Source organism: Lutra lutra, chromosome 15 (genome assembly GCF_902655055.1).
Source record: "Lutra lutra chromosome 15, mLutLut1.2, whole genome shotgun sequence".
In the NCBI taxonomy this organism is placed as follows: Eukaryota; Metazoa; Chordata; class Mammalia; order Carnivora; family Mustelidae; genus Lutra; species Lutra lutra.
The window spans coordinates 38,929,921-39,002,009 of record NC_062292.1 but is presented as its reverse complement, the minus strand read 5'-3'; positions in this window follow the sequence as shown (position 1 = coordinate 39,002,009).

The following is a 72,089-nucleotide window of genomic DNA, read 5'->3' as shown; positions in this document are numbered from 1 at the left end:
CATGCTGTACTATCTTGCTACATTATCATTCTTATTATTTTTCTCTCTATTCTGTCTTATTTGTGTGAATTGCCAAACTCTAAAGGTCAGTACTGGTGTTCTGATCATCTTTATATCCATACTGTCTAGCCTGGCAATGTTAATTGAGCATGCATGGAAAGAAGGAAGAATGAATGAATGAATGAATGAATGCTTTACTAGTTAGACCTAGAAGAAATTTCCAGAGCCAAATGAAAACAAGCTGCCTCATCAGGGTGCTGTGGGTAAGCATTACATGCTTTTACATGTAATGTACACTTGCACAGGCAGAAGTATGGGGATGAAAACTTTTCTATTTAGGCTTTTTAAACAAAAAGTAAGCCTTATTTAAGTTGTACAAGGAAGTGCTGCTATGGGTATGTGTGTGTGTATGTGTGTTGGGGTGCGAGATGGGAGCATTGCATAGCAAATATGACCTCTGGGGACTTGTTTCAACCTGTTGTCTCCTTAATTCCTTTTCTACAGGCATTTGAGTTGTTTGTTGTTGCTATTGTTGTTAATTGGGATGTGTATATACATGTATATGTGTATATGTATGTATATATATGAATCATTAAATAAGGAGATAGACAGATCTTAGTGTTAATATAATTACCAAATTACCAATGCCTAAAAATTATATTAAAGCCATAGATTGAAGGATTAAAAGTCAATACACTTGTAATTCCTCTAATGGTACTTAAAAGTAATGAATTAGTGTATCTTTTTCCTAGTAACTGAGATTTGAAATGATTTGGCTTGAGGCACGCACTGATAGTTTGTTTTATTCCCTGCAATTTGCCCCATACACTTCCCTGTGAACGTGATTTGTGTAAGTTTGGTTCTAATTAAGGACTGAAAATTGTTGTTCATTTGTACACTAATCTTACATAAGAAATGAGAAAAACTATTTAGCAGATTAGAATTTACTACAGCAAGGCACCAATTGTTGAGTAACCCCAGTGTCTTTCACCTCAACGACCTTGTGTGGAAGGCCATTCCAAACATTTATTACTTGGCAGAATGAAAAAGTACTTCCTTATGTCTATGCTGAATTTGTTTTCCTTTAGCTTTCATTAAATACTCTTTGTGCTAAATAAGCTGAAAGAAAGTAATCTACATCATCTACACTTAGAATTCTGTGCACTTTAATTATGTCCTGTGTGCCATTTCCATAGCAGGAAGGGTCTGTTAACACCAATCCTTGTGAGTCATTTCTTTCTAGCTATTGTCTTATCTAGCTTTCAGCTTTTTCCCTTTCTTTTCTTTTAAATTTAATTTCATTTTGAGAAAAAAATGACTGTTTGGATGTAGATATGCACCCTCAAAATCATTTACTACAGATTTTGTATCATTTAACTAGAATTACACTTGTGGGATGAATACATTTTGACAAAAGAAAACAAAAGCAGCAGCTCTGAGGGTTGATGATAAAAATGTTTCCTCTCTGACCAGCATATGATTAAGCACAATAGCATATAACAGCTTTTAAAGATTTTTGACACTAGGGACCACCTCTTTTATGTGCTCTGAATTGTTACTGGCACCCCACAGGTGTTTAATAAATATTAATACTGCTAAGTTTAATAATAAATGAAAAAGGAAAAACTGATTTCAAGAAAATCCTGTGGTGGATACATGTTGGAAGATATGATTCATTGTTTTCAAAGACAATCTTCTTTTATTTCAGACATAATCTTAAAGATTTAAAATTTTATCTGTTTCATTTCAAAATAATATAAAGATGACTTGTAGCCAACGTCTTCATTTAATGCACAGTAAAATTTCATTTTCAGATCAAACAGAAACAGAGGGACGTAAACCAAAATTGTAGACCAATTCATGATGTACAATTGTATATGCAGAATTAGGGCCAGATGGGGCTATAAAACTGGCCCCTAAATCTGAACATATAATTCCATATGTTTCAGCAGAATACAGTGGAATACCAATCAGGAAATAGGTAGGCATTGAAATTGTTCTTCTGCAGTTTCTCACCACTCTTTGCTCCCCATGCAATCAAACACACATACTTGCCCTGAAATTAACCATCCTAGTCTGAAGTGTGCAAAAGGAAGTGAATACAACTTGATGTACCAGAGGGAGTGGTTTGGGGGTGGAAGTTACGCAAAGGCAGTTTTTACTCACTCAGGTGTTGAATATGGAAATTAGAAGCAGTTCCCCCCAAATAGAGTCCAGTTCCATCTTGTGGAATTTAATGAATCCAAGAAATATGTGTTATATCCTAGAATTACTTATTCATAAAGATGGAAAGGACTTTTGGCCATAAGATTTATCTTCTAGCAGTTGGGGTGAAGTTGGGCTTTAGTCCAATAAATAGTTGAGTCAAGTGGACTTTTTTAATAAAAAGGAGAGTATATAATTCAGTCAAATAACAGGTTCCACTGTTTTTCCTCACACTCTACCCCATCCTCCCAAAACTGTTTCATGGAAAAAGAAGCTTCATTTTCTGGCTATTTTATCAAATCAGTTATTTTATCAAGTTTCTCATCACCTGTTGTAAGAGTACACATGTACTTAGAATTAGTAACTGCTTCGTTGAGAAAATACATATTATCACAGAGACTAATAACCCATACATATTTTTAGATTTTATTTATTTATTTTAGAGAGAGAGCATGAGCAAAGGGGGCGGGCAGACTGAGAGGGAGAAGCAGACTCCCCTCTGAGCAGGGAGCCTGATACAGGAATCAATCCCAGGACTTTGGGATCATGACCTGATCAGAAGGCAGACATTTAAACATAGAGCCACGTAGGCACCCTTAACCCATGTATTTTTAAATAAGAACAGAGCAGAATCTTCACCCTCAGATTTAGATATATACAAAAAGATGGGGTAAAGAATGTAAGGGAAACATATGGAAAATAAATAAAAAAGAGTATGTATTTATTTATATCCATTTTAAACAAGAATGTAGAAAATTTACAAAGCACGATATAATGAAATAACAATCCTAAATCTTTTTTTTTTTTTAATCAGCTCCTCCCCCATAAATTTGGGCTTGAAAATATTTGAGCTGCAGTGTTTTTTTTTTTTTTTTCATAATATTGATTGTAGCATATATAGGGCCGGGTATGGGTTAAGTAGACTCAAGATTATACTTGAACTTTTCAGTTTCTAAGGTGTTCTTGGATGTTTCAATTTTGACTTGAAAGAGGTCAGATTACCTAGTGGAAAATCCCAAATAGTGTCCAAGTGCATTATGGCAACTGATGTTAACATTAAGCAGGCTTGAAAGTTCTTGCCAGAAATGACACTACAGTTCAAGACCACACTGACTGGCTAGAACTAGGCATCACTCTGGAAAGCATTGCTTGTCAAAGATGAAATATTTTGACATGCTTGCATGCCTCAATTGTAACTTCCATGTGGATCACAAATTGGGAGACTAGCCATGGCTACGAAAAAAATGCTCAGCTCACTCCTTTCTCAACTGAATTTGAGACTAAAGTGGCAATTCAGGGTTACATGCTTACATTCCAGCCAAACCAGTGTGATTGGCTCTTAGCAAAAGAGAAAAGTGTGACCTTGGTGCAGGTACCAGGGCCGTGTCTTTAAAGTATAATCTGAAGATCAAGCTTTTTCTTTAATAAGCCCAAATCCTCAAATTTCACCTTTTTAAAGTCAGAACTTTAAGATTTAAATTTTTTTTCCTTTAAGTAAATATACCACTAGGAAACATGATAAATTTTTAGTATTATCAGAATGCAGTCCTTTAGTAAATGCAGGGATAAATACCTTCTGCTTAGCATCAAGGAAAGGGGGTTTAAGAATGAGAAAGAGATAGAAAGAGGGTAAAGTAATTTACCTTGATTTACAGTTTTGCCAAGGGCAAGTCCTGGATGTTAGGAGGCACAGATAGCCTGAGGCATCTAAAACCAAAGAACACAGAAGGAAAAAAATAGGCAGAAAAACTTGAGTGTGAAGTTTAATGTGAGTATTTTCTTCTTCTCTGTCATTATATAATAGCATTATATAAGGATTCTGTAAAGGTATTGAAACAAAATAAAATAACTATAACAATAAAAAGAGGTTTAGGAAACAGAGAATGAGAATCACTTCTATTCTTACAAGTAATTTTCATTTTTTGCATTTTTCTTTATATTTATTTTTGCAAGCATAATTTCAAATTACTTGCTGTATGATCATTACAATTTTTAATAAGTTTTCACTCAAAATGATACTTTATACATGTCTTTACTTCATCATCAGACTAATCGTTGCAAAATATTTTGTCATCATGTTAAATCAGTCATTCATGTATTCAACAATATTTATCTAATACTCTCTACATTCTAGGCCCTGCTCTAAAAACTGGGCATACAGCAGAGAATGTCAGTTCCAAAACTCTGTTCTCTTATGGCTTATATTTTTGTGTCGGACACAGACAATAAATAAATAAGTAATAAGACAATAGGTAGTGATGAGTGTTTTGAAGAGGAAAAAATACGAATCTGAAAAAAGGGAACAGAAAACCATCAAATGGGAGACTGTGTCAGATAAGATGACCAAGAATGTCTCTCAGGTGGACACATTTAGAGAGATGTGGAAGAGGATGAGAATGAATCATGAAAATCTCTTGGGGACAAGCATTAGGCAAACAAAAGAGAAAATGCAAAAGCCTTGAGTTGTAATCCTGTTTAAAGTTTGAAGAAACCTCAGGGAAGCCAGCCCAAGAGGAATGCATTGATCAAATGAAAGAGAGGTGTAAAATGAGGTCAGAGTCAACAAGAGGCCAAACTGTATAGGTCTGGAGCTGAGGACATAGTAAGGGCTTTGTATTTATTAGTGTTGCAGTCTTTGGAAGTTTGAGGGTAGAGTTCACCTGACCTGCATGTAGGTCTGCTTTGCAGAAGGTTGGTCACAGAGACTGAGACAAGAGGGCATGTTGGACAGGCCATTAGACAACTCATGCAAATATCATGAATGAGAAAATCAGCAGCAGGATAAAGCTGGTTTGAAGGAGGATTAAAGGGACAGGAGTTACATAGGAGTGGAGGAAAGATGCCGGAATAGGATCACTAGGTTAGATACCAAACTCATTAATGACCTATAATGCAATCAAATCATAACTATGTGCATCTTGGTAAGACAAAAATCTTCAAGTTACCAAGTGTACTTTAAAGAATGTGAGCCCTTAATAAGCAACATACATGTATCACACAAAGGCATCTTCAACAGTACTCCCAGGTTACATTGAAAGGACAAGGTATTCTTCCTTTGTCTTATTACCAAGTTTCAGGTATTTTATTTTTGTAAAAACTGAGATGGTAAGCTCTAGAAGAGGAACATATCGTAAGTGATAGTCAGTCATCATTTAATTGTTTACTCATCATTAAATAATTGATTTAGGGGCACCTGGGTGGCTCAATGGGTTAAAGCCTCTGCCTTTGGCTCAGGTCATGATCTCAGGGTCCTGGGATCAAGCCCCGCGTTGGGCTCTCTGCTCAGCAGGGAGCCTGCTTCCCCTTCTCTCTCTGACTGCCTCTCTGCCTACTTGTGATCTTTCTCTCTTTGTCAAATAAAGAAAGAAAATCTTTTAAAAATAAATAAATAAATAAATATTTGATTAAAGTATAATATTTTAATAGTATAAATATTAGCATTTTGTTGTCTTTTTTGAAGGAGATATAACCTTAAAATGAATTCCCAAAAAAGGAAGTAGTGGATCCCTATATAATTCTATTATTTTATATCAAGAAGCATTTGGATTTATTGCCAATACATAATTCCAATTAGTTTTTTTTTTTTTAATCTAGCCCAGTGAATTCATGTATTACATGTCTGTGGTATGTTTTTTAGTACCACTATAATTTTCTTACTTTGTTACCTCATTTTCCAGATTTCATCTATCTATAAAAGTTGATCTTGGTTTGTGTGTGTGGTGGGGATGGTGGTGGGATGAGATCAGATCAGCAAAACTACTTCTAATCCAAAGACTTACTTAAAATTTTACATCATTTTATTTAACCCAGAGCTAAAAAGCAGTTTAAAAAATACTATTATTATTAAATTTGTGTCCTATTTTAGTCACTATGAGAATTGAAAGGGATTACAAGATACAGTTACTGCCTTTGAAGAAGGTAAAACTTGCTTTATCATATATAACTTGTGAATGTGATTTGTCATATTAATAGGATTTGACAGAAGCATAGTGTGGGATAGGAATAAGAACATGGATAGTGAAGATAGTTTTAATATGTAGTAGATGTGTATCTCAGTATCTCTGCTTCTTGGTTTTATTACCTCTAATGGGGAGATAATTTTATTGTAAGAACATTGTAAGAGTTACATATACATTCACTACCATATATACCACTCTATCTGTCAACATTTAACTTATCCCACAAAGTTTTATGTGACTGAATAATATTGATAATGTAATTATAACAGAGCCTGACACATAATAAACAAATGGAATCACGACTATTTATAGTTCCTCAAACATATGATGCTGAATCAGATCTCTGAGGGTTTTTTGTGTTTGTGTTTTTTTTTTTTAAGATTTATTTATTTGAGAGAAAGAGAGAGAAAGCAAGAGTGAGCAGTGGGGAAAGGTAGAGGGAGAGAATCTTCAAGCAGACTCCCCACTGAACACTGAGATCATGACCTGAGCTGAAACCAAGAGTCAGACGCTCAACTGACTAAGCCATCCAGATGCCCCTCAGCTCTTTGAGTTTTTACCCTTGTTTCCTGTGACTAGATTTCCCTTCACTCTCCCCACTTCCATTTCCACTGAATCTCCCATTTTTCATGATTTGGCTCAGTTGTCTTCTCTATGAAACCTTCCTGGGTCCACCAGGGCGAGGCTACCTCATTGCAGTCTAGCTCTTCTGCTTCCTCTGCACCTGACACACACTTGGCTTAAAATGAATATCAATCATTGCTTCAATCAAACCCAAGAATCTAAAACTAACAGATTCTACAGTTAGAGGAATACCTATAAATACAAACAAAGAGTTTGGAAACCACATCATACAAGCCAGCATATAGGAAACTAGAGAACAGTGAGCATTAATTGGTGATCTCCTCATTCTCTATACAATAGCACTTGAGCCTTGGATCTGCCATGAAAACACTCACTGCTTCTTCAGTAGTTTCCTGACTATAAACCCAATGTCACGTTCAACAGCCAATGACAAGACAAGACCACCCACAACAAAGCTATGGAATGCAGCCAGTCTACCAACGTTGCTGTAATACTGTCAACAATTCAGTGCTGCTGGAACGCACATGTAAGTATGGCCTAAAAAGCAAACAGGTGTGTCTCAAACTGGGAAAAACAAAGACCAAGTCAAGGCTAAAAAGACACACCAAAGGCCTTTGAGCAGTATTATTTTGAGTAAGTAGGAAGCAGTTAATTACTGTCAAAGCAAAGAAACACCTATTGGTAAACCAGAGATATAAGGGATTTTTTTCAGGGGAGTGGTGGTCACCTGCAAGCAAAAAGACAAAAACACAAGAGCTATAACCCTATCTCCACAAGGAAAAAAAATACCGTCATTTTTATGGAAGAAGGACAACCCTCCATGCTATTAATAACTCTGGGTGACCTATTTATAAAATGTATACCAAGGACTTGTGTATTTCACATGTCCTAATGAGCTTGGATAATTCTAGTGGCAATTGTGTGCCTGCCCTAGGATGTCCAGTAAAAGTGGTTTCTTGGATTTCCTAGACAGGGTGATGTCATGATTAGATGTCTACAAAAAAAATCTGTGTTTACTGAGTTATAGAATCTGGGTAGATAGAGATGCAAAAATGTGACTCTCCAGATGACACTGATAATAGGCATGTGAGCAAACAAAGTATTGTACTGACATTACTGGAAAGATTAATAGTGGAATAATCCATATGGTGGTAAACTTGAAAAATAAGGTTCCAGGAGCACCTGGGGGGCTCAGTCAGTTAAACATCTGACTCTTGATTTCAATTCAGGTCATGATCTCAGGATTTGAGATTGAACCCCAAGTTGGGCTCCACGCTGGGTGTGGAGCCTGCTTAAGATTCTCTCTCTCGGGACACCTGGGTGGCTCAGTTGGTTGGACGACTGCCTTCAGCTCAGGTCATGATCCTGGAGTCCCGGGATCGAGTCCCACATCGGGCTCCCAGCTCCACGGGGAGTCTGCTTCTCTCTCTGACCTTCTCCTCGCTCATGCTCTCTCTCACTGTCTCTCTCTCAAATAAATAAATAAAATCTTTAAAAAAAAAAAAGATTCTCTCTCTCTCTCTCTCTCTCTCTCTCTCTGCCCCTCCCCTAAAAAAAATAAGGTTCCAGGACACAGTTGAGGAAAATTAAGATTACAACATTGAGATATTAAGGTAACAGGGTACTCAGAAATTAAGGAATGGGTAGATGGAATGGGTTTTAGATTTGACCTCAGGAGAAAAACAGAGTAGAAAGAAAGGACAAAAAAAGGTTGTGATAAACAGAAGAAAATGCATTCAGTTTTGTGCAGATGGGAGGATAAAAGGGCAGGTGTGCAATCTAGAGCAAATATGCGGTTTGGGGTTTCTAGTTAGTGACACAGGCCAGTAATATCTCTGATTAGAAAGGATCATAGGATATATCCTTACGATGAATCTAAGTAGAATTGTAAAAATAGTTTCATGATTGGCCTGCTGGCTGTATACAGAAAAGTATATACCATCTATCCAAATCCTAGGAATAGAAACGACCTCACTCGCTGGTTTTTTTTGCTAACTGTTATTCTTTTAAACATAATTGTCTACATCTACGACCCTAGAAATGGCTGCAAGTAGATGATGCCCCTTACCACTGTCCAGGAATTTGGAAAAGTATACAAAGCTGTTTCCCATAGTCTCTAGCCTATCATAGCACTGTTTCACCCTAAGCTTCTTTGGGTCAAGTTAATCAAATAGAAGGAACTAAGATTGAAAAAGGAAAGAAGAAGCTGTAAGACCACCAGTCTTTGAACAGTGGGGAAGGAGTAAGCATACAAGAACAAAATGAAGTCAGCAGAGGGGATATCAGTTGTTATTGGTAGCCTTTTGAATGATGAGGAATTTGGGCTACCTAATGTCCCTGTTAGTGACAGGGAAAGCACAGGAGGTTAATTTCGAAGCTAGTTCTTTTCCACGTAGATGGTGAACATATCCAGCTGATTCCAGACATCCCTGCCTCTGGTTATATCAAGAGTTATGTAAAAGAGGTGCACAAGATGCAGCTTTTAAAAGGGCATCTGTGGAAACAAAGCGCATCCAAAAAGCATTAGAACACAAACAAAAGGTCAGATTAATATATGTACTAAATAATTTATTTGAGGAAAGGAAGAGAAAATTTAATAGGTGAATTAAACTAAGAATATTTAAGCACACAGGCAAAAAAAGTTTATCTTTGTAAAAGGAACACTTTTTTAATGTTAAGGACTTTCTATTTAGATATTATAGGCAAATTGTTTAACTTTAACAGAAATGGAAGGTGCTCTTGAAGGTGTGGAAGGAAGGATGTGGTTCTGATTAATCCACCTGCCATAGGAGCTGCTCTTGACCCTGGCTTGGCTGAGCTCATGATGTTTTTATGACAGACAGAGATTTATTTCTGCTGAAAAAGTTCCAAAGCACTTATGTCTTTCTTATATTTGGGGGAGAAATCTCATGCCTTAGCAGGAAGAGTGCACACTCAGGGTTGGGAGTTGTTTAATGGGAAACACAGAATTTCTTTTAAAAATTGAGGAATAAAAGGCACTTACAGTGGTGCTGCTTTATTTAAAACAAACCAGGAGTTTTGAAAACTGATGAATTAAAGAAAAGGTGTGATACACCAATGCCCTTGAGGTCTTTAGCCCTTTTTTCCCCTGGAGTTCATAATGGATCACAAAGTTGTGGATATGCTTTACTCATATTCTTAATCTCTAACTCACTAAGAACTAATTCTTCATTTTTGTTTTAAGTTGACACATCACTTCACTAAAATGTGTCACATAACTTGAGTCCTTAATACCAATTACTTCCTTAATTTGTGGCAGAAAAACTTTCAAAATATATTTTAAAAAAAGTAATTCATTATCAAATTCAGTCATTCATCTGAAAAAGTGATATTTGAATAATATTAAAAACTGCTCTCAAACACAAGCAAGGATAATGATCATGAGACCTGTGCACAAGTCTACACATGAGGAGGACAAGGTTACTTTTGCATTGGTAGCTGTCCAATCTTTACAGACTTACTGTAGAATTAAAAATCAAGAGAATCTACCATTATAGCCCATCAATGAAACATTTAAATTTCAAATGAAAACTCTGCATCTATGACCTATTATTTTTCCTACAAAGATTTCCAGTTATTCAATTATAAAAGTGGGAGCTTGTCACACGTAAGACCTGTGCACATTTACCAAACTCCTGATGCCTGAAACTGTGGAATTCGGAGAGTCTGGTTTGAAAGACTCCTAATGGCTCACAGCTGAGTTACAGCATTACTTATGGTAGAGCTACATTTCCCATCCCCTAGATAAGTTTAGCTCCCACTCCAATAAGTTCAATATCCAAGAGAAGCACTTCTGAGAGTTCCATTGCCTCGTTTAACTAATTTCCCATGCCATTCCTAGAACCAACACTTGGCGGTGAAGTGCCCTTAGACATTTCAACAATCCCAATGCCAAAGGTTGTTGGACTGGTTCAGAGTTAAAGTCTAAAAGTTTTTTGCATAAACATGAACCTACTGACTTTCCCCTTCCAAGGTAGCTGCAGTACTAACTATAAGTGAAGTGTGTATGTTTCCCTTTTGGACCACTGCTGGACAGATTCCCAAGGCCTCTTTGATAATTACACAAAGCCAACCAGAGGTCTCAGCCAAGAGGGGGTTTGCCTTTTACCTTCCAGGGTCGTAGGTTAAGCCCTAAACCCCTGGAGAATTGCAGGCAATGATCTCATCCAAGTTCCTTGAAATCGTTAGTGATTGGCTGAATTCACAGCTGTGAATTGATGTGGTTAATCAACAAAATGCTTGAGTGCTTATCAAAACCTTATCTAAACCTACATATCTAGAGTTATAAATTTAGTATCCATAGGTCCCTTGCATTCTTTCCTGTGGGATTGGAGACTGACAAAACAGACGTTTATAGCATGTCAGGGCTTTTCATGCTGATGGATATGAGAAAAACCACTGGCAAGTAGAAAAAAAAAGTCAACTATTTTCACACTTAAATAATGTATTTCTTTTTAAGAATTGGTTTAGATATTTGGAGTCCATGATTACTTTTTAGGTCTAATTTGCCCATCTTTAACAGACACTTGCCTGTAAGTACAGTTATTTTTCCTTTTAGTGGTCTTAGATCAAAGATAACCAAATACAGAATTCTGTTTTTATGTCGAAATCTGCTCCTCATTAGGCATTCATGATCCAGTTCTAATCTCATTCTCAGCACCCTTCAGCAAAGAGCCCAAGCAGGGTAAAAATTTCCATTTAGCTTACATATGTACTGCTTAACCACAAAATTTAAAATAAAAGTCCTCTCCTCTTGAAGTATATAAAACAATATCTCACTGGATGAGGAAAAAATGTATGAAAATAGTATGTCCCTCAGAGTTCTATAAAGAAGATTAACTCACATTCTTTTTTGTTTCTGGTTTTGTTTTTAGAATAGTATAATAAAGGGCAACTGGGTGGCTCAGTTGGTTAAGCATCTGCTCAGCTCGGGTCATGATCCCAGGGTTCTGGGATATAGCCCTGTGTCAGGTTTCCTGCTCAGTGGAGAGTCTGCTTCTTCCTCTCACTTTGCCCCTCCACTGCCCCCCACCCCCGTGTTCTTTCTTGCTGTCTCTCAAATAAATAAATAAAATCTATTTTAAAAAAGAATCGTATAATGAATCCAATTTAATTATTACTCAGCATCAATAATTAATTCATGGTTAGTCTTATTTCATGTATTACTACGTCCTACCTCCCACAATTTTTTCTTGTTACCTTTTTATACTGCATCCTTTCTCCCACTCTCTCCCTGACCACCAATCTCTTCTTTGTATCATAACCTTATTTTGTAGTATGTTTTTTTTTTAATTCTACATACAAGAAAGATCATATGGTACTTGTCTTTCTCTGTCTGACTTATTTCACTTAGCATAATTACCCGGAGTTCCATCCATTCATGTTGTTGCCAGTTGTAAGATTTCATTCTTTTTTAATGGCTGAATAATATTCCATTGTACACATATACTGCAATTTCCTTATCCATTCACCCACTGATTGACACATAGATTGTTTCCATGTCTTGATTATTGTAAATAATTCTTCAGTGATCACAGGATTGCAGATATCTGTAAAAGTGTTTTTGTTTTCTTTGGATAAAAACCACAAAAGTGGAATAGCTGGATCATAAGGTAGTTCTATTTTTAATTTTCTGAGGAACCTCCATACTGTTTTCCATAGTGGTGGCACAAATTTATATTCCCACCCACAGTGCACAAGAGTTCCTTTACATCCTCTCCATCACGTGTTATTTCTAGTCTTTTGATAATAGTCATTCTAACAGGTATGAGTATTATCTCCTGATTTGATTTGTATTTCCCCGGTAGTTAATGATAAGCATCTTCTCAGGTACCCATTGGCTGTCAATTGACTTTTTAAAAATAATTTCTTAATAAAAATCAGTGGATGTCATCCCAAAGCTTCCTGCTTAGTTTTTTTTGGTTGTTGTTTGTTTGTTTTAATGGTGGAGAGTTTATGCTAAAGATACGATATTATTTCATAAATATTTGTCTCCTGATAGTATTAATAAACATATGGTATCTTAGTTTGTGCTACTATAACAAAGTACTATCGACTGGATGGCTTATAAGCAATAGAAACTTTATTTCTCACAGTTCTAGAAGTCTGAGATCAGAATGCCAGCATTGGCAGATTCTGGTCAGAGCCCACTTGCCATATTTGTTGTACATTGCCCACCTCTTTTATATTGCCATGATGGAGGGCAGAGATGGGAAACAAATTTTCTTATAATTTATATAAAAAGACATTATTCCCATTCATTAGATCCCCACTCTCATGACTTCATCTAATCTTAATTATTCCCCCGAAGTCCCATTTCCCATTACTATCACCTTGGGTGGGTAGGTTTCAACATGTAAGTTCTGAGGAGCACAAACATTCAGTCTATACCACGGCAAATTGAATTAAACAATAAGATATCTAGAACAGTTCAAATATCAGAAAGTACAAATATTACATTTGGTGTATGAAAGACAATTTTGTTCCTCAACAAAAGTAGATTTAGTAGGAATATATCTCCTGTAATAAAGGCCATCTGTGAAAAACCTACAGCTAATATCATCCTCAATGGGGAAAAACAGGTTTTTGACCGTCAGGAACAAGACAGGGATCCCCACTCTCACCACTTTTATTCAACATAGTACTGGAAGTCTTAACCACAGCAATCAGACAATGAAAACAAATAAGAGCTATCCAGATCAGAAAGGAAGAAGTAGAACTTTTACTATTTGCAGATGACATCATACTCAATATAGAAAACCTGAAAGTGGGGTTCCTGGGTGGCTCAGTGGGTTAAGCCTCTGCCTTCGGCTCAGGTCATGATCTCAGGGTCCTGGGATTGAGCTCCACATTGGGCTCTCTGCTCAGCAGGGAGCCTGCTTCCCTCCCCGCAACCTCCGCCTTCCTCTCTTTCTACTTGTGACCTCTCTTTCTGTCAAATAAATAAAAATTAAAAAAGAAAAAAGAAAACCTGAAAGACTCCATCAAAAAACTGCTAGAAGTGATAAATGAATTCAGTAACGTCACAGGATATAAAATCAACATATGGATATCTATTGCATTTCTACGCACCAATAATGAAGAAGCAGAAAGAGAAATCTCATTTACAATTGTGCCAAAAACAATAAGATACCTAGAAATAAATCTAACCAAGGAAGTGAAAGATTTGTACTCTGGAAACTGTGAGACACTAATGAAAAAAATTGAAGACAACATGAAGAAATGGAAAGACATTCCATGCTCATGGATTGGAAGAACAAATATTGTTTAAATGTCTATACTACCCAAAGCAATCTACACATTAAATGTAACCCCTATCATACCAACCGCATTTTTCACAGAGCTACAAAATCCTAAAATTTGTATGGAATCACAAAAGACCCCGAATAGTCAAAACAACCTTCAAAAGAAAAACAAAGCTGAGGGCATCACAATTCCAGACTTCAAGTTATATTACAAAGCTGTAGTGACCTAAACAGTATAGTACTGGCACAAAAATAGACACATAGATGAATGGAACAGACAAGAAAACCCAGAAATAAACCCACAACTATATGGTTGGTTAATCTTCAACAAAGCAGGAAAGAATATCCAATGGGAAAAAGACAGTCTTTTCAACAAATTGTGTTGGAAAAACTAGACAGCAACATGCAAGAGAATGAAATTAGACCACTTTCTTACACCATACACAAAAATAAATTCAAAATGGGTTAAAGACCTAAATGTGAGACCTGAAATAATCAAAATCCTAGAGGAGAACACAGACAATAACCTTCTATGTAGCCATAGTAACTTCTTCTAGATATGTCTCCTGAGGCAAGAGAAACAAAAGCAGAAATAAACTATTGGTAATTCATCTAAATAAAAAGCTTCTGCACAGCGAAAGAATCAATCAACAAAACTAAAAGGTAACCTGTGGAATGGGAGAAGATATTTGCAAATGGCATATCTAGTAAAGGGTAAATATCTGAAATATATCAAGTACTCCTAAAACTCAACACCCAAAGATAAATGATCCAGTAGATAGAAACGTAGAAACTTCTTACTAGGCTCACTGCTGGAAAAGGGAAACAAAAGCAAAAATGAACCACTGAGACTTTACCAAGATAAAAAACTACACAGCAAAGGAAACAACAAAACTAAAAGGCAGACTATGGAATGGGAGAAGATATTTGCAAATGACATATATGATAAAGGGTTAGTATCCAAAATCTGTAAAGAAGTTATCAATCTCAACACCCAAAAAGCTAATAATCCAGCTAAGAAATGGGCAGAAGACATGAATAGATACTTTTCTGAAGAAGACATCCAGATGGCTAACAGACACATGAAAAGATGCTCAATATCACTTATCATCAGGGAAATACAAATCAAAACCATGATGAGATACCACCTTACACTTATCAGAATGGCTAAAATTAACAACAAGGAAACAACTGGAGCAGCCACTGCGGAAAACAGTATGGAGGTTTCTCAAAACGTTAAAAATAGAACTACCCTATGATCTGGCAATTGCACTAGTAGGTATTTACCCAAAGAATACATAACACGAATTCAAAGGGATACATGCTCCCCAAAATTTATAGCAGTATTATCTACACTAGTCAAATTATGGAAAGCACCCGTGCCTATTGATTGATGAATAGATAAATAAGATGTGGCATACACACACACACACACACACACACACACACACACACACACATACACACACACACACACACAGTGGGTTTATTAGCCATATGAAAAAATGAAATCTTGCAATTTGCAAAATCATGGATGGAGCTGGAGTATTATGCTAAGTGAAATAAATCAGTCAGAAAAAGACAAATGCCCTATGATTTCATTCACATAGAATTTAAGAAACAACAACTAATGAACAAAGGGGAAAAGAGAGAGAGAGAGACAGACAAAGCAAGAAACAAACTCTTAACTATAGATAACAAAACTGATGGTTACCACAGGGGAGGTGGGTGGGGGGATGGGTTAAATAGGTGGTGGGGATGAAGGACTGCTCTTGCGTGATGAGCACCGGTGTTGTTCAGAAGTGTTGAATCACTATATTGCACGTTAACTTTAAATTAATAGTACATGGCATGTCAACTAACTGGAATTTAAATAAAAACTTTAAAAAAAATTTAAAAAGGCAATTTTGTTTTAGTTACAAGAAAATAGGCAAAATTACGGATTTGTCAAAACAAATGTATTTGCACACCTACTCTATCACATGAACATACACACACACACAAAACGTCAGTATCTGTCTTCCAGTTACAAAGGAATTCAAGTTAATTTTATACTTTGTAACATAACAATGATAATAATAACTGATGCGCATGGAGTGCTTGCTGTGTACTGGATGGTGCCTTAAGAATCGTAGGCAAGGGGCGCCTGGGTGGCTCAGTGGGTTAGGCCGCTGCCTTTGGCTCGGGTCATGATCTCGGGGTCCTGGGATCGAGCCCCGCATCGGGCTCTCTGCTCGGCGGGGAGCCTGCTTCCTCCTCTCTCTCTACCTGCTTCTCTGCCTGCTTGTGATCTCTCTCTGTCAAATAAATAAATAAAAATCTTTAAAAAAAAAAAAAGAATCGTAGGCAATGTCATCTCCGTTTTCAGATCAGGAAGCGGATGCACAGAGCTGATAGAGATTGTGGAACGGGGAGAACAACCCAATTATGGCACCAGCTCTTCCCTACTATGCATACTACCTCTGTTCCGTTTCAGGACTGTTTTATAATCGCTGTTCATGAACATGACCAGATGGCACCGTGAAGTCACAAAGTACATCCTGAATCAGAGGATAAGTTATATTTAATATGCTCTCGACATCACAGTTGATGTGTTTTAGGTTTTAAATTGTCTCCCAGTAAACCAGATTATTAGTCACATTTTTTTAGAGTTATAATAGAAAATGTCCACATTCAGCATCTATGCTGATGTTTTACACGTTTATTATCAAGTACGGAAGTAGGTATGCCCTTGGAAATTTAAGATTAGGAGCGGAATTACAAATTTATCTTAGCATTTCTTCACATGGAGAGTAGCATATTTTCCTATTGCTCATCTGTGGCTATAAATTTTACCTGGGGAAAATACGTTTAATCTGACAATTTAGTAGAGATGTTAATGTGACACTAGTTTTATCTTGGCAGGTTCAATTTGGTTGCAATTCAACATATATTGATATCCAGATTCCACTGTGGAGACAGATATGTAGATTTTTCTTAACCAAAAAATAAAGGTGCATGTTGGTTAGGGAGGCAAATAGTTGGTCCTTCCTTTTCCTATGCCTACAGTACCTTTTCCTCAGTCATTCTACATAACCTCAGAATTCTTGTAAATAAAATCTTATAAGCACCTTTTGCCAATAAAGTACATTTGCAGCAAAAAAAAAATGTATTTGCCATCCTTTCTTTGGATCATTTATTTCTGGATAAGTGTTAATCATGAGAATCAATGAACAAAGCAAACAGCGTGGGATTTGGTGCTGGACTGGAGAAGTATGCCAAATAATTAAACATCATCTCCGACAAAAATCTGTAGCAATTTAAACATAGGATCAGGATCAGGCTACTCAGGTTCATGACCAAGTTCTGCCACCTTGGTAAATTGCTCATCTACTCTGAACTTCAGTTTCCATATCCAAAAGGTGATAATAACAATATTATCTATCCTTTAATCAAATACTATTGTAAGAACATTGTAAGAGTTCCATGAAAAATACTTAGTGGAGCGTAAAACACATATGAGCTGTTTTCAGAGTTATATACTATCATTATTGCTGTGATTGCTGTTATTCTTATTAACTTACAATATGACAGTAGTGCACAAGATACTAGATTACCAAGATAAATAAAATAAATCTTCTTCTTCCAAAATCTAGTAAATTTTGAAATATTTTGAGTTCATCTTACGATTTTTGACATTATTGGAAACATTACATAAGAAGTGAGCAAAGAATAAACCTTGTAAGAGCAGTAGAAAATTAATTTCAGGAATTTAGACAATGAGGTCAAGGAGATGGGAGATGAGGACACAAAAGAGTGTCTGTCTGAGCAACAGAATGTAAGAAGGAGGAGGATATGACCCCAGTGTAGGAAAGCAATGCACTATAGAAGAACCTTAGAACTGAGCAGATGTTCTAATATATCATCCAAACAAAACAAAACAAATCAAAAAGAGAGAAAGAGACTAATGGAAAGCCAGGGAAATAACTACTTCAAGGCTGTATATCTAGGAATACCAGAAAGAAAAGAAGGCCCAGAAAAAAAAAATCGAAATGGTATTTTTCACCATGTTGAGGTTGAGTTAAAATGGTCATGCATATCCACCCATCAGTCATCTTAAGTTAAATTTCTAAGTTGTGCTAATCATGAAATAAATTTTTTTATTATGAATAGGAGTAGTAACTGTAGTGGTAACAAAAATACAACAAACATTACTACTACTAAAAATCATGTACCGAAAATTGATAATATGATGTTTTGTAACATGTGCCAAAATCGGTAGACATTTTTGTTAGGAAAAATAAGGTTTTTGAGTGACTGTTGAGCGTAGAAATAGATATTATTCACTAGTGGCCTAGGAAATTAGATTTAAGATGGTCTCTTTACAGTAGAGCATTAAGCATTGCATTTGTTTCATAGCTGCATTATACATAAGTACTGTGTTTCCCTCTCACAGGACTATAGTATTTTCTTGCAGGAAAAATGAACCCCAAAGCAATGTGAATTGTTAAGAAGTAAAATAAGTAAGTAAATACAATCTTAGACAGAGGAATTAGGTAAGAATGATGAAGAAAATTATTTCAATGAACAATTAGCTGCAACAGTTGGAAGATGTTAAAGGTCTAGGAAGGATTGTTTTTTAACATATGGGAGTTATTAATAAATCAGTATCACATTTGACAGCCATTCAAATAGTCCAAGACCAGCTTCAAAGTCAGAGTTTTTAGAAATCTGTATTTATTTTAGTATATCAAAATACAAAGGGGAAATGTGGTATTTTTACATAGAAATATGTACATATATTGATATGAGAGCAATTAGTACCTATGGGATAAAGCTAAACCAATTTTTTTTTTTTTGGTCTAGTGGTTTCCATTTTGTACATTTATAAAGGCAGATGAAAAAAAGCACTCTGTATTACTGGGCAGTGTAAATCCATTAAGTTATCTTTATGAGGTAACCAAGTGTTTAGTTTTCAACTCATATTTTAGCATCGATAGAGACAGCGGTTTGGCTGCATAATATTTCTCCCAGCCAAATTGCATATAGTAGATAAAAATCATCTTCTCAAAGGTATCTTTGAAACTGTCGCTCAACACTCTTACCGTATTTAAACAGGTTATTTTTTATACCTTGTGCTTATAGAAAAGAGGCATAAAAAAGTGGTATGTTTCATTTTAGTCTCTTTACAAGTCAAACTATATTAGATGCACATCTGAGGTAATATGTGAAATCAACATGGCATTACATAATGAAATGCAGTGGAGAGCCTCATCCTGAAGCCTTACTTTAAAGGTAAATTAAATAGAAAAAAATTTAGTAATGCCTATACTGTACAGTTTTACATCATCACTGATTCATGCTCAACTCTGGTTATTATTCTATAATAAATTTGGTTGATTTTTGGACAACCTCATTGGCAACAAGGGTTTTTGTAAAGTTTCCACTTTCTAATATCTTCTTAGAAGTTAAAATTTTCCTCTTCTCTAGTAATTTCCAGTTTTTTCCATTCGGTTGCTATTACCATTTATTTTTCTTATGTTTCAACTGGAGGAGCCGCCAAGCAAAGATGTCTTTTCAGGACATGGAGGTGGAGTGCCAGTGCATGGTGCCAACTTCGCCACTTGGTGGTTCCCTGCCAGTTGTCAAAAAGGGAAGTTCATTCTCTTTTCTTGGCCCTTGCAACCAGTCGTGTGTATGACTCATCTTTTCTAAGACGCTGAGCAGTTTTGTGAAGAGTTTGTTTTAACATATAGATTTTAGAATCAGAGGATGTAACTGAGCAATATGGATTGAAGGAGGCTTTTAGGTGAAATAGTGGCCCTAAGAAACTAAACTTTTCTTCAAAATATAATAAATTTGACATATGGAGTATATCGGTAGCATTGGAAGAATGACTTGGCTATTTGAGACGTATACAAAGATCTTGTTTATTTGTTTTGTTTTGTTTTACTCACCCTCCCTTTTTAAAAGTTTAGAAACAGGGGCACCTGGGTGGCTCAGTGGGTTAAGCCTCTGCCTTCGGCTCAGGTCATGATCTCAGGGTCCTGGGATCGAGTCCCACATCGGGCTCTCTGCTCGGCGGGGAGCCTGCTTCCCCCTCTCTCTCTGCCTGCCTCTCTGCCTACTTGTGATCTCTGTCTGTCAAATAAATAAATAAAATCTTTTAAAAAAATAAAATAAAAGTTTAGAAACAGCACATACTAATGAGTACAAGAGATCTTTAAAGGCAGTTTCTTTCACGAAAAGCATGATATAAGACCGGCACAGTGAAAAAGGTCATAAGGCATTTAAGGAAGCATCAAGGAGGGGGGGTGGTGTAGCCTTCTGTGTATGTGATTTTATGTAACTTTGAATGTGTTCTTAACCCCCCATGCCTCATTTTTTCCCATTCATAAAAATGACAATAATTACACTTGCCACCTGTTTACCTCAAAGGAGAAAGGGAGGGCTAATGAAATATCTGTCAAGGGCTTTGAACTTTCCAGAATAAAGGTTTTATGACTCCATAAAGTACAAAGTAGTATCCTGCACTTGTATTTTTCCTGGCATTTACCTCCATCTCTCAAGTTCTTTGCATGCCGTGGGCTACTGTTGCTTCTAACACTCACTCTTCTGGTCATGGTCAGAGCTAGTCTAGAGAAGCGTTAGGCTGCTTGTATTTTTACCCAAGGCTAGGGTGGTCATGGTATCTGAAACTTCTGTTGCTGTTGCCTGTTTCCCTGTGCATGTTAGATTCTTTTGCAGGCATGGAAGCGTAGGTAAATGACACTAGAACCATTGTGAGGAAGATCAACTCAGACATTCCCAAATGACATATTAATGCTGAGAATATATTGTTACAGAGTCAACTTGGAATACTAAAAAACCTCCTGTTATTGTAAAAGAAAATTTCTGCCAAAATGCAATGTTATAGCTTATAACTGTATTTTAAAATATGTATATTCTAACACCCTCTCTTTCTTGTTAACTTCTTGGTTTTCTTGAAACTGGAGCCAGAGATAATTTTTTGGCTGTTGACATCAAGATCTAGATTTTTAAGGTAGTTAATCCTATTTGTGTTTGATTGAGGGCACTTTAAATGTGCTTGATCCTGTGCGTGGAAAGTTGGCATGCAGGGCTTCTGAGGATCCATTGATGAACCAATGCTGAGGGTCCTGGTCAAATCACAGCAGTGGGTTACTCTGATCTATAGCACTGAAAAATTGAAAAGAAACCTTGAAATTTCATGTGATTCAATCTCTACGTTTTGAGGCATTCCTCAGGAAGAGAAAAAATGGGGCTCATAATTTGGGAAAACAACTTTTGCAACATTAGCATATAACCTCTTTCTTGACCAATGTCATTGCAGTAGACAGGAATAGTTAATAAATTAGCTCATCCAGTTATTTTACTGAATGTTGATGGGCCAAGCAATATTGGAGAATTTGAAGGAATTAGGAGACTTAGTCCAGGCTCTCAGAGAGATTCAACTCTAACTTATTAAAAGAGAATCTTCACATAACCATAATTACCCATAGGCAAAATTTTAAATTTACTTAAATCCTTACAGACTGAGAATGGCATGTGCATGTGCACACACACATACATCCATACGTACACACTTCCTTTTTAATTCTCTGATGCTTAAAATGCTACCTTTGAGTCCTGGATTCCTAATTTTAGCTTCATACTTTGTGCCCTATTAAAATGTGAATTCCTCTAGGAGAAGCACTAACAGTTCTCATTGGCATCATTCATTTACTGGCCCCTGGAGTGAATTTCTGATTTCCAGAAAGAGTCAGCTTCTTGCATGTATGGGCTTTTACAGTTGAAAGAAGTTCCCCCAAAATCCTATCCATGAAAAACAAGATGGCAGCAAGGTTCTTCTTGCCATATAATTTCACTTATGAATAATCATCTGTTTCATCCTATAACTGTTCATCTAATTTGTTTTTTCTCCTTAGCCGCCAAATCATTTTAGTGAATAATAGTAGTGGAAAGAGTATTGGTTGTAATTTAAATATGGTGAAATGTGAACAGTTTGTTGAAATCCCAAGTACTTTTTCCCCACACATACTTGATTAGATCATCAATTAGCTCTAGATTTTATTCTGGAACATAAGACTCCCACACTAATAGAAAACACCTAATATGATATGAGGTGTGTGATATGTAAAGTCAGGCTTCAGGTGCCTTCCATTCTTTCTCAGAATGTACATAATAAAAGGCAAGTTAGGTTTAATTTTCTATATGTAGCATTTAGATGGTGAACTACAAAAAGTTAAAAAAAAAAAAAGGGTAGCTGGCCCAAAGGTAAGGCTGAGAAAATTGGAATAAAATGTTTATTTCATAAGTTGATCCCTTAATTATGTCCTACACTACACACCTTCTAAATCTCTCCTTTTATCTCAAAGGTGGAGTGAAGTAGTAGGAGTCACTGCATTCTTGTGATGTCTCAAGATTATAGTAAATCACTAACAGACATTTACTCATCATCCCAATTCATGGGAAACAATATTTAGGGCCAGAGAAATTGAAGACAGCATTTCTCTCCTTAAGGAGTTTACAGTGTACTGTGATGACAAACAAGTGGCTAGTTATCACCATTCAGACTGATAAGCATAATGGTATTTGTATGCATGGTGTTTTTAGACCACTTTGGAAGGTAGATATGTGTCTCTACTAAGGATAGTGTGTCAAGGAAGATGTCCTCTAGCCAAGATGTCTTGAATCTCTAACAGAAGGAGATATCTGATAGAGAATATTCTAGGAAGAGGGAGTAACTTGTTCCGACATGTATGAGAGAAAAGATGTTTCAAAAAAACTACACAAGGTGTTTATCTTGATTAGATTGTGGGGCATAAAATGTAGGGTGTCAAACACATTTATATTGGAGTGATTGTGTCAGAATCAAGGATGGGTCTAGCATGGAGACAAGACTAGATTCAGATAGTACCATTACATATCAGTAACCCAGATGAAGACAAATGGGTCAGTGGGAGGTGCAACCAAAACTGGGGTCCAGGGGCAACAGCCATTGGCCTGAGTCTCACATTCACAAAGGACTTATATTTTTAGACTTTTGGTGTTATTTTTAAATGAAGTCATACAGAGTCAGTACATTTTTGTAGGTGTGTTAGATGTGTTTAGTTAAATGCAAATATTAAACTATATTATAATTTTCATAACTCTTTGGTTATGTCTTCACTTTATATGTGAAAAGCTTCAAAAAACAGAAGACGACTGTGCCTCTCTGTTTCTGTTGTCAGGGACAATGAAGGAAAATGGTTAGATCTGAGAGTTTTTTAACCCAATACAGAGAAAATGTCTTGCCCAAGTTTGTACAGTTGTCTCGTGGCAAGATAGCAACACAAGTAGACTCCTAGTCCAGTGCTCTTCTCAAGCTCCAAGCCCTACTTCTATATATACATATCCCTTATGTCAGGAGAACAAATAGAATACTTTAAGCTTCAGCTACACAACTAAACACTATTACTAGTAATAGCATTACTGTGTTTGATGCTTACAACTCTGATAAACTAGAAAGAGGCAATGTTGGATTTTCTTGAGGCAGGAGGGGTAAGTGCTAAATAGTAATGGAGCAAAAAAATGATAGTTTCAATTAGAGAAAGAGATTAAATACCCGGTGAATAGATTAATATGACTGTCTAGGAACGGTAAGCATCTAGAACCAGCATGCCTGGGGAAGAGCAAACAGGATGGTTTCCCCTTTCCCCCTCATTTGTCCTTGCCCTTATCTTATTAAGGACTCTTAGAATACCCATATTTCTTACACACATTCAAAACAGCCTGAACGAAATAAGCATCCTATCATGGGTCTTTATTTTGTAGGTTAACTTGCAGTTGCAATTATTTAAATGAGTAGAGTAGACAGTGGAACAAATCTAAATTTAGCTGCTCTGAGTGGGTAGTAAAGAATTAAAAAACAAAACAAAACAAACAAAAAACCTGGCAAAACTCATTGATAGATGCAAGTCTTAAGAGTTTATGCAATGGTGACACAGATTTTTCAAATAGCTAATATTTGGGCACCTGCAGATTAACATTCAGTAAACTTACAACTTTAAAAGATCTGCCCAGGTTGGACAAATTATTTTCCCATCAACAGTATTAACCACTGCCACAGCTGAAAAGACAAACAAACCACAAACATCTGAGAAAGAGATGAATTAAGAACACAAGGAGAACTTCTGCAGACTGCAACCAACACAACTTTCCCTTTCTTTCTACTGGATTTTCTCCAATCCACCCTAAATTGCAGCACTGACATGTGGTGAACTTGGAAGACCCAGAAAAGGCGAAACACATCCAGCTGTGCGTATCTGGCAGTCTGCTGTTTCACCTGGTATTTTTGGATAGCAGGACCCTTGCCACACTTTTGGATCAATCAGTTGTAGTAAGTTAAATGTTTTCCCAGTTTCCTGGCACAGGCAATGAAAAAATATCTCCAGAAAGATAGAGTTCAGAGAGCAGACTTGCAAGTAACTACTCACTAACTAGCTTCAGATGAATTTAAGTCCCAGAATTGTGGCGTGTGTTTTACTTCTTTGACAACTTTTGCTCCTTCTAGAAGGAGGAGCTAGCTAATAGTTTTGAGATTCTTTTGTGAAGTTCTTAGGTTGCTATAGTGCAGGTTCTAATTTCCCTAGAAGGTTTAAAAGAGGGCACAGATCTTTTCCTATGCACTTATGGAGTCGGCCTGATATTTGAGTGGTTAGACATTTGTCCTCCTCCCTGATGCTCATAGTCTCTGTGCTGTTTATTTCATGTTAGCTACAGACCAATCTTTTTTTATTCTTAGATGTTCATTCAATAACTGTCAGGGCAATTTCACTGAAATTCAGTGACAGTGTTGTAAATCTCATCCTTTTTACATTTTAAGGATTTATAAACAAAGGGAAGTTAAAAATATATTCATATTGTAGGATTTCACAAATGCTTTAGGAAAAATGATAGAGAATACAAAGAAGATAAAGTTTATCTGTAGTTGGGATCTAGAATGAACCATGGACAATGAAGAAAAGAACAGGTTAGTAACCCAAATGGACAGAAATCAACAAATGAAGTAAACTGTGGGAGTAAACACACAGAACTAGAGTTCTCAGCATATGTGTATGGAATATACTAATATATTGCATCTGGAAAGAACATGGGAATACACAGTTAGGGATTCACTTTCTGTGTAAACCAGTAGTCATTAATTGAGCAACTTTAGGCACCGTTGGAAAAGTTGGTCAAGGTGAAGTCTTGTTGGACCCTGAAAGCCAAAGGCAGGAGTTTGTGTCTTATTCTGCTGGCCACCTGGTCATAAAAGTCCAGATACCTTAAAAAGGCAAGAAAGACCCTGAACCTTCCATTCCAAACTTTCCAGGTGTAGTTTCTATACCTCTTCTTCTTGAACCACAGCCAAATGAATTACTTTTTATTTCCTCCATATGACACAAGTTTCCTCTCTTTTTGTTGTTGCTAATGTCTTTCCTGAACCGTTTTCTTTCTTTCTTTTTTTTTTTTTTAAGATTTTATTTATTTATTTGACAGAGAGATAGCACAAGTAAGCAGAGCAGCAGGCAGAGCGAGAGAGAGAAGCAGGCTCTCTGCTGAGCAGGAAGCCTGATGCGGGACTCGATCCCAGGACCCTGGAACCATGGCCTGAGCCAAAGGCAGCTGCTTAACTAACTGAGCCACTCAGGCGCCCCCCTGAACCGTTTTCTTATCACTACTTCTGCCTGTGCAGATCGGAAGCCTCACTTCAGATACTAACGCCCCTGCCAAGACTTTCTTCATTTCCTTTTGAGCCTCGACATTTGGAGCTCATCTGAATTCATACAGAACCTTACTGATAGCAGTTACTTTCTAATTTATATTAAGGTTAATTATGGGCATATCTTACCTGCCAAATACAAGAAGATTGGTCAAGATCTTTGTCCATTTTTCTATGTAAACTTCTAGAAATTAGCAGAGTTGTGTATGTTACGGAAACTGAACTAATAGTAGTTGGATGAATAAATGGATGAGTGTATAGAAAGATTGGAGGATAGGAACTACATGGTATTATTGGAAGGTTAACTTTAAAACAAAATTCTATACCTAAAAGTTCACTACATTATGTTATATGGTGTATGACGCTAATAAAATCATATTGATTTAGAAGATTGGCAGTGGATTATGTAGATAAGGGTGGATAAGGGAATATATTTAATGAAATATATTTTACAATTCCCAAGAACATTGTTTATTTTAAACTACAAAATATGTACTAACAAATTGAAATCAGTTATTAAAAAATCTGTTTCATAGACATACATTACATAAAATAGTATTTACTCTAAAATTTCAAGAAGCAACACAAATCATAGGAATAACACTTAGGATAGATTTACTATATTGAATGTTTTTATTGCAAACATATTAAACTATATGCTATGGTTTTTACAATTAAGTTTTGAAAAATATTTCAAAATTTTATTGGTAAGATAATATGTACCAAGTGGATTTTTTGCATAATTATTTATTTTTTAATGTTTTTAAATTTTTTAAAAAATTTTTTATGAACATATAATGTATTATTAGTCCCAGTGGTACAGGTCTGTGAATCGCCAGGTTTACACACTTCACAGCACTCACCATAGCATATACCCTCCCCAGTGTCCATAACCCAACCACGATCTCCATAACGCCTCTCCCCCCCAGCAACCCTCAAGTTTGTTTTGTGAGATTAAGAGTCTCTTATGGTTTGTCTCCCTCCTGATCCCACTTATTTCATTTTTTCCTTCCCTACCCCCTAAACCCCCACATTGCCTCTCAAATTCTTCATATCAGGGAGATCATATGATAATTGTCTTTCTCTGATTGACTTATTTCACTCAGCACAATACCCTCTAGTTCCATCCACGTCATTGCAAAAGGCAAGATTTAATTTCTTTTGATGGCTGCATAGTATTCCATTGTATGTGTATATATACACACTACATCTTCTTTATCCATTCATCTGTTGTCTGTTGATGGATATCTAAGTTCTTTCCATAGTTTGGCTATTGTGGACATTGCTGCTATAAACATTTGGGTGCACATGCCCATTTAGATCACTACATTTGTATCTTTAGGGTAAATACCCAGTAGTGCAATTGCTGGGTCATAGGGTAGCTCTATTTTCAACTTTTTGAGGAGCCTCCATGCTGTTTTCCAGAATGGAATATGTACCAAGTTTTAATGAACAAAATTCTGAGTTGATACTTTAAATATTAATTTATTTATTTTAGAGAGAGCATTAAGTGTGTGGGGAAAGGGGCCGAGGGAGAGGGAGAGAATGTCTTAAGCAGACTCTGCACTGAGCATGGAGCCCAACATGGGGCTTGATCTCATAACCTTGAGATCACAACCTGAGCTGAAACCAAGAGTCGGATCCTTAACTGACTACGCCATCCAGGCACCCTTATACCTTTTTTAATATGTGAAAAAAAACCCAAGATACAATAACTGCATCTTAGATACTTTTTATAATTAAGTAGGCTATGAGTAGATAGATACAGAGAGATAGAATAGAGCTATATATATTTTTATAACTCTGTTTGAGGGAAACAACACATTTCCTATAATACACTCTTCTGTCAACATTTTAATTTATATGCAAAACTAGTAATCAATAAAAAAGTGTAATCTAAATTAGTTTGAGATTAAAAGATGCCAGTAAATAAGTAAATGAGTAACTGGTTCAATTCCTAATTGGAAGGCAAAGGCTCTAATTTTGCAAATTGAGAAGTTAAGCTCACTGTTTTGAAAGGGGATTAAGTAATTAAAAAATGTTATCAAGCAGCATATGGTGGATGTATCCTAAATGGAAGTGCTTCTACTTCTTCAAATGGTCTGACTGAGACATAATATCATCAACTTTTTTCTTTTTTCCCCCAAATGTGCCTGCCAAAGAGTCAGGAGTAAGGAGCACTAGACTAAATACTGAATTAAAAAGAGCACACAGATATTTAGAGTCTGATTAAGAAGAAATATGAAACCTGGCAACTAGAAAATAATGAATTGCAACCCATTCATACTTCTGATTTCAGTGTAATGTGATCACAGTTCTTCAGAGTCAGGCCCAAGTACTACTAAATTATGACAGTGGGGACTTGAGCAAATGTTTAAATACATAAAGACATCAGCATGACATATATGAAGAAGGATGTAGTATGTCCAACCATCAGAGGGCTGGCCTGTGGATTAAAAATATTGGGTTAAAAACATAAAAATCTCTCATAATATAACTTTTGCATTAAGGGAAAGTAAGAGCTTTTCCTAGTCATCAATACAGTGATATTGTCAGTAACTCTTTTTGGTCCCTATTGTGCTAAGAGCCACAGAGCAGTGGATCCCTCTTTCCAGAGATTTGCTATCTGATTACAACCCCAAAACTGTGGGCAGGCAGGACATAGCCAGATGGGCTGCAGGGTTTGGGATGGAGGAAGCAGAGGACCGTAGCCTTCTCTCTAGAGCCACTAAAGTTAATTATGAACACTCCTCAGGTAGACTGGTATAACTCTTAGGGCAAAGCATGGAGTCTACTCAAAAATGTAGAATTCTGCGGAGACAGCTGTTTCTTGGTTGGGTTTCTAGACCAGATAATAGAAGACTATAATTGTGGGTGAGAAATATATACACAAAAAAGTATAAAAGAAGAGGAATATAACTAAGAAAGGAAATGGAAATGTTTGCAATTGACAGGGATCTGGATGTAAATGCCTGGCAGAGAGGAGGGAAGAATCTTTATTCCTTTCTTTAAACTTACATGCTTGTATCCCATGTGAGGGATGGTAGGCATAAATGTTAAATAGTGATTTTTTTTGATCTGGGCTGCAGTAGGAGATGTCAACAGTGCTACACAGGAAGTATCCTGTCACCCACTTTTCCAGGTGCAATAGGGGACATTTTTCCAACTGAAACTCAATCAGCAAATCATGTGTCCCACAAAAAAAGGATTGATTATAGGATTGCCAGATGTTTGGCATTTTGAAAGATTAGAAAAAAAAGAAAATATATATGTACATTAATTATTAAAAACATCTCTTGTGTGCTTAATAGGATACTCTGCACCTGCCTCTTGGCAATCTTTGATGGCTAGAATCACAGCCCAAAGAGCAACTTTAAATCCCCTAAAAATCAGCTTTTTTGGAGTAATTTGATTTGAGGAAGATTTGTTCCAGGAGGGATCTTTACACTGTGCTTCACTTGAATCTACATACTCCTTGTTCTTTGGAGAATTGTTCTTTGCACAGATAGGCAGATAAGTCAAAATGGTTCAGTATGACTGAATGAGGATTGAGATGTTGAATAATCTTGTGGTTGGTTGTACACAGGATTATTTTCATTCCTTTGCACTTCCCAGTTCCCTTTCCATGTCTCACTGCTTCCAGCCCTACACCGGGATAAAGTGTTTTTCTGTTCCTTCACTTATCTCGCTACCTAACCTCCCTACCATCTCCCCATCACCAGCCTTGTTGTACCACAGTGATTTCTCAGAACCCATCCTCATACCTTAGCTGAGCTACTTGATAAATGTGTTGAAAAAAGATAAAGCATCCCTCGACATATCTAAACTTCACTGAGTGAGAATCAAAAGGCCAGCAGCAACATTTATTAGATTTTATGACTATTCACAGCTTTATGATAGTGATAAGAATATTGCAGAGGTGGGATAGACTTTTGCTTGAAGGCCACTAAATCCAGAACACAACAGAGGGAAGAATTCTCTTAAAGGCAGTGTTTCTATAAGGCCTGCCTTGCCCACTTTATTTTTTCAACATGAAAAGCATGTGATGAAAAGTAGGCCATCCTACAGATTTATCCTCAGTTAGTCACGAAGGTGAAAAGGACTATTACAGAATCTACTTTCTACTTATTTGCAAATTGTAAAATACCCATGGATCAAGTCAGAAATAAAGTCCTGAGTGGATATAAAGGGCTCAAGTAACTAGAGTAATAACTTTATATTAGTCCAATAATAGACACCTGAAATATATGTTGTATGTTTCAGAATATATTACTGACAATTATCATATGCCAATGAAATTAGAGTCGATGGTTGGTACATGGAACTGTAGAATTTGGCTGTGGTCTTAAGCATCTTTTAGTTCATTGGCTTTCAAAAATGTCTTAAGTAATTTAAGTCATCTTTTTCAAGTGAAATCTTACATAAGACCATGATATAGAATATTAATAAAAGTAGAGTTGTTCTGGTTGAAACTGGAAAGGGAGAAAAAAATCTAGTCAAACCTCTAATTTTGCAGAAGAGGTGATTTAGGCCAAGAGAAGTTTTAATTTACCAAAGGTAGTCAATAAGAAAATGATGAGTAAAAACACACATTTTTGATTCCCAGTCTAGACATTTTATTAGTAAACTATGATCAGTCTAGAATAGGAATCTGAAAATAGGAAAACTAAGTCATTTAGACTCAGTGACTGTATTTGTTAACTAGTGCTGCCATAACAAGTGCCATAGACCTAGCGGCTTCAACAGCAGAATTTATTTTCTCACAGTTCCAGAGGTGGGCACTCAAAGACGAAGGTGTTGGCATGGTTGGCTTTCCTCCAAGGCCTCTCTCCTTGACTTGGAGATGGTCATCCTCTTCCTGTGTTTTTGCATAGCTTTTCTTCTGTTTGTGTCTGTGTTCTAACCTCTTCTTATAAGAGCACCTCATTCAGTCATACTGAATTAGCCCTCCCTCCCACCCTGCCCATTTGACCTATTTTACCCTAATTACCTCTTTAAAGGCCCTATTTCCTAGGGGCACCTGGGTGGCTCAGATGGTTGGGCATCTGCCTTCAGCTCAGGTCCTGATCCTGGGGTCCTGGGATCAGGCCCCATATCAGGCTCCCAGAACAGTGGCTTCTCCCTCTCCCTCTGCCTCACCCCATGTTGTGCTCTCCCTGTCTCCGTATCTTCTTAAATGCATAAATTTAAACATCTTAAGAAAAAAAAAAAGCCCTATTTTCAAATGCAGCCGCATTCCAACATACCAGTGCAGGAAGGGGGTCGAGGGGAGGGGTTAGGATTTTAACATGTATTTTGGGAGAGATGCAATTCAGTCCATAACAAAGACCAACCCAAAATTGACTGATTCTGGATTACTTTACACTTTCTGAGATAGAGAATTAATCTACATTGGATTTGGTGCTGGTCTTAACTTGTTGGTGCAGTGATTTCAAATGATGGGGCATAATATGCTGGTGAGTACCAATCCCTTGTAAGAAGTATAGAAAATAATTTGTAACTACTTAATATAGTACTTTATAAGACTAGCATAATATAAAATATGTTTTATAGTCATGTAAAAAATATAACAGAATGAGGTGAAGTTGATCCTATAACCCACTCACATGCAGTGAATATGTGAATATGTTTTTTTAAAACAGTGGTGTTATAGTAGCGTTGCCAAGGAGCTGCCCACAGCCCTCCGCCACACCATAGACTTATCAATACCGACACAGCAATAACCGTTGTAGTCATTACAATTTACCTCTACTATAAAAGCGTTTCCTTGGTTTATTTAATTTTAAATCCAGTAATGCCCATAGGCCAGTGATGTGACCCTCATCTATTAGGTATGTGGTAGCAGAGTAAAGGTTAGGAACCAACAAGTAGTAGCCCTGTAGCTAAAACATTATTAATGTCAGGAGACTGGTCCTTCTTTGTGCTACACTGCACCCGTAAATACAGAGACCCAAATGTATTCACATTAAACCCTATGCCCCATTTAGGTTAAAAAAAAAAAAAATCCCTGGGCCATACTTGTAGACTGCTCTGAGTCAAGGCAGGACTGTTTTGAATTTTTTAATGCAATAAAATTCACCCCAGACACAGAGAAATGTCAACACGCTTCCTCAGATACTGAACTCAAATGCCTACTATTATGGACCTTGAAAGCAGCTCAGCTGAGGACACCTGACAGGCTGTAGCAGGTGGCCGGTGGCAGAGGGCACTGTGGAGGGGCCTGGAGAGAATGCGGACCTGGCTTTGGCTTTCCTCCAGCAGTACCAGGCCAAGTCGTAGGAGACCTTTTCAGTCCAGTGACACTGCTGTCACCTATTTCCCGGTGCTTAGAGTCTAGAGCGGGTTTAAGCTCTTGCTTTTAAACGTATTTGGAAGATGCTGCAAATCTTCCCTCCAATCTCCATTTTTTGATTTACATCTATCTTCTCATTCCTGCTCGGCTGTGATGGGGTCTCTACAATTCGAAGTCAAAGCCTCTACATCTCAAATTCTCAGGTTCCAAAACGACTCAGCTCCCCACTCCCCATTCCATTTATAACTCAAATTACCCCAGGGCTAGACATTAAGATAGATATTAAGAGAAAGCTCATTGAAATAATTTTTACCTTGGTGTGGATAACTAATGAGGAGACTATTTTGACTCTCTAGGGACACTTGTATTTCAATAATGGAAATTTGGTAACTCAAGTGAATTGCCAATTAGTGGACAGTGTTGCAGTAAGAAGGTTAAAAAAGGCTTTCAGACAGTAAGGGATACGTTTCTGGAAAAGAAAATTTCCTCTATATCCACTAAGTCTGATTCCTCTTTATTCTTATAAATATTTATAAATTTTAGTTATAAACTTAAATTGTACATTTCTGGAAAAATTAACATAGCAAAATGATAATTTGCTTTTTAAATAAAAAACTGTTTGTCTCATTTGTTGGGTGTTATCTGAGTTAACTCAAGAACATTTTCATAACTTCCAGATATTTTTCTATTGAAAAATTTGAGGCCATCTTACAGATAAATGATATATATTCAAGTGATATATTCATTTAAGATTTCTGGTTTTTAATCATTTGTTAATAATGGCTTTAGTGTTTTTATTTTGCTTGGCTATTGTTGGAGTCAAAATAACACAAAATAGCAGTTAGCATCAAGGGATCTGGATTGGACTTCACTGTCTTAAATGCAAGCTTTACAATTTACTAACTTACAGGTTTGGGGCAAGTTCCTTTCCCCTCTCTGTGCCTCAGTTTCTTTCTGTGCAATAATAATAGTTACTTTGTAGAGCCACTGTAAGGATTCAATCAGTGAACGCATAGGAAGTGCTAATCATAGACTTTGGCCCCTCGTAGATGCTCAGTGAAAGCTAGCTATATTGTTATGCCATCTTCTTTAAACCTCCTGCAGACTTTCCAAAGCGGACTTCATTTAATGTCCAAAGTCTTAAATGTTGAATATATGTCATATTACCCATACAGAGGGAGACAAATGGGTCTTTTATAACAGCTCAGTGCCATAATATACCCAAGGATACTTTCAGCTGAACAGCACCTAAATATGACTTCATTTCCATTTCTTGTTACTATACTAACAGTTTATAAATAGATGCACAGTAACCTCAGAGGGAGGCCTGGCATGTCCGGTTTAGGTAGTAGCCAGCTGGGCTGAGGGCTGCTGGCTCAGTGTCAAGAGCAAGCTTCTCCATGCTGATCGTTAGCTGCCAGGAAATGCCTTCCTTGTTAGCCACGATTGCCTGAGGATTTTCTAGTGATAGAGTGTTAATACTCTATGAAACGCTGTAATTGCACGGCTGGATTAGGAGATTTGTACTTTACTTCATTATTCTACTTTGAAGTCAACCAACCACTAAAGTGATCACTTGCTCAAAAAAAAAAATGTAATATATTTCAAAGAATTTCCAATAGGAATATGGATTTAGCCCTGTAATTAAGGTAGAAACAAGTTTGTGAAAGTTGGAGATTCATTCTTTCAACAGATGCATTTATCGAGGGCCTACTAAGTGCCTATCATTGCTCTAATCAAAATAAGACGTGGCCTGTGCCTGCAAGGACATTTGGCATTTACAGTCTTGTTAGGGAGAAGAAATTAGGAGGCATAAAACAATGACAGAAATATCATGTGCAGTTTTTTTGTATTGACAATTTTGTATTTAAAAAATTGCTTGGCAAACAAAGTCTTCTCGGCTTAGACCGGATATTTGAACACGGTCAAGGAATCAGCAATGATATTTGAGAATGTCGAACCTTGATTTCAGTGTTCCACTTGAGAGCTGGGATCGCAGGTGTCTCTTTCTGCCAAAAGCCATGTGGCAACCAGATCTCAAAACAATAAAACACTAAAAGAGAACCTGACAGCGATATGAATGTTTTCTGCTAAGAAAACTGAGAATCGACACAGAAACTACCATACAATGACACCTGCAGGGACAGGGGACAGCTGAGGGTACCTGCTTCAGATACTCTTCGTGCAAAATGTTTTACGAGGTGTCACCAGGAATAAAATGTGCCCAATAAATGTTAGATGAGTGAAGAAAGGGAGAAGGAGTTGGGGGAAAGGGTGCGTTAATATGGATCGACCACCCAGGCCTGCCCTTTATCAGGTTCTAGGCAGGAAGTTAACCACGTAAACTCTGCAGGAAGGAATTCTGTCTTGCAAGGCTATTCTGCTATCATCTTGATGCTTTATGCTTTATCTTCCAAAAGCAGGGAACAGCTGTAAAACAGGGCTGACCTTGGGCTTTTCAAACAAATGCTTAAAGTTAAGTGAACTTCTAAATTATCGTTGGTGACTAAAAAACTGAAATCCAATTACTTATTTCTAATGGGCGTTTTATTTTAGATAGTACCTTTTAGGAACATAATTGGAGCCCAGACATATATGATTCTTTATAACCACTAGTTGTGCTTTAACAATATATTTATTAACACCCACATAATTTTTTTTTTTTTTTGCTTAACATTCAAGATTGAAATCCTTAGCCAATAAAAAGATGCTTTCTCTTCTTTATGGACATGTACAATGTCCTAATGGTAACTTGAAGGTTGTGACTGACTCACAGCATGAACTGATTGTGATGTCTTTTAGTAAATTTCTGAAAATTGAATGTAGCTGACTCAGTTGCCTGTGGTAATGTGGCACAGGGACAGCACAGAGAGCTATGATACTTGGAAAATAAATGTATTTTTCTTGTAGTTTTAACTTCATCTCTAGAGATTTCGGGAAGAAAAGGGAGATTCAGATTTCAATGCCTTCTGCTATAGACTGAATATTTTTATTTCTCCAAATTTGGTATATTGAAATTCTAACCCCACTATGATGGAATTAGGAGGTGGGGCCTTTGGGAGGTGATTAGGTGATTAGGGTAGAGACCTTATGAATGAAATTAGTGACCTTCTACAAGAGGCCCCAGAAGACTCTTCCCTCCTGCCACATTAGGACACAACAAGAAGACAGCCGTCAATGAACCAGGAAGCAGGTTCTCAACCACAACCCAACCATGCTAGCACTCTGATCTTGGACTTACAGCCTGTAGAACCATGAGAAAGAAATTGCTTTTGTTTGTGAGTCACTTGGTCTATGGTAAACTGTTAACAGTAGTTCGAATGGACTAATAACTTCTATGCAAAGTACTTTTTTTCTAGTAACAGAGTACCAACAATGACAGTAAGAGAGTGAAGGAGAAGTTTGCTGTGACAGACAGGCCCTGGAGGGGACCCTACCCTTGAGTGTTGAAGGGACCAGTGACTTGCTTGTAATCAAGAGAATCAGAAGGTGGTGATGGGTTATGATTCCTGTGGTTTATGTTCTAGAAGGTTCTGTCTTAGCCAACTGGAGTAAGAGAGTCTTGTTAGGTTGATGAAGTAAGCAGCCATGTTGAGGAATCTCATGTGGTGGCTTCTAAAGCCTGAGAGGGGGCCTACCGCTGACAGTCTGCTGAAAGCCTGTCCCTCTATCATGTGGCAGGCAGCAAGGAGATAGATTCTGCCAACAAACTGAATGAGTTCGCAAGTGGATTCTTTTCCAGTAGAGTCTCCAGGTAAAATTGAAGCCCAGCTGACCCCTTGATTGCAGCCTGTGAGACTCTGAGCAAGGGACCTAGTTAAGTCTTGCCCGGACCATTGATCCATGGACACTGTGAGATAATAAATGTGTGGGTGTTATAAGCTGTTAAATTTGTTGTAATTTGTTACACAGCAATAGAAAACAAATGCAGATTGGACTTCTGGGAGTGGAGTGCTGCTATAAAAAATAACCTAAACTGTAAGAAGGCTTTGGAACTGGGCAGGGAGCAGAGGCTGGGAGAATTCTGAGGAGCATGACGGAGAACCCTAATTCACCTTGAATGGATTGTTTACAGAAGCCTGGACTTCAAGAATGCTGATGATGTGGGCTCAGAAGGAAGAAAGGAACGTGTTCTCAGAAATCTGAGGAATGGAGATCCTTGTCATGTAGTAGGAAACTTAGTGAAATGGTTTCCTGCTGTTGCAGGGAAGGCAGAATTTGTGAAATACTAAAACTAGATAGATGGCTAAGGAGATTTACAAGCAAAGGGATGAGGTCTGTTTTCCCTCTTGTAGTAAAATGTAAGGGGAAATATATTATAAATAAATAAATTTAGGGCATAACTGTTTTAAAAAAAGGAACCAAGATTTGATGATTTGAAAATTCCTACAACCAGTGGTGTTATTCACACCCACAGCTGATTTGGAGGATGAGATTTGGAGCTCTAAGTTGGTGCATCACAGGAAGAGACTCTTGGATCTTGGGGGCAGTGAATATATTTTTGCCTATGGGAGGGACATAAGTAATTTCTGCCATAGAGCCTACACCGGATGATCCCTCCAGTGGTCCCCATGTTCACATCCTGTATAACCCCTTACCCTAGAGTGTAGGCAGGGACTGTGACTTTCTTCTAACTAACAGAATATGGCGAAGTTGATGAGATGTCATTCCTGTGATTATATTACGTTATATAAGACTCTGTTTTAGCAGAATAGAATAAAAGACTCTCCTTGCTGGCATGATAAAAGCAGCAGCCATATTGAGGAATAAAAGCCTGCCTGAAAGGAACTGAGGGTGGTCTCCAGCTGACAGCCAGCTCAAAGCTAGGATCTTCAGTCATACAATCTCTAGGAAATGAATTCTGGCAACAACCTGAATGATCTTGGAAGTGGACTTTTCTCTCATCCAGCTTCTAGATGAGAATACAGCATAACAAAACTGTCATAAATGGAGCCACTTAAACAGCATAGGCTTAAGATCTTGGTTTCTGTAGATAGAGAGTTCTGACACACCATGATAGGATTCTCTACTGAAGGTCTCTCAGGGTGGAAACCTAGATCTCAGTGGGACTGGTCTCTTATCTGGCAGGTCTAGGGAAGAATTTACTTCCAGTCTTGTTCAGTTGCTGGCCAAGTGCAGTTCCTAATAGCCTACCACTGAGGTCCACGTGGTGTCGTTAGCCAGGGCCCACCCTGAGCTCCTAAAGACTGCCCACATTTCTTGTCATGTGGCCTCCTCTATTTTGGAACCCTTTGCATGCTTTGAATCCCTGACTTCCTCTTTGTGATCAGTGGGAGAAAGCTCTCTGCTTTTAAGGGTTCATGTGGTTATATCACATATACCTAAATATCTCCATGTTGTTTTTTAAAAATTTTTATTTATTTGTTTGAGAGAGTGAGAGGGACAGAGAGAGAGAGCATGAGCAGGGGAAGAGGCAGAGGGAGAGGGAGAAGCAGATTCCCCACTGAGCAGGGAGCCCAATTTCAGGCCTGATCCCAAGACCCTGGGGTCATGACCTGAGACAAAGGCAGTTGTTTAACTGACTGAGCCACTGTGATTGTATCAGACTCACCTAAATATCTCCATTTTTAAAGCCACTGTTCCATTATAGTATAGCATGATCATGGGAGAGCTAATGCATCATATTCTCAGATTCCTGGAATTAAGATGGTACATCTTTAGGAGACCATTTTAGAAATTCTGCCTATCACTCCATCTTCAGAAAACAGGGAAAATTGTTACCTTTACAGAAAAAAGATTTGGGGTGTCTTTGGCCATGTTTGTGTTTCACAGGGGGAATTAATATAAGCAACACATGTCATATATCATTTTAATTTTTGTATTTCTATTAAGAAAACAGTATAATTCAGAAAGCCTTTCTTTTCTGAGTTCAAAATAGTTACAGTTTGCATCATGTATTTGTATCAGCAATATTTCTAGTTCATTAGGTCCATCAACAATAGAAAAATTATTCTTACCATCATTTTCTTTTCTCTCACCTCCCGTTCAGATGAAAAGACAACACCTTCCACGGGGGATTCAGTTAGATGAGTTATATAAAATAATTGCTTTCTCTTTCTCAGTTTTAAGACAAAGTGTTCCAAATAGCAAAGAGTCTTTTTTTCAGTCCAGTCCCCAAAGAAATGCACTTTCCAGGCCCTCCCCTCCAAATAGTCCTCTTTTTCCAGTGGCTTAAGCTCCCCTGAGCCTGTCTGCTTCATCACTGCTCCTCATGATCAGGGTCCCCCACAGGACTTTGTGCTCTGAGGGAGAGATGCCCATTCCTTGGCACAAAGGTGCCATCCTCCGGCTAAACTCTACCTGTACTCCAGAGACTGAACCCGCCTACAGTGGAAACATTTTTTTTTTTTTTTGAGTCATCAACCCAGACGTGTAACTCTGGTAATAAAAGTGGTAAAAACTAATATTTAAGCATACTTACTTAATGTCAGGCACTAGAGTATGTGCACTACTTATCAAACATAACCATGAGTTAGGTGCTGTCTTTATCCACATTCTACAGTTGATGGAAAGGAGGCTTAAGCAGGTTAAGTAATTTTACCACAGTCATACATCTTGTTGTTGGCAGAGGAAGGACTTGAACTTCCTGCATTTGATTCCAAAAACACATGCTTTTAAATACTCTGCTCTACTGCCTCTCTGTTCATTTGCCCATTATGGACATTCTTAAAATTAAAAAAAAAAAAATTATGGTTTGGGTAGACCTTACATTCAGTGGATGAGGAAACCAAGGCTCAGAAATTTAACGTAACTTGGTCACATTTGCATAGCTATTTAGGAGAAAAGCCACAAAGGAAACCCAGATTTCTTTATACTAACCTGAGCAGGGGTGGTAAAAGGGGAAGGAGGGAGAAAGAAAGAAAAGGAAACTTATGAGTACTAGGAAATCAAGAATCGAGACTTTTTAAGTAATTCTGTGCACCTCACTGCAGTAACGTTTGTAAAACAATAAAATGCACGCAAATAAAAATCAGAAGTGTGGAAGTATACATAACTTTTCATTTACTTTTTGCAACAGTTATTGATGGAATCATTTCCTGAACTATTTTGCTTTTTACTTGATGCTAAAGACAAGTTACTAATCAAGAATCTTTGGCTACACAGCTGTCTTCCAAATAACAACACTGGACTGGGATAATAGAAGAAGGTGAAAGAAGGTATATATTTAAATTCTAGGCTCCCAAAATTAATCTGCAAAATCTTTTACCTGCAGCTCAGAATTGTTAGAAAATCTTCTTGTGCACCTGTCAGGACTCTGAACAAGGCAAGGAACTAGATGATCATGGCATGGAAAAAGCATTTAAACAAATTACTACATAGTAGAAAAGGATAGAATGCCTTCTTTACAAGTTTTATATTGAAATCGTCTATTAAGGCCTAACTTCACTTAGCTCTGAGGTCTGCTGGGTTACTCACCATGTAAGGTCAGAAGAAAATGCAGCTAGTAATTTTCCAGACTCATGTATCTATATCTATCTATATCTATATATCTTAAAGATTTATCAATTTATTTTAGAGAGAGAGAGAGGGAGAGTGGGTAAGCAAGTGGTGGGGAGGGGCAGAGGGAGAGAGAGAGGAAGAGAATCTCTAAGTGTGCAGCCTGACCTGGGGTGCGATCTCATAACCCTGAGATCATGACCTGAGCTGAAACCAAGATTCAGACACTTAACTGACTGTACCACCCAGGCACCCCACATATATGTATTTTTTAATCTAAAAAAAGTAAAGTGAAAAAAGAATCCCTGGCATATTTAAAATACTTTGACAATTCTGGAATTTTAAGAAAGCCTTAAATATTTTGAGATTGGTCCAGGTAAGTCAGACCAGTCAATTACAATTTATAACTTGTGTTTTGAGTAGGGCTAGACATAGAGGCCCCTCAGGTATATATAATATAAATTATATTCAGAGATTAAGGAAATGGCCCTCCACCTTTCAGCCAGTAAGTGGCAGAACCAGGACTGCAAGACAAGAACATCTAATAATAAAGATAAAGTCAAAGTAATTTTCAGCATACCACACTGCATTCTTCCTTGTGGGAATGCTTCCTTCTATGCATTTTATTCACTGCCATTTCCATTAATTTATCTCTCTCCTGTTGCAAACCAGTAGGTTTCAACAATTTTGTATTTATGGTAAAGAGGAAGTACAGAGGGAAGGCTAGTGTAAGTTAGGAAAAATGGTGAGTTCAGTTATTATGTGAATTTGAGGGTTTTATGGGACACTATTCAGAGAGAAATTTGAAAACACAACTCTCAATTTCTTGGTGCTGTTTTTTAACGTCTTATGTAATCTGGTCTTTCTCTGATCTCATTTTATACTACTTACTCCAGGTACTGGTGAAGGTACTGTTAGCTGCTGTAACAAGCAAACCTTAGTGCCTCAGTGACTTAACATAATAAAAGCTAATTTCCTGCTCACTTAGTCTAAGGTAAGACGATAGGGTGAGCGGGTGGGGGAGGACTGTGTAGTGCCCATTCAGGCACCCAGCCAGACAAACTTTTTTTCCATATTTAACAGGAAGCTTCTGGGGCACCTGGGTGGCTCAGTGGGTTAAGCCTCTGCCTTCGGCTGAGGTCATGATCTCAGGGTCCTGGGATCGAGCCCCACATCGGGCTCTCTGCTTGGTGGGGAACCTGCTTCCCCCTCTCTCTCTGCCTGCCTCTCTGCCTACTGTGATCTATCTCTCTGTCAAATAAATAAATAAAATCTTAAAAACAAAACCAAAACCAAAAAAACAACAAGAAGCTTCTGAGGTTGCCTTGGGGACAAATACACAGATGACAGATGGAAACTAGTCACGTGGCCCTGTCCAGATGCAAGAAGGACCGGAGGTGACTGGCTGGTCAGTGGCTTTCCAGCTAAGACCCTGTGCTAGAGAAGGGAAAATACTAATCCTGAATGGTCTCTACCATCCTCCCTCCCTCACCCCCAGCCATAGCACAGGAAAAATTTTGTTCCTTGAATACGCTGAGAACTTCCCTATTTTAGGGCTTACATGCTTGCTGTTCTCTGCCTGGCCTGATCCCTTTTTCTCCCCGTGTGGCTGGCTCCTGTTTTTTTTACTCCTGGGTGCTCAAGTGTTATATTCTCAGTGTTATATTTCTGCACCACTCAGTACAAAACGTCCCGACCCCCAGTGACTCTATCATATCATCCACCTTAATTACATCATCAAAAATGATCTTAAAGTATTCACATGTTGTTTACTGCCTGCCTCCCATTACTACAATACACATTTCGGAACAGAAAGGACCAGATCTCACTTATTAATCATTGTATCCTCACTGCTTAAAGTAAAAGGCACTCAGTAAATAATTATTGAATACTGAATCAACATGCATCTCTCTAGTTCAAACACATTCAGTCCCTGCCCCCCCCATTACCAATAAAACAAAATCTGCACTCCTTAGGCTGTCATACGTCATGCACTCTATCTGCTCTCTGCTTCGCGACATAATTTCCTGCTGTCTTTTCCCTTGCACTGAACCTTCTGAGTTCCCCACACTATTTGCTATTGCCTTAAACTGCATTATTTAAAGTTTGCCTTTGCATATGTGATATCTTCCACCCACAATGCATTCCACCGTCTAGTCTAAATCTACCCCCGTACATTTCCTAATTCTTCTTCAAGGCCTTTCTGAAACCTCTTCCAGGAGACTTTACTTAACTGCCCATAATGACTTAATTGTATTTTTCCTCTGTGTAGTCTTAGCTTTAGTCCACAATAATACCAACTAACCCTTCTAGAACTCACTCAATGTATGCCAGAATTGTACTTAGTATTTTACATAAATTCACTTGTTTGTCCCTCCATTCACTTGAATAGCCCTTTGGAATAGGTACTCATCTCCTACTTTACTTTTTTCTAATTTTTTTTTAAAGATTTTATTTATTTATTTGAGAGAGAGACAGTGAGAGAGAGCATGAGCGAGGAGAAGGTCAGAGAGAGAAGCAGACTCCCCGTGGAGCTGGGAGCCCGATGCGGAACTCGATCCCGGGACTCCAGGATCATGACCTGAGCCGAAGGCAGTCGTCCAACCAACTGAACCACCCAGGTGTCCCTACTTTTTTCTAATTTTTAAAAAGATTTTATTTGTTTATTTGAGAGAGAGGGAGTGAGAGAGAGAGAGAAAGAAAGAGAGAAAGCAGAAGTGGGGAGGGGTAAAGGGAGAGGGAGAAGCAGGCTACCCACTGAGCAGGGAGCCTGTCAGGGCTTGATCCCAGGACTCTGGGATCATTACCTGAGCTGAAGGCAGATGCTTAACCCTCTGAGCCACCCAGGTGCTCCATCACCTCCTATTTTATAAGTGAGGGAACCAAAATATACAGAAGAAAAATAACCTGCCAAAGATCACACAGTCAGTAGCAAAGGGCTGAGGTTCAAGCCCAGTCAGTGTGGTCCCAGAATTCATGCTTGCAACCACTGCACTGTCCTGCCACTCCTTTTTCTATGAGCATTCTTCTACTAGTTTACATCTGTGATAGTATTTGGCCTTTGGTTTTTAACTGTATGTATCAAAAAATAGTTACAAACAAATGTGTTAAGTGCAACTGTCCTCTTGAAAAGGCTGGGCTGGTGATTCATGGCAGTGATGAATTCATTTCTGATCCCAAAGGTCCAGCACAGTGCTGACACAATTACAGCTTAGCAAATATTGAGAATACAACTTGACTGATGCATTTTGGTATGTCCTATGTTCCAGGCACCGTGCTAATCATTTCATGCCATACTGTCCTCACATTTCAGATGTTAAACGATTTGACTCAGGTCATACAAGTGCTAAATTGGCAGATGGAGTCTAATCTCAGGCTGTGAAGTCCTGCCTCCACAGCCAGGTGAGTGGCCTCCTTAATGCAGAGAGCCAGCTGGGGACAAGACAGTGGGATTACCACTGGTGGGCTTTGTGCTTACGCCCAGGACTCTCGGCGCAGGTGCAGGTCAGAGTGGGAGCCCAGATACACACTGACCTGAAAAAACACACCGTAGCTTTTAGTCTAGTAGCTAGACTGTGGCCCCCAGGAGTTATTTTAAGGGAGAAACTCAGATATGGGTGGAAATCCCTCCTGTACTAAATATACTTTACAGTCCATAGAATTTCTTCTCTCTGAAACCATCTTTAACTGTGTAATCATTTATTTATATTGTTTTATGTGAATCTGAATAAAACCTGCAAGACAATCTAGATTCCATGGAGTAGAAAGAAAAAAAAGAATAAAAACAAAAACAGAATTAGTGGGATTAAAAGGAGAGGACAAAAAGTATGAAACTTGTAAACACGAAAAGTATAACTAGTAGTTGTTTTTTTTTTTTCTGGAAAGTGTTCCAGAATACTTTTTTTGAAAGAGGATTCCTTCAGTATTATCTAGATAATCTGTATAATATAAATATGTTTACATAGCTATGTATTTAATGTAATCCATTGCATTTCCAATCAGTTTTTAATGGGACCAGGCATTTTGAAAAATCGTGGCTAAAATGTATTGGCTCCTGTAATCTCAAATACATTGGCCATGGTAAACTTGTACCAATATAATTTTAATTTTTTTATTACTGAATTTTTAAGAATTTTTGTCACAGTGATTTCTATAAATAATGCTATTGAAGAGTTTTAGGACAAGTTTTCTCTATTTATTGAAATTACAGTATTATCAAATCTCAGAATGAGAAACTGAGACAAATCTGGTCTCTGAAGGAAAAAATGTAAAAATTTAAAGCAAGATTAACTGAAATCACTGGGTGGGGATGGAGCCACTCCAGGCAAATGAACTCCAGAAAAACAACTCCAGGCAAATGAAATCTGAATGTACAGGTCTAGAATTTTGGAGACAAATGCATTTGTGCTGCTATATTGGTTTCCTAGGGCTGTTGTAACAACATATGACAATAATGGCTTAAGTCACAGAAATTTATTGTCTCACAATTCTAAAGGCTGGAAGTGCCTGTCAAGGTGTTAGCAAGGTTGGTTCCTTCTGAAGACTGTGAGCGACAATCTGTTCCATGTCTCTCTTCTAGTTTCTGATAGGTTGCTGGAAATCTTTGGCATCCCTTGTCTTGCAAATTCATTATTCCAATCTCTTCCTTCATATGCACCTGGTGTTTTCTCTGTGTGTATGTCTGACTCTGGTCCCCAGATTCTACGTTTTATAAGGATACCAGTCATATTGGTTTAGGGCCTACCCTTGGTCATTGGCAAATACTCTTCTTCCAAATAAGGACACATTTACAGACGGGGGGGCTAGGACACCAGCATCTTTTTGGGAGACACAATTGAACCCATAACAAGTGCACAGAAGGATGGAACTCCTAAACTCTAAGACATAAATTGGATTGAGAGAAGCAGTGTGTGCTCTCCCTCAGGTTCAGGGAGATGAGGGCTGTAGCCTTAGACTGTACAAGGACATACAGAGGTAAGATAGGACAGCCTTCCAAGAGATGATATGGCACAATTTCTTTAATAGAAAAGTACTCTATGATAATGACACTCCCCCGCTGAGGTAACAGACTCCCAAGCAACACCTGTGATTTCTCCTCAGTCCATAAGAATTAGGTTAATACTTACATAACTGTCCAAATAAATAATGTGTGTGTGAAACACAGTCTCTGTAGTGTCCTTTACATTGTCTGTGGCCACATGACTAAGCACACAGTCAAATAGTGAGTATTTCTTTTTCTTTTCTTTCCTTTTTTTTAAAAAAAGATTTTATTTATTTATTTATTTATTTATTTATTTGACAGACAGAAATCACAAGTAGGCAGAGGGGCAGGCAGAGAGAGAGAGGAGGAAGCAGGCTCCCCGCTGAGCAGAGAGCCCGATGCGGGGCTCGATCCTAGGACCCTGAGATCATGACCTGAGCCGAAGGCAGAGGCTTTAACCCACTGAGCCACCCAGATGCCCCAAATCTTGAGTATTTCATCTTGACTCTCCTGTGTTAAGGCTCAGAAGGAGACTGAACCCCCACTATCTTTCCATAGGAAAGAGAAGTACTGTTTGTGAATTTGGTGACCAGGGAAAACTTATTGACCACTGGTCTCATCAGCAAAATAGTAAATATCCAACATGATGCAAATGGGAGGGGCACTCACAAGTAAGAGTGGGGTGATTATGCAGGGTCAGAATGCTCTGGAGCTGCCTCCAGCCAGAGTCCTCCTCCTAGGAGATGTGGTGTATATTGTCTTGGGGACCACAGCCCACCTTGGGTAGTAGAACTGCCATATCTGTGATGAGAGTAAGTCTCAAGAAAACCTCTGAGCCCACGGGAGGTAAGGAGGAGATAGAGACCAAGGGCAGCTACTGAAAATTATTGAGCACTGACATAGCTCTGTCCTGATTTGGCTCTGTCATAGTATTGCATGTATTGATTCAGTAAATAGTAATGAAGCACCAGGTACTGTTTTATGAGCTGTTCACCCATAAGTTTTCATAGAGTTTGTACTCTGGTAAAAAGTTAATAAATAAAAGTAAAATTGTAGTATGTCAAATATAGGTCAATTCTAATGAGAAGTTAAAGGTGTGGAAGTAGTGCCAGGAAAGGTTACTCTTTTATTTAAGGTTTATAGGACAACTCCCCTAGAGGTCAATCTAAGGAGAAGCTTGGAAGACCTGAGGAACTGTGTCATGCAGCTGTCTTAGGAAAGAACATTCTAGGCCAAGAGACCCAGAAGAACCAAGACCCTGAGGCAGGAACAACTTGGTGTGGTTGAATGTGAGAATGGCAAAGACTGGGATGGAGAGGTGAGTGATGAAGGGCATTCTGTAGGAACTTCAGGGAGAGGTGAGTGGGGTTTGGATTGTATGGGGTTTGGATTTTATAGTAAGATGGGAAGGTCTGAAGTGAAAGAATGACATGCTCTGACTTATGGTATAAATAGGATCTCTCTGACTGTAATATTGAAAATAGATGGGAGTGGGTTAAGGGGAGAAGAAGGGAAACCAATCATGAGGCAACTACAATAATCCTGGCATAACAGGTTGAACCAATGTAATAGCTTTGATAGTGGTGATAAAAGGCTTAACTTCCCATAAATTTGGAGAATGGAGACATCAGAATTTTCTGGTGTACCAAATGTAGGTTTTCAGAGAAAATGAGGAGTCAGTGATGACTCCACACAGTTTTTCTCATGAAAAATTGGTAGGATAGGGAGTCTTTGAGAGGACTAGTTTTGGTGGTAACCAGAAGTTTGTTTTGAACATGTTAAGTATGATATTCCTATTTAGATGGTCAGTAGGAGATGTCAGGTAGGCAGTGGAAAATGGAAGTCCAGATATAAGGGGAGAAACTTGGTCATGAGATGTAAATGTGGCCATTATCACCACATAAGTGGTATTGAAATCCATGGAACTTGATGAGATCACCTGGGGAGTGAGTATAGCTAAGAAGATACCAGAGGACCAAAAACCAGGGTTCTCCCAAGGTTTAAAAGTCAGGAGGATGAGAAAGAAGTAGCAAAGAAGATTGAGGAGGAGTGCCAGTGAACTAGGAAAAGAGCTCGGCAAGTAGTGTCCTGAAAGCAAGGTGTAGAAAGGATTTTTACAAAGTAAAGAGAGATCAACTGTCAAATGCTCACCAAAGTAGATGAGGATGAGGATTGCCCATTAGGTTTACACAGTGTAGGGCATTATTGGGTATAGATGGAAACCGGTTTAGATTTAGATCAAAGAAAATGAAGATGAGAGAAATTGGAGACAGGAAATACAGGATTTTTGCTATAGAGAGAAGTTGAAAAAATGGGGCATTTGGAGAAAAGAGATGTGGAACCAGGGGAGGCTTTTTTCTTTTCTTTTCTCTTCTTTTTCTTTCCTTTCCTTTTCTTTTCTTTTCTCTTCTCTTCTCTTCTCTTCTTTTTCTTTCCTTTCCTTTCCTTCCCTTTCCTTTCCTTTCCTTTTTTCTTTTTTTAAAGTGGGAGAAATAATGGCATGTTTGAATGTCCATGGGTACAACAGAAGAGGGAGAAAAGCTGCAAGAGAGAGAAAGAAGAACTGGAGAATATCACGTGGAGCTCTTCGATAATTTTGGAATGAGGAATGTAGGACTGAATCCTGAGATTAAAATTTGGAGTAAAGTATATGGATTAGAGCAGAAAAAAATGTGCAGTAATTTTCTTTTTTTTTTTTATATTTTATTTATTTATTTGATAAAGATCACAAGTAGGCAGAGAGGCAGGCAGAGAGAGGGGGAAGAAGCAGGCTCCCTGCTGAGCAGAGAGCCCCATGCGGGGCTCGATCCCAGGACCCTGAGATCATGACCTGAGCCGAAGGCCGAGGCTTTAACCCACTGAGCCACCCAGGCGCCCCAAGTAATTTTCAAAAGACATAATGACTCCCAGATGTGCCACACTAGATTATAAATCAATAATAATAATGTAAAATATTATAATATATAAATAAAATAAATAAATAAAATATTATAATAATAAGTTATTATATCTAAGAAATGCATTGATCTGAAATTAGTTTGGCCAAACATTGGATATGTAGAACAAAGAGAACCACAAAAACTAAGCTTTCAAGACCCAAACACACACTATCCAGGAGAGAAATAAAGCCAAAGTCTGAACTTTCATATCCCTGGTAACATGTACTGGGGAAATGGGGCTTTAAGTTATTTTCATTGAAAATCATGAAATATCTGAACCGTGAAACTAATTCGCATCGCCTTAATTTCATGGATACCAAGCAACTTTCAAATTGTAACTTAGGTTATTACCGTGCCAGTTCTACCTTCTCTGCAGCAGGTCCTGATGTATAGGATGGCCACTGCCTACAGAGTGTACAGAAATGTACTCTCCGCAAACTCTAACCTTCCCTATGTTTCACTGGATATTACAACAACATGCTGATTTGGGACCCCAATATTCTGTAAAGTCATTATGGTCATTACTGCTGCCTTTGGTACTGTTCCCAAATATACCTTACACTCCTCCTTCCAGGCAGAAGGTAGGATTACACTTCCCCATCCCTATTGTGGGGACTTGTTCTGGAAAATACAATGGGAATAGATATGACTTATGTCACTTCTGGGAAGAAACCTTGAGTCAGGACACTATTTGTCATCTTCCCTTTGTCCTGTTTCCTAAAATCATTAAATTCATAAAAGCTGATACAGCACCTAAATTAGTGTTTGGTACATAGTTAGACTTAAAAATGGTAAGCTGCTATTGTTATTATTATCCTTATTTCCTTTTATCTCCTTGTTCTTCATAAGCTTGGAAAAGTGAATTAAAGTTTTTTTACAAAAATATTTCTCTATTTTAACTTGTTTTTGCTATGACTCTAATATCGATGCTACATTATTTAATGTTTAGATATTCATATTCCTTATCGTGTTAGAAATGTATATATACATATATCCATTTATGTCCATACACGTGTCTATATATGTGTATATATAGACACATATATGTCTCCATAACTGTTAGTCTTCATTGTAAAGTGCCCTTTTGTTTGATTACATTTTTCCTTGCCTATTGTGAAATTCATGACTCCTGTTTTCCTTTTGTGTGCATTTGCCTGCTATGTCTTTACCTGCCCTTTTATTTTCCAGCTTTCTAATCACTTCATCTAAGTATAGCACATGTACATAGCACATAGCTTGGGTTCTGCTTTAGAAGCTAATGCGAGAATTGTTTCCTGTGAAAGGTATAGTTGATTCAACTTTACATTGATATTATACTACTTTAGTTACGTGCTGCCAAAGCGAGCATGCTATTCCAGTACTTTAGTCTTTTATCATTTAGATTATATATGTAATGTTTCTGTCATGTTTCCTTTACTTTAACTTATTTGCCCATATATAGTTTTTGTTTTTGATCTGAAATAATTCTAATTTTATCCTACTGGTTAGATCTACTGCTGTCTGGCATCAACCATTGCTGTGGAAAAAATAGGGGGCGCATCTGATTATTTTCCCCAAATAGGTGACTTAATCTTTTTGTGTGGATATTGTAGGAATTCTTTAAATTTGAGGGTCAATGATGTCATCAGGATATGCCTCAATATTGATCATTCCGTATCTCTGACATGCAGTTCCTTTCGTTTCTGGAAAATGTCTTTGAATTTTGTGTATTTTTCATTTACCATAATTTTGGTTTTCTTCTTCAAGAACACCGTGTGTGTGTGTGTGTGTATAATTTGTTAGTAGTGTATATTTATATTTTCTCTTGAATCACTTTTCAGTCATAGTTCTTTACTTTGTATCTTGTTTGTTTTTATCACTGTTGTCATATATGCCTTACTGTGTTTTTAGCTAGGTTTATACCTCATTGTGTTGCTTTCAATGTGGTGCTCAATCCTGCAATAGATTGATTTTTTTTTCAAGCCCCACCAGATCCTTCTGCCACAACTACTTTGAGCTCTTGTGTCTCTTTTCTGTTTTCCAATAATGACAATTCCTTCAATAAACTGCTTTTCTTTTTCTTTTTTAATAAACTGTTTTTCTATTTATTTATTTTATTTATTATCATTTCTGTTTTATATCATGGTATCTTCCTTCCTTTATTTTTCAGTCACTGTCCATTGATCTTTGCAGATTATTAGTTATTTCAAAAATGGTTCTCCTTGCAACAGTGAGTTCTTTTAGGCTTTCTTGTCTCAGCCAGGAGAGATTGGAGCTACTCACACTGCAGATTCTCCCACCTTTATCCTTCTCACTTCCTGACTGCTTCTACAAATGGGACATCTATGTATTATTCCTAATTCTCCCTTACCTACCAGCTTCCTTGTCATTCCAACTGGATCCAGGAAAATTGCCACCATCAGCCACTGCACAAGTTCTCTTACCTTTAAAAAAGAAAGTGTTGGCCTTCAGTATATGCTACTTAATTGAGAGATTGCTGTCTTACCAGCTGTGTCAGAGATATGCAACACCTGCATTTCCAAGAATCTTCTTGTACTTCTGTTCGCCTGCTATTAAGTTTGGCAGCCTTTTTTGTTCATATATATATATGTGGACAAAATGTGTTTTTATATATTTTACATACTGTGATTTGAGATTTGGGTAACTCCTAATTTCATCAAAGATGGAGGACTTAACAATTTTTTTTAAATATAAAAGGATTTTTAAAAATTTTAATTTTTTTTCCAAATTGATTTTGGCTATTTTATAAAAGAAGACTAGGAAAGCTCAATCTTTGATCTACTGTCTTTAAACCAGATGTTTTCTGATAAATTTTTGAAGCTTCCTATCATTATTTACTTCTTTTTTTTTTTTTTTTGTTAAAGATTTTATTTATTTATTTGACAGGGAGAGAGAGATCACAAGTAGGCAGAGAGGCAGGCAGAGAGAGAGGGGGTAGCAGGCTCCCCCCTGAGCAGAGAGCCCGATACGGGGCTCAATCCCAGGACCCTGAGATCATGACCTGAGCAGAAGGCAGAGGCTTAACCCACTGAGCCACCCAGGTGCCCCTATCATTATTTACTTCTGCGCCCATTCTATGGTCTGTAGTGGAAAAGCATTATCCATATCTTTAATTCTACATGGGGGGCAGCAGAGTGAGGGGTGAGACATGGGGGGATGTAATTCACTTCCTTAGGAGAATATCTCTGTTTCTTTTTATTTCTGTCTATAAACAAATAATTTTCACTGTATTCCCATATTTAGTTTTAAGGATATTTATGTATATAAATAAAATTATTTCTCCATTATTAAGCCTGTTTTTATTTTTATTTACTTTTCAAAAGATATTATTTATTTATTTTAGAGAGAGATAGAGAGCACATGAGTGTGGGGAGGGCAGAGAAAGAGAGAGAGAGAGAGACTCTCAAGCAGACTCATCTTGAGCACTGAGCTTAATACGGAACTTGATCCCATGACCCTGAGATCATGACCTGAGCCAAAATCAAGAGTTGGATGCCTAGCTGACTGAGCTACCCAGGTGCCCTTAAATCTGTTTTTATTTTTAAACAGTGCATATTTCCTTATTGATGAATTCCAGTCCTGAATCTATTTTAATCAAATCTAAATTGCACCTCTCTGGTGCATCTAATGAGATTCATTTCCTCTCCTTTGTTGTTAACTTTCTTGTCTAACCTGAGTATATTCGTCTATAGACTTGTGATAACATTTGTTTCCCAAATTTCAACCTTTCTTTTTCTTTTTTTATGTTATGCTAGTCACCATATAATACATCACTGGTTATTGATGCAGTGTTCCAGGAGTCACTGTTTGCATATAACACCCAGTGCCCCAAGCAATGTGTGCCCTCCACCTCTCTCTTTCTCTAAAATAAATAAATAAATATTTTAAAAAAATAGAGAGAGCATGGGTGGGAGGGGCAGAGAGGGACAGAGAGAGACAATCTGAAGCAGACTCCATGCTGAGCCCTCCACCTCTCTCTTTCTCTAAAATAAATAGATAAATATTTTGAAAAATATTTTTTCAAAATATATTCAAAAAATTTTTCAAAATATTTATCTATTTATTTTAGAGAAAGAGAGATCATGGGTGGGAGGGGCAGGGAGGGACAGAGAGAAAATCTGAAGCAGACTCCATGCTGAGCACAGACCCCAATGCAGGGCTCAGTCCCACAACGCTGATATCATGTACCTGAGTTGAAACCGAGAGTCGGATGCTTAACCGACTGAGCCCCCCAGGAGCCCCCCACAGTTTCCTCCTTTTAATACTCGGCAGAATTTCTGAATCTCTCCTTTACCAAATGACAATTTCTATAGCTATTCCTATTGTCCCTATTTGCATTTTTATCAGGTTATCACAAAGTTCCACACCTAAATTCATTTTAAATAACTTTTTTTTTAAATTTATTTATTTGAGAGAGAGAGAGAGAGAGATCACAAGTAGGCAGGGAGGCAGGCAGAGAGAGAGGGGGAAGCAGGCTCCCCGCTGAGCAGAAAGCCCGATGTGGGGCTTGATCCCAGGACCCTAAGATCATGACCCGGGCCAAAGGCAGAGGCTTAAGCCACTGAGCCACCCAGGCGCCCCCATTTTAAATACCTTTTGATCAAGCCAGTGCATGAAAGAATTTGCCAAATACATTTTTTGCAGACTTCCTGAGATGCACTAATCCATCTTTTGCCAGTGGTTTATGCTTACAGCATTTTTATGGTATGTGTAAAAAATTACTCTGTCACACTCTATATGGAGGAAGACTTTCACTTTAATTCCCTACCAAAATTGTAAATGTTTTCAGAGACATGTTTAGATTTGTTTACTACTTATCCCCCAGGTGGGAGAGCAGAAGTGGATAGTAATTTGTTAGATGCAAGTTGGCAGGCCAGCCACCACACTTTAGACACCCTTTTCAGAAATAATGTCCATTTAGTTGTGATTGCTTTCATATTTGACACTACATTGTCATGACCTTTCTTCATTTCAGGAAATAGCAAGATTCTTCCCACTTACTCGTAGGGTTTGTGAATCTTGGTATAATATTTATAAATGGTTGGAATTCAACCACAATGTTCTAACACTCCACTGTGTTTAGTAAAGCTATGAAAAAAGTAGAGTTGAAGGTAGGTAGCCAGGTGATAACTGTGCGTCACATGTTATCTTTGCCCAAAATCTAAGATTTAAGATTTTATTTATTTATTTGACAGAGAGAGAGCAGAGGGACAGGGGAGAAAGAGAGAAAGAGGTTCCCTGCTGAGCAAGGAGCCTGATGCAGGACTTGGGACTCAATCCCAGAACCCTGGATCATGACCTGAGCCGAAGGCAGCCGTTTAACCAGGAGCCACTCAGGAGCCCCTTGATGGATTATTTTGTTAAAAGCAAAACATAAAAAGTCATAGAAAATAGCATGCCTTATCAAAGCTTAATTTGTTAACAATTTTTAAAAAATACTTTATAAAAGTCTAAATTTTGTATAATTTTTATATCACTTAATAAGGAACCACTATTTTCTTATTAAATATTGACTACAGTGGAAAATCTAAGTGAAATTCTGACTCTTATGCCCCCATCCCAATTTCCATGGAAAATTACATTTCTTCTTCCTTTCAAGTTATTTTACTGTGTATGTCTGCCCTCTCAGATAATGAAACACTGACTTCCTCTAGATTGCCTGACTTTTCAAATAAAAACAGGCTTCCTATTGACCAAAATTCTCCTAGAGATAGAAAAAAAAAAAAAGAGTAAAATTGAGTGAGTTTTCCCTCCCATTTTCTCCAGGTGGAGTAATTGAATTGATGTGCTGGGTAGCTTCAAGGCAGTGGAATTCCAGGATGTCAGATGTTGCTATGGTGCTAAGAGTCATATTCACCGGCATCCTTTTCAACATATCTTCATCTCTGCTCTTAGTTATACTACGCTCATTACTAATTCACTCGTGGCTGTTCACAAACATCTGCATATTCTCATTTTTTCCCTCACCCCCTCCCTCTAAGAATGCCCATCATTCTTCCTCTTCAGTTATTAATGTAACTCATTATAGGCTTCTCCAGCTGTCCTCAAAATGTATGCTGAATAAGGCATGAGGAGGAAAGCTTAAAAAAAAAAAAGATAGCTTTTCCAGTCTACATAAGTCTTTAGATGAATTTAAGTCAGACAGCAGAAGAAAATTTTCCATACTGTATAGCTGGCTTTGTTATTTCATCATCTTCACTATGAGGTGGATAAAAGGATACCCCTTTATCCCAGTATTATTATTAATGATCACATACATTCAGTTTCAGAAAATGTTTCTACATTCAGAATTTTTTTCTTACTGATGGAATGAAGTAAAGAAGATTCCTCCCTCCCACCCCACCCCCCGAATTCTATTGGCTTATAATAACAACTTGTAGCTGTTGCAAAATGTCTAGTTCTTTTATTAAATTCAATGGTTTCCAATTTTATATATGTACAGATATATAATTGGTATGGATACACACACATATATATAAACAGCATTAATGATAATGCCATCTAATTTTAGGTGATGATTTATTTTACATTATCTCACGGAAAGATACCTTACATAGACGTATGAAAAAACTAGAAAGATGGGATCACTCATTGCATCCCTCATTATAAAGAGTATATTACTGTCATGTGTGACTTAAACATCAACACCACTGATGGCCATGCACATCGTATAATTTCACTAGTTATTTGAAGATATCAATATTTATCCCTATGACTTTCTTCACTCAATGGTTAATGCCAGAAAGTTCAATGTTAGACGCTCACTTTATTTTCCCCTTTATTTTCTCTTTCTTTCTATTCATTTTATTTCTTTTCCCTCTATGTCTAGCTTCCGATCATTTAGTTTTCATTTATTCTTTTATTCCTTTATTTGCTTATTCAGTGAAAGCCAGGGATTGGTAGGAATACAAATAGAGTACCAATAAAATGTTTTATATGCACTCACCTACAAATTCTAATGGGAAGATGTCTTATTAATTTGAGCCGATGCCAGTAACTGACTCCACATGCCAAAGCACATACAAATAGGATTTTCAAGGGGTGTATACAAGAATATGAATATTTGGGATGGTTGAGTTGGGGAAGGGACACCCGAAGTGACAACAAATAGAGAAGTTCAAAGCACTGAAGGCAATCCTCATCAATTCACTATTTTATCCAGAATTGGCCCCATATACGAAAATCCAGTAATCATTTTTCTAATTAACTTAAAATCTATCTATCATCTATCAACTATCTATCTATCATCATCTATAACCTTGTGTAAGTAAAGGCCAGGCTGCCGCCTACTCCCCTTTCTGCCGCTGTGTTGTCCTCCACTTTCGCCCTTCTGAGCCATCTCCATTGCCTCCCCTCAGTTCGGGTGCTCAGCACCTGTGTGGCAGCCGCGTCATTTCTGGGGACCTTGGGGCTGAAGCCCGAGAAGGCCCTGCTCCCAGCCAGTGGCTGCACGGTCTCCTGTACTGTTCTGTGGGAAAGTCCCCTGGCCCCTGCCCTTCCCCCCTAGCCCCCGCCCCCCCACCCCGTGAGTTCCTTCCGAAAGCTGGGGAGGGGGGAGGGGATGGGAGGGAGAATCTGGCAGCGGCTGGAGGAAAGCCCTTCGAGGGTGACGGCAGCTCCAGCCTAATGACTTGCTTTACGCCCTCTGCCCAAGCCTCCCTGCCCCCTGGGCCGCAGATATGCCCCGCCCACTTTTGTGACCCACCAGCTCTCAAAGCCATGACCTTCCTGGAGAAGGAGCTGAAGCAGATGGGAGACTGTTTCCAGGGAGTCCTGTTCTTCCCACTACCTTCCCCACCGACACCATCACCACATGCAAAACCCTCGTGCCTCTTGACTTTGACTAAGTCCTGCCCCCCGCTCTGGAGACCCTCGACTAGCTGAGGCAGTGATACCAGGCAGGGGCAGAGGGGTACAAGGTTGGCACCACTGTCCACGCTGTAGCAACCCCCTTCTGTCCACCTCAGCCCTCTCATCTCAAACCCCTACCACAATTCTGCCACCCCCCGAGGGTCCCACAAGCAAAAGACGAGAGACCAGAGCAACTCTTCGGTCCCGAGGTACTGCCGAATAAAGCGGGCAAGAGGGCAGGAGTGCCCTGGACTGGAGCCCGGCGATCAGGAGCTGAAGGACGGGCTCAGTTGGTGGAGCTGAACACATGGTAAGTCAACAGTCTGCTCATCGGGTGTGCAAGGCTTGAAGCCAGCTACCAGCTGGATGGGCAGAGCTTTGAGTTGTAGGAAGATCTGGCTTCAGAACTGGCTCACTTGTTTCTGGCGATGATGGCGGAGGAGTCCCTCCATCAGGCACCTGCCTCTAAATTTGTTTCAGATTCTCTCTCTCTTTTGTTATACCCTTGTCTCTCCTGGTGCCCATTTCTGAATTTGGTCCCACTTCCCTTTTCAGAATCCAGAATTATTGGGCCCTAGTCAACATCTGTGCCCCCAAGAAACAGCTGAGGAACTAGCCAACAGGGAATTTCAGGGAGCAGACCCAACTTGGAAACGTGGTTTCTTGAATTTCAAATCAGTGGTTTCCTGCAAGTTCTTGGTGGGTGTTGGAGTGGCCATTGGGTAGAACCAGGAAGTAGGGATAAGAAATTAGGCAAAATTGCTGTGAAATTAGGACAGGTGTTCTGGCTGCGTATGTAGGTCGGTAAGGGTCTTATGAATGGGACCCAAAGAAAATAAATAGAAAAGTATGCCAAGTGACCTTGGGGAACTACCTTTTGAGAACAGAGCCAAAGGTGGTCAAGTTCATCGAGCAGATGGATATACAAGCAGATAGGGAAGAGGAGTCAGTGCTGGGGAAGTACATAGTTGGGAACTAGGTGTTCATTTTAACTTTAAGAGGAAATCAATGTTTTGTGAAGTATTGGGAGAAGGAGGCTGCATCTTAATAAGGGAAGGTGGGGACTGCCTTTTGGGGGATTATGAAGTAAAATAAAATGAAGTGTCTCCTGGGGAAAAGAAGTGCAAGTAAGAGCAAGGGGATGTATATCAGGGATTTGGGGAGTGATGAACTCCAGAGGCTAAGAGGTTATATTCGGCTATTAATTTCAGAGCCAGGTTTGGTGAGTTCATTCTTAGTACAGTAAAAAGAGGACTAAGCCACCACTACATTGGAAAATCATCATTGCTATCATTACTGTTTTTAGCGACCTTCTACATTTTAGATTTTGTTAGATTTTCAAATTCATAATATGTTTAATATTTGTAATATGTATTAGCATGGTCAATATTAAATTATTAATACTTTCCTTTTAAAGATTACAAAAATTACATTTTAGAGAGGATACCTTATTTTCCCAAGGTCAGAGTCTAGTAAATGGTAGAAATTGGTTTTTAGAAATGGGAGTTTTCTATCTGAATGACAGTTTTGTTGTTTTTAGGTTTTCTTTAAAAATTAATAAGCTACACACATCATGTGCTAAGTCTATATTCCTTAGTAGCTCACAAGTTGACATTGATTATATGAAAATATTTGAAAAAAATAAGTTACTTGATAATACATCATTTTTATTAAATAAAAAGCAATCTCAATTTTTTTAGATATTAAATTCTTGACAGATTGTAACTTTTTATTTATTTTTTTTGTAACTTCTTATTTAAATGGTTGGTTAGTTCTATCAACTTCAGTTCTGAGTTGAATGCCACAGATGTTTTGTTTTCCATGCCAAGGTTTTTGGTAGCAACTGGCAGAAACCAGCACTGCTTATGGGAAGTAGCAAAAGGAAACACACTGATATGATTGATAGTAGGTCACAGAACCAATGGAAAGACAAGAAAGTCCATTATGGAAATTTGTATTAGAAATAACTGAGGCTAGGCAGCCAAGGAATCAGCAGGTGTCACCACTGGACTATGACTGCCTTATTTCTTCCAATTCATCATTGTCCCATGAATATAATTTGGTTGTCTCTTTGTCTATACAGTCTTCCCTTAAGATTCAAAGGTCTGTTTGATCAAGATCCTAAGCCATATACCTGTCCTTCCAATTGACAAAGAATAGATAGAATCATTTTCTTCCATTTGGTTTCCAAGGTGGGGGATAGGATCCTGCCTCAACACCATTTGGATACTCCCACTACAGTAGGAAGTGCTTGAATGTTGATTTGCCACTTCATAACAACTTGGGGATCCAGTTTTATGTTGAGGCAAATACCTTTTCTAAAAAATAACTGAATCATATAGCAATTTCAATGAATAGCTTGGACCAACACAACTTAGTAGCAGAGCAGGGCCTAACATCTAGGTCTCTGGACCTTTCTTCCCTTTTATCATGTTACCATGTTTATCCATAATGTCATAAAACATGGTAAATAAAATTAATACCTATTACAGTATCTGGAGTTGTGCCAGTTCTTTAAATTCTACTCCATTTTTCTTCCTTTTCTGTTCTGAACACTGACTTAAGAACTGAGTTTTCCAGTGCATCTGCATTGAAGATTATTTTTTATTATACATTCAAAATATAAATATTTTAAAATGACATATGTGAAATAGTCACCTTGCATTCATCATCAGCATAAGCTTATGTGTCAGTGAATAAAACAGGATCCCAAGGGGATCTTGGACTAAATCAGCTGTTTTAGGCATTAGAGTGGACAGGTGATTTTCTGTTTCACTTGTGAAGAAAAAAGCTATGTTTCTCAATTTGAAAAACATGGTGCATCCAGTAATTCAAGAAAGTTGAAATTCAGGTAAGTTCTGCAGGGTTTTTTTCTATTCTATTCCACTCAAAATAATAATTTTATCATAGTTTAGCTCTCTATTGCACAAAGAAGGACTTTAAAATGTGTGGGTTGGAATAATGAAAATTTAGTATCCATAATAAACAGCCTCACCATTATCATCAATCACAGGAAATATTTACATGCCTTTACTCTTTGTAAGCATTGTGCTTGTGGGTTGCACAAGCAAGAGACAGGGTGATTTCCCTCAAGTAGTTTAGTTATAGAAAAAGACATTCAGTGTATAAAAGCAGTGCAAAGAGGGAAAAAATCACAATGGTCTTCCTTTGTTAAACATTTACATAAACACATATACACATACCTACACGCGTATATGTATGTGTGAATAGATATTTTTTTCCTGTATTTCACGATACAACTAAGGAAACAAGAAAGGACCATGGAATACAATAACCTCCACAACATAACAGCTCTTTCAAAGATTTTTATATGCTGTTTTTGAATATCTTTCACTGGCATATATAAATGATGAAAAGTTAAATGTCTCTTTAAAAAATAATTTGCAGGTTAGAAAAAGATGGCAAGAGCACTGTTTTTGTATCCTTTGAAATCTCTCCATTGAAATAAATAGGGCTACAAAATAGGATCCCTTAACAAAAATACTTGAAAAATGTACCACAAATCTAAAACAAAAATACGGTATCCTGTGAACCTAAAAATACAGAGGCAGGGGATAAACCACTGACAGCAAAAAGACCCACATATTAATAACCATGTGTAGGATGAAGCAGAGATAAAGCAAAGGGACTTCAGATGGTCCTGATTGCCAGAGAACACCAAATGAGCCAGTGAGTACTTACTGGAATTCTAAAGGAACCAACAGGAGAATAGCAGTCAAGATTGGGAGGGAGTTTAGCAGATTCAAATTAGCAGTGACTGCAAAATAGTTGTGGTTAGTTTAGATGGTGTTGGAAGGGGTAGGGTTGTCTGAGTTCTTGAAATGAACCTAATACAATCTCTTCAAGGTGAAAGCCCTGTGTGGAGGTAAAACTAGGAGAGCTAGGAGCCACATCTATCAGGATAGGGACAATACAGGCAAAGGAAAGAGTTGGTTCAGATACAAGGGAAGAGAGGAAGAGAGCCGGCAGGTTGCAGAAAGTATGCAATCATATTTTTAACATTTCTAAGAAATAAAAGCCTTAGAGGAAAGGAGCACTAGAGCCATGAAGTTGATTGAGCTAAACTTATCAACTCTCCCTTCCTAAGAATACTGTAAAGTTCTTCTCACTTATTTATGAACAGTAGAAAATATCTGTGGTCAAATCTTCTATATAATTGTATGCATCACATATAACATTTATGGAATAATTATATAAAAATATATAGAGAAATGTGTGTATATATATATATAAATAGAGAGAGAGAGGAGAGAGAGAGAGAGAGAGAGAGAGGGAGATGCCCATAATCTTTAAAAAACGTAACTAATATTACAAAATGTACTAAAAATTAAGAAACTGATAGAAATATAAAATAACAGCACCTAAGAATTAGAAAACTCAGGATATTAGATGATTGGAGAAAAGAGATATCTAAAAAGAAAGCTGACAGGGTTCTGGAAATAATTGGAAATAAAGAAAAAAATCATTTTGGTAATGAATGCTAAATGAGAAGGAGCATCAGAGAAAGTAAACAGTATCGATTATGCCTGAAAATAAATAGGACATGTGTTAGAGCATAACTTGTTTTAATTACTAAAAACAGAGAAGAGATATAGAGGGTTTGAGAGGAATGATAGATTTAAAGATGGGCAAACAAGGTTCACCAAATGTGTGATAAGAGTCACAAAGAACAATACCACCCAATGGAATAGTATCAGTACTAAAATTATAACTCAGTATTTTGTTGAAAATAAAGAAGACTCAAAACTAGCAATAAGTTTAATGTAAGGCAAAAAACTTGTACACAAAAAAGTAAAAACCATTACAGAAAGAAGTTAAAGAAGACATAAATAAATGGAAAGGCATCTCATATTCATGGACTGGAAGACTTAATATTGTTAGGATAGCAGTACTACACAAAGTGTCAGCAGATTCAATATTGAAATCCCAATGGCAGTTTTTTGCAGAAATAAAAAAAGCCTATCCTAAAATTCATATGGAAACCCAAGGAATCCCAATAACCAAGACACTTTTAAAGAATAAAGTTAGGGGATTCATCTTCCTGATTTCAAAACTTAACTACAAATGCTACAGCAATCAAAATAGTGTGGTACTGACATAAAGACAGACATTTGGTCAATGGAATAGAATATAGAACCCAGAATTAAGCCCTTTTGTATATGGTCCATCGATTTTCAGCAAGGATCCTAGGTCTATTCACTGGGGAAAAGGCAGTCTTTTTAACAAATGGTGCTGATAAAACTGGATATCTACATGCAAAGAATTAAGTTAGATCCTTATTTTACACCATGTACAAAATTTAACTCAAAATGGATAAAGATATAAACGTTAAGAGTTAACACCACAAAACTCTTAGAAAAAGACATAGTAGAAAATCTTCATGATATTGGATTTAGTGATGATATTTTGATGATACCAAAAGCACAGATAATATAGAAAAAAATAGGTAAGTTGGAGTTTATCAAAATGAAATACTTTTGTGCCACCAAGGGACGCTATCAATTGCAATGACAAACCATATTTTCAAATCATAAGTCTGATGAGGATTATCCAGAATATATAAAGAACTTCTACAACTGAGTAACAACAACAACAACAAAAAAGAACAACCCAATTTAAAAATGTACAAAGGGCTTAAGTAGATACTTTTCCAAGGAAGATGTATGAAAGCATATGAAAAGATTCTCAACATGAGTAGTCATTAGGAAAATGCAAATTAAAGATGCCACTTTACACTGATTAGGATGGCTATTAAAAAAAAGGAAAATAAGTACTGATGTGGAGAAATTAGAACCCTTATACACTGTTGATGGGAGTGTAAAATGGTGTAGTTGTTATGGAAAATGGTTTGGTTAGTTCCTCAAAAGATTAAGCATAGAATCACTGTATGATCTGCAATTCTGCTTTTGAATATATACCCTGAGAATTGAAAGCGTGAACTTAAACAGATATTTATACACTAATAGTAATAGCAGCATTATTCACAATAGCTAAAAAGTGGAAGCCACCCAGTTGTTTAAGAGATGAATGGATAAACAAATTGTGGTATATGCATACAATAGAAAATTATTCAGCCTTAAAAAAGAATGAAAATCTGATATATGCCATGACATGGGTGAACTTTGAAGACATTGCTTTAAGTGAAAAAGCCAAACATGAAATGACAAGTGTTGTATGATTTCACTTAGACGAGATGACTGAACTTGGCAAATTCAGAAACAGAAGGGAGACCAAAGCAGAATAGAGGCTGGAGAGTAGAGAAGGAATGGAGTTGTTGGGTACAGAGTTTCTGTTTGGATGATGAAAAAGTTCTAGAGATGAGTAGTGATGATTGTTGTACAACAATGTAAATGTACTTAGTGCTACTCAATTATATAGTTAGAAATGATTAAATTGGAAGATTGTGGGCTATGTATTTTTACATTAAAAACACAAAAATACAACTACATATATATCTATATATGGCATTTGTATGGCATATGTATATTATCTTTGACATAAATATATATATTTATATGTCATATATAGGTGTATATATATATATATCATATATATGAAAGATTTTACTTCTATCCTAAGTGAAAGTATAAAGTCTCCTGGGAAACTATTTTGAGTATGCAGGAACTCAGAGAATAGCATTTCCATAAACCCTTTCTGAGGATATAAATTTCAAACAACTAAATGACTAGAGCAATTTAGGCATAAGGACTGGTAGATAACATCAGCAAGATAGATTCAATTTCCAGTGAGGAAAATACAAGAGAAGCTAGTTGTCACATGACAGCAGAGAATTAAGATTAGTTCCTAAAAAGTACATGCTGACATTAAAGTCTGTTGTGTGCTGGAGTGAATTATAGGATTTATCAGACTGGAGAGCTTTTAAAATTTATTTTTACACTTACTTTGGATACAGTCTTTTTAGAATCCATTGAATCAGGCTACATGACATCAAGAGGTACATCCTCCTACATTCCAAGAATTCCATAATACTTTAATTCTAGTAAATATTTCTTCTTTCCAACAAACTAAGGAAGGAGGTGATAACTATTAGGGACATGATATTTTCATATATTAATAATGAAACTTCAAACTAAGATGTCTTCTTTTTTTTTTAAATTAAAATGTAATGTACTATTTGCCCCAGGGGTACAGGTCTGTGAATCATCGGGCTTGCGCATTTCACAGCACTCACCATAGCACATACCCTCCCCAGTGTCCATAACCCAGCCACCCCATCCCTCCCCTGCCCAGCAATCCTCAGTTGTTTCATGAGATTAAGAATCTCTTATTAACATAAGTCTTCTTATCCATGTTTATCTTAATTTTCACTGGAAACTCAAGTGCTACCATATTTGATGAATTTATTCACATCCCATATTACCCTGAGTGGCTCTGAAATTGACCCAGTTTCCTTTCCTTCCCTGCCCTCCCAGCATTTTCACTGTGTTCTCTTGAATGCTTTACCTTATATCAGCTTTGGTGCCTTGATCTGGTGTTCAGTAATGTTTCTATCATCTCATAGCAACACATGTCCATTATTGTAGCCTTGTTGCATCTCTTCCAATGTCTATATTTTAAGCTTTCTATTCTGACTGCTACTCCAGTCCTGTATCACTTAATCTGGGATTTCCACTTCAAGATTGAAATTTCCAAGTCATTGATCCTACTACAATTATACTCTCCAGCCCTAGCCCCACCTTTTTCTTCTTATTTCTCTCCCTACTTGCTCAGATTCCATGGTCCTTTTTAAATTATCCTTTATTGACCTTGCTCTTCTCTCTCTTTGCCGTGATTACTTGATAAAACCCCAAACATACTTAAGTCTACCTTCTCTGCTTATCTTGTTTCTGCACCAGAGCAGCTGAACATTGAAATGAAAAACACATGAACAGGCCAATTAGTCTCACTAAAAACTTATAACCACAAATTTCTCATGGGCCTTCAACATAGTCCTACAGTCCTATTACAGTCTTCAGAATTAATATTTCACAATTTTCCCTTTATTTTTTAAAAATAAATCTGCATTTATTTATTTATTTATTTATTTGAAAGAGAAAGTGAGGGAGGAGGGGTGGAGAGAAAGGGAGAGAGAATCTTAGGCATACTCTGCACCCAAATGGAGCCCTGCCTGGGGCTTGATCCCAGGGTCTTGAGATCACGACCTGAGCCAAAACAAAGAATGTTTGTTTTGATGTTCAACCAACTGCAGAACCCAGGTCGGTTTCCTTTAAACTTTCCCTTTGAACTCCTATGCCAAATTCCTAGCCTAGATTCCTACACATATGTACGTACACATGTGTTGAGACCTCGTCTTGGACTTCATTTGAACTTCATTGAGAAATTGAAGAAATTAAAGAGGAATTCTCCTATTTTCCTACCTTCTAATCACCTACCAACTAGTCTGCTACTCTGTCATCTCTTCTGTTCCTGAGCAGCCGCAGTTTTGCTTCCATCACAAGCCAGCACTTCTAACTGAGTCTGTACCCAATTCCTTCACGCGTTCTCAAGACTGGCTTCTTGGAATTTTCCCTCTCTGAGAAATGCCAATCACAAGTAGAATTACCAACTTAGCATCTCCCCTTTCACATCTAAAATCTAACATATGCAAGGGCACCTCGGTAGCACAGTCAGTTGAACATCCTACTCTTGGTTACAGTTCAGGTTGTGATCTCAGGGTCTTGACTGAGCACTGTGCCTGGGGCTCTGTGCTCAGGGCAGAGTCTGCTTGAGATTCTCTCTCCCTCTCTCTGCCTCTTCTGCTCATGCTCTCTCTCCCCACCTTGGCTAAAATTAATAAATAGATCTTTTAAAAAAATAAATAAAATCTAACGTATTTAAAGAGAATTATTTATTTCTCTCAACTTCGCATTGTAAATGTGCTTCTCTCCAACTTTATCCTGGTAAATGACACCACTATCCACTCAAGTTTCCAGTTAAAAATCTAGGACTTTTTTCTAGTCAAAATCTTGATTCCTCCTTTTCCCTCAATTCTCTCCCTATATTCAATCCATTGGAAAATTCTATTGAGGTACCATCAAAATAATATTTTCTAAATCACTTCACTTTCTTTCATCTCTTGTTCTACTACACATCATTTGTTGTTTATTTTTGTAATAATTTCTTCCTTAGTCTTCTTACTTTCATTCATATTTTTATAATGTATTCTCCAGTAGGTTGAATAATATTTTCAAAATACAAACCAATTCATGTCATGAGATCCCTTTAATAGCTTCCATCCCATTCAGAAACACTCCCAACTCTCACTACCTAGCCCTAGATGAGCTTGTCCTACTTCTCTTATATGATCCAACATGCTAACGTTATTTTCCTTTCTTAAACACATCAGTGTAATCCTTACCTTTGGAACGTCTAGCTCACCTTGAACTTTTTATATTTATGCATTCCCTCTGCTTGAAATGTGTTTTTTTTTTTCCTCCTAATTTTGTCATGACTGGGTTTTTCTTGGCATCCAGGGATCAGCTTAAAGTGTGACTTCCCAGTGATGCCTTCTGTAACCTCCTAATCTAAGCAAGCCCCTCAGTCACACTCTATTACATCATCATGTTCTAGTTTTCTACATAGTTCTTACTATCATCTGATTTTTTAAAGCATTGTTTACTTTTGTCTCCTTGCTCAGAATGTTGGATTCATGAAAATAGGAACTTGTCTTCTTCTTTTTTTTTTTTTTTTTAAAGATTTTATTTATTTATTTGACAGAGAGAGATCACAAGCAGGCAGAGAGGCAGGTAGAGAGAGAGGAGGAAGCAGGCTCCCTGCTGAGCAGAGAGCCGGATGTGGGGCTCGATCCCAGGACCCTGAGATCATGACCTGAGCCGAAGGCAGCGGCTTAACCCACTGAGCCACCCAGGCGCCCCAGGAACTTGTCTTCTTAATGTGCTGATATATCCCCAGGTTATTGAACTAGGGGGGCGCATAGTAAAATAATTATTGAGTGGAAATATCCAAGCTCATGAAATTTTATGTATGAAAGCAGAACAGTTTATTCCTTTAAGATAAGAATTCATGTGATTAAAGAGAAGAGAATATTTGAAATTTTGTGATTAGTGTTTTCATTCTCATTAATTGTGTTAACTTGGGAGTCAGGTTAGAATCAGAATGCTAGTTTGTTTTTTGTTTTTTGTTTTTAATCTGAAATGAGAAGTCATCACAGGGAATGAGCTACTCATGATATGTCTGCTGTAAGGACATTTTCTACTAGTAGGTCTTGGAAACTGAATAAAAATCAGAAGCCTACTTCATGAGCATGGCATTAGGATAGAGAAAATTAGAGGAATCAAATATATAATCCCATCAAAATAAGATATAATAGTAATATTTTTACAATAGATATAATGGTGATATTCTTTCAATAATTTTAGAATGCCACACTTTCAAGTTCTTCCCAAATTTCTAATCCACAGCAACAGTGAGACAAAATAAAATGAGTATGGTTGTTTTAAGCCACTACGTTGTAGAGTGATTTGTAATGCAGTGATAGATAACCAGAATAAAGATGCTTAGATGCTAAGATGTTTTCTTTGCCCTATACTTTTCTTTGGCAACTTCTGTTCTCCCCTTTGAAATAGTTCTGCCTTCTTAACAGAGTGACAATACATTGTCCTCCATGAAGTCTTAGCCTCTTAATCCCCTCTACCTACATCATGCTTAGACTTCCTCATGTATACTAGACTGGATCTATTTCTGGAATTTTCAAGATAATTGACTATCTAACCTTGTAAAATAATATACCCTAAAGACTTTATGGTTGTTGGAAACGTAAACCTTTTAAAAGAGAAAGGTAAGCAATTCACTCAGCAAAATCAAGTTTATTTGGGAACAGCCGAGGAACTGCAATTCAGGACAAGCAAACCATGTTAAATGATAGGCAAGTCCAGAACAAAAGAGGAGAGCATGTTTTTATAGAGGAAAAGAGGAAGTTGGGAGGGGATATTTTGAACAAAAGTTCACTGGAGGAAAATGAGAGTTGGAAGTGATGGTGGCTCCTCCTTGGCTCTAGATATTTGGAAGGGTAGTGGTCTCTCACTGGCTGCAGGTGAGGGCGGCTTTCTATTGGTTCCTGAAGCTTGCTGTTGCCAGGCAGAGGAAATCTTCCTTCTTCTTGCTGTACTTTGCAAGCTGTAATGAGTCCTATGTACATGAGATCCCTCCCTGCATGGCTTCCTGACTCTAATTTGAGTTAGGTTTCCTTAAAATGTTTTCACAGTATCTTAACACATTTCTCTTTCTAGAGAGGCATTTTAATATCTTTGAAAATGTTCTACATTGATATTCAAAATAGGTTGACTAAAGTTTGGATTTTAGATAGAGTGATGATCAGTTGAGAAAAATATTTGTGAGAGCTGAAGAAAAAGATGTGGAATGTTGCAAACTGTTCAGCACTTGAAAAAAAAAATCACGCTATGTGATCTCTTCCTATGGCTCATTCTTTCTTTTATCCCAGAGTAGCTAAAATAAGTAGTATGATGGCATTTCAATTTGCTGTTGGTTCTTCATCAGAAAATGTACTTAATGGTCTAAATGTTTGTAAAGCATTCCAAATTTCTTTTATTAAAATCAGCCTGATAATTTCAAGATACTATTATCATTGCATATATGGGCTTCCATATGATGAAGTTTAAATCAACTCTCTAGGCTTAGTTATATTAAGAAAGCTAATGTATATAAGCTAATGCTAATGTTAATCTGATTGTCAAAACTAATGGAGCTGAAATTCTAAATTGTGAACTTCCACTAAACCACTGAACCAATAGTATCTAAATTGGAAGTGGTTTTATTTCTTTTTTCTTGACAAAGCATATAATAGACTCATGAATTATTCATGTTACTTTGAGTTATCTCTGCACCAGAGCTGGGTATTCCAACCTGACTTGCAAACCATGTTGGCAAAATATTAATAAAATATCTTTTTTTTTTTACCTAGGCAAAGTGTAATGCATATGTGACATCCCAAAGCAAGGATACACGAGCCAAATAATTTGTGTCACATAATTATTCTGTAGGGTATGTCAAGATAATATTACAGTAGGCCCCAAGGACCATCCAAGCAGTTTTTCTGAGCAAGGATCTCCAAAAAGATGCAAGATATTTTCCTGCGTGTTCTTGGAATCTCTTTTGCCCAGCAGCTAAAAGGAAAATGCTGAACTAGGAATCAGAATATCAACTGAACCTATGATTTGATTATTGTTTTCTGTAAAGAATCTAAGAAACTATTCTCTGGATTTTTGGTTGGCTTCACTCAGTTCTGTCTGTGGACTTATTTTCTTGGTTTTCAGTTATATCTCTAACTCTGTCTTAAAAGGAAATGAAATACAAATACATACACACATACTTAACACTTTGCTTATACTGTTCGCAGCTCAGGGTACACTTGTAGTTCATTCTTTTGTTTTAATATCAACCTTCTATCCATGAAATTTTTTGATTAAATATTGATTTCTCCATTTATTTTTCTCAGGTGTTCACTTCACCAGGAAGACCTATGTTTTTGCCTTCCAAATATTCCTTAGCCTATCTTTTTTTTCTTCCTACAATCACTTACACTGTCCTTGTCTATGCCCAACATATATATATATATAAATGAACAGATGTGCATTTTATAGAAAGGGGATCATTACTACACTGACTGCTTTCTATGTTGTGTCACCTGTATTTACAAACAGCTCTGTCATATGTGAAAAAAAATGAGGGTCTATGTTAGCTCATTGGTTGTGAGCTCTTTCTATGTTGTTAACTGAACCATGTGATGAGGAAATGATAGCTTGGTCCTTCACACCAACACATTTGTTGGAGACTATTACATAGTGAGTAAGGTTTTACTGTTTTGGTAGGTTTAGCTAAAATTGTAGTTCAGCTCAGACAGATGAAGAAATAAAATAACCAATTTCCTTTATAAGTATTCAGAGCTTGAATATGAATACTCAGAAATAGAAAAAGAAACCAGAGAAATAAACCTTTCCTTTTTTTGGGTCCATTTCTTGAAAATATTTGCAGTGGCATTATGTATAAAGTTGCATATGGGTAGTAGGATATGTTATTGCTTCAACAGTTTTATATTTTTATTTATTTATTTTTCTAAAATGTTTTTTCCTCTATTATTTTACTCAGTGATAATATGACTATCTTCATTTACTAAAAAATAAAGAATAGTATAATAGGAATTTCACAGTAAAGGAACAAAACATTTCTTGCATTCACATGTATTAAATATGCCTCAAAGGCATGGAAGAAATTCTGTGGCATGAAATTCTCAAATTTCAAAATGAGCATGCATGTATCTTATGTTGGAATATTCATTATAAATCTATTATTCATAATTTTATTCATAATGTACACAAGAACTTCTTTTTGGCAAATAATGTGACCTGAGACCAAGATCTCTAAATGAACACAAGTCAGATTCCTACAGACACAGGGGGATTTTATTTGGTCAGAGACTGGTCTGTCAGGTTTTGCCATATAGTCTGTTCAAGACACACAGCTAACAAAGGAATTTTTCTCTTGTAAATAATGGGCCAAATACAACCCCCCATGAACCTCTTCCATTATGTTTCTTCTTGAGGCTGTTCATTCTGTTTTCTTTTTTCCATGGTTGGATTTGTTGGCATATAAAATAGCAGAGTTTCAAACATTCTTTGTGATGGGTAATTCTATTAGCTTGGAAAAATGATTTTCCTGAAATTTGGAAAACAGGGTAATTTGCTTCATGCCACTTTTCACATTTGCCATTATTTGATCACAATGCACTTTTTAATTGCCATAAAATAAGAAAGGCTCTGTGTCTTTTTTTTTTTTTTCCCCTCCAACATGTCCCTTTCTTCTAACTTGGAAGCCTAATTAGTCCAGATTGTATTAAAATGCTTTGTTTTTGCTGCCTTTGTCAGAGAAGAGTTAGAACATGATGCCTCTCTTGGTAGGTCACAGACCGAAGAGGCCTGACCCAGGGAATCAAATGTCTGACCTGGCCTGACCCTAACCTCTACTTAAAATCAAGTCTTCACTTTTATTTTAAAACAGAGGTATACTTTCCATGTATCTTTTTTTCCCCCCTTGTCCCAGCTGCCAAGAAGCACCCATGGCTATTCATTTGAGATCTCAGGGTGGGAAAGGACATTTTCCGATCTTCTCAGTTTGGGAGTGGGGTCTGGGTTTGATTTACTCTTGTTTACTTAGAAAAAACTCCATTATACTGTCTACAAATTCCATATAAGAGGAAAGCAACAACAACAAAAATCCAGAATTTGATGAATTGTAGGTTTTTCCTCTACTGCACATGAAATTTAAACACATATTTATTTTAAATAAATCCTTATATTGAATTAAAACATATTTCTGGTTCTGTTTCAGCAGTAAGATGAGACAAAACATTTGGAAGACATATTAAAAAGTTGTTGGTGGAACATTGAAAACAATGTCAATTTTCTTTTGGGAATATAGGAGGCTGGGTGAGCTCCTCTAATAATAATACTATTAATCACTTTATGGCTTTGTGCTCTCACTTCTGCGGCCAATGATCAATACTCTTAATTTTAGTCTTGCTTTTATTCTTTGGCTCTGTGATTCTTTTTTTCTCTGTTTGTATGGTTGTTACAGTAAATTTAATTTATGACTGTGTAGGGCGATGTATCGTACAGGTCATATCCTGTAATCTTTCATGTGGAGAATTCCCATGGAGTTATTCTGTGAGATTCGATGGCAGACTCTTTTGCTTTTACTTGAAACATCTTTACTTTTTAGGGGGTTGGGGGAGTGGGAGTTTAGCTTATTTAGTGCCTTCCAAATTACAATGTACAGAGCTTTTATTCACTCATTTAGAGATGTAGTATAACTCTGCACACTTGATAAATAACCTCAGGGGCTCCTTTTTTACCTTAAAAGGGTAAAACGAATGGTTATTCAACCATTTGTACCTTTTAAAATAAACCTTCTCTAGTGCCACACATTTTGAATTTTCCCATTCTCCATCTCTAGTTATCATAGCTCGTTCAATTTAAAAACCGGGCTCTGTTTTTTTATTGCTGTCAAATCTCACCATTGTGATATTTAGTGCAGCAACCAACTATCAGGGTTAATGGTAACATGGCTTTAATTTTTTTGAGCAAGACACATTGTTGTAGTAACATTTTCAAATTCAAGTGTAGCAAATGTAGTCAAGGTTAAATTGTTTATGGAGCAAACATACCTCCTCAACCTGTAATACTTTTGCCATGTTGATTCAATCACAAACAGAAAAGAGAAACACAACTAAAAACATCCTTCAGAATCAAAGTGAGTTACTAAAAATGTCTCAGAATGCAGATTGTCTTTATTTTTCAGTTGGCCTGTATGAAGTAACTGTAAGTCAAAATTCAAATACAAAATTAAATCGAGATACACATGCTTTAATTTAAAATTATTGAAATGCTTCAAAATTGAGAGGGTTCTCCAATTTGTGAAGTATATAAGCTCTGAGTCATGTACAGGGCAATTTGAAATTATTCAAGCTCTTCAGATTTTCCAGAGTGCTTCAATTTGGAAGTTATCAGGGTTCCAGAATGTATAATGCATAGAAATTTGAAGCTGCTGAAAATGCTCTTTAAAAAAAAAAAAACAAAAAAAAAAACAAAAACAGAAAAAAAAAACCCTTTTACTTGCATTCAGACATCTGGGCATGTGCAGACACTGAGGAATAGATTGATGTAAAATTGTCTGAGTGCTCCAATTTGTAAGTGATTCCAAGAGCTGCCTAGATCACTCAGCACATGTTCAAATGGTTAGAACTGCCTCATTCAAAAAGTGGGAGGGAAAGATGAAACCAAATCTTCACTGAGGGAAAAACGGGTAATGATCCAAGAATTCAAACATTCCTCAAAAACATGTTATGAGATTTTAGGAGAAATGACACAGAATTGGGAAATGACATTATCTGTCAAAGAATACAGTTCAAGTAAGCCTTTTATTAAAGCCTCTCTCCTGTTAACTCCATGCTATGCTAATTGTGAGCTATCCTCAGGAACCCTCGTTTGACAAACTGTCCTTGAATGACCCATGTATTCCCATGTTGATGTCTTTTTGGCCCTTTTTCTCTCCCTGGTAGCTCAGTGATGAAAATAGATTTAATCTTGTATGCCAAGTCACTTCACTTATTACTGGGTCCTTGGAGTCCTGTGCTAAAGAGGACTTAGAGGCCATATTAGGTCTCAACAGAAAAAGAGGGTCAGAATTAATGCTGTCACTCTGGATGAAGGCGGTGCATTTGGCACCATGTAGGTATTTCCTCCTTATCCTATACCGGTCCTACAGGTATAGATCTTTAAGATCCTATTCAAATAACAATCTTTTATGTTTTCCAAATTCATTTAATTATTTTTTTTTCAGTATTACAACCTTTCGTCTTTGTTAACACTCAGCATTTTTACTGCTTTAAACTTTCAAATATTAAAATGATTATAAAGACTTTAAAATGCATTTATGTTCTATGTAACACAAGGCAATCTGGTGGTCATTTATTATTCTCTGTTTCAGGAACGTTTCATATGAAGATATAATTATAGAGAATTCCCACATATTTCAATATGGTTGATCTTCTTGGTCTACTGTCTGCTTTTTCTTAGCTGTGTGACCTTGGGAAGTTTACTTCACCTCCCTGGATCCCACTGGCTTCATTTGTTAAGAGAAACGTTAAATAAGTGACTGTTAGGTCTTTCCCAGCCGGAGCTGTGAACTTCCAGCAATTGAAAATGTGATGGGTGAGGCTTTTTTCCTCAGGTACTGAAATGTCAGATTGAAACAAT